Source organism: Cervus elaphus, chromosome 5 (genome assembly GCF_910594005.1).
Source record: "Cervus elaphus chromosome 5, mCerEla1.1, whole genome shotgun sequence".
Lineage (NCBI taxonomy): Eukaryota > Metazoa > Chordata > Mammalia > Artiodactyla > Cervidae > Cervus > Cervus elaphus.
In genome coordinates, this window is record NC_057819.1 from 48,796,706 (window position 1) to 48,868,794 (window position 72,089).

Below are 72,089 nucleotides of genomic sequence, written 5' to 3' on the forward strand. Positions count from 1 at the left end.
GGACAAAATAATAATAATAATAGAGGCAATGAATAGAAAAAAAAAAAGTGTTCTTTTTTTTCTTGTCTTTTCTGTGAGAGTAAAATTCTCAGGAGTTGCTGGGGAGGGAAGAAATCCATTAGAGTAGTACTCCATTCTCTTTATTAAATATATGGTCATGACTATTTTGTAACTATTATTATGAGGAAGATTTCTGATTCAATTGCAAGTTGCCCTAATTAACACATAGGAGAGTATTTTGTGGATAATATTGAAATTTGGGTAACAGTCATGAATTCTTGGGTGGCAGCTCTGAGAAACTGGGTAATAGGCAAATACATAGTCAAATTAGGAAGAAAATTTACCTCTAAATTTTATGAAAGAGATTGCACATGTAAAAGTATACATAATAAGGATATATCTCTAGAACTTTCTTTTTAATCTCTCAATTTCTCTTGCTAAAAGGAAATTCATAAACTATCACAAACTAACATTTACTTTTATTATCTCAAAATTTTTCTATTTTGGATCAGTTTACATGAAAGAAAAAGTTTTTCTTCACCATGGTTCTGTTTAACTGCATGAAAGTTATGTTATTTTGAAATATTATTACTGGCATATTTATCTATAAGCATATTTCTCTATATATAATTAATATAAACAAGCAAAGAATGCAAAATAATCCACCAGATCCAATCATTTAAATCATATTAGTCAAATTTACAGATGCATCATGATTTAAAACTTTTTCTCAAGTAACTATGGTTTAATTCTACTTACATCTTCAAAACAGACAAAATTGGTTCTTAGTTACTCCCTTATCTGTAACAGCTTTAACTAAAATTGTAATAATTAACCATAAAAGTAAAATAAATATGTCATTTTTCATGCTTTAGTGATAAATTTTCAAATCAAATCATAGCCTTTGGCAATTGTATAATTTTACTTCTCACTATTTTGGAGGATGAAAAACCCAAGATCAAGGCATTGGCAGATTGTCTAGGGAGAAACTCCCTCCTGGTTCAGAGATGGCCATTTTTTCACTGTGTCCTCAATGATGCAAGGGGTGAGAGAGCTCCACGGGGTATCTTTTATTGGTCAGTCACTAAGTCATGTCCAGCTCTTTCCAGGTTCATGGACTGTAGCACACCCAACTCCTCTGTTCCACCCTATTTCCCAGAGTATGCTCAAATTCAAGTCCATCCAGTTGGTAATGCTCCCTAACCATCTCATCCTTTGCTGCCCCCTTTTCCTTTCGCCTTTGATCTTTCCCTTTTCCAGTGTCACCTCTTTGTATCAGGTGGCAAAAGTAGTGGAGTTTCAGCTGCAGTCTTTCCAATGAATATTCAGGGTTGATTTTCCTTTAGAATTGACTGGTTTGATCTCCTTGCTGTCCAAGGGGCTCTCAAGAGTCTTCTCCAGCACCACAATTCAAAAATATCAATTCTTTGGTGCTTAGAATTCTTTGTGGTCCAGTTTTCACATCCATACATGAATACTAAGAAAACCATAGCTTTGAGTATGCAGACCCTCTTTGGCAAAGTGATGTCTATACTTTTTTATACACTATCTAGGTTTGTCATAGCTTTTCTTCCAAGAAGCGAACGTCTTTTAAATTCATGGTTGAAGTCACTGTCCATAGTGATTTGGGAGCCCAAGTAAAGAAAATCTGTCACTGCATTCATTTCCCCTTCTATTTGCCATGAAGTAATGCAGGAGACCGGGGTTCGATCCCTGGGTCTGAAAGATTGCCTGGAGAAGGAAATGGCAGCCCAGTCTGTACCCTTGCCTGGAAAATTCCATGGACAGAGGAATACGGTGGACTACAGTCCGTGGGGTTGCAAAGAGTCAGACACGACTGAGCGACTTCACTTGGCTTGACCAATGGGATCAGATAACCATGATCTTAGTTTTTATTATGCTGAGTTTCTTTTTTATGTACAAAGTCAGCTTTTTCACTCTCTTCTTTCACCCGCATCAAGAGACTTCCTAAGGCCCATTTGATTTATGCTCCAGGATGTCTAGCTCTAGGTGAGTGACCACACTATCCTGATGATCTGGGTCATTAAGACCTTTTTTGTATAGTTTTTTGGTATATTTTTGCCACCTCTTCTTAATCTCTTCTGTTTCTATTAGGTCCTTACAATTTCTGTTCTTTATTTTGCCGATCCTTGCATGAAATGTTTCCTTGGGATCTCCAATTTCCTTGAAGAGATCCATAGCCTTTCCCATTCTACTGTTTTATTGTTTTCCTCTATTTCTTTGCATTGTTCATTTAAGAAGGCCTTCTTATCTCCCCCTGCTAGTCTCTGGAACTCTGCATTTAGTTAGGTACTTGTTTCCCTTTCTCCCTTGCCTTTTGCTTCTTTTCTTTCTTCAAAAAGCCTCCTCAGACCACTTCTTTGCCTTCTTACAATTCTCTTTCTTTGGGATGGTTTTGGTCACTGCCTCCTATACAGTGTTATGGACATCCATCCATAGGTCTTCAGGCCTATGCATTCTGTCTACTAGATCTAATCCCTTGAATTTATTCATCACCTCCACTGTATACTCATAAGGGATTTGATTTAAGTCATACCTGAATGGCCTAGTGGTTTTCCCTACCTTCTTCAATTTAAGCCTGAGTTTGCAATAAGGAGCTCATGACCTGAGCCATGGTCAGCTGCAGGTCTTGTTTTTACTGAATGTATAGAGCTTCTCCATCTTTGGTTGCAAAGAACATAATCACTCTCATTTTGGGGATTGACCATCTGCTGATGTCCATGTGTAGAGCTGTCTCTTGTGCTGTTGGAAAAGGGTGTTTGCTATGATCAGTGTGTCCTCTTCACAAAACTGTGTTAGCATTTGCCCTGCTTCATTTTGTATTCCAAGGCCAAGCTTGCCTGTTATTCTGCATATCACTTGATTTTGTACTTTTACATTCCAATTGCCTATGATGAAAAGGCATCTTTTTTTGGTATTCTAGAAGTTGTTGTAAGTCTTACAGAACTGATCAGCTTCAGTTGGTTTGGCATCAGTGGTTGGGGCATAGACTTGGATTATTGTAAGGTTGAATGGTTGCCTTGGCAATGAACCAAGATCATTCTGTCATTTTTGAGATTGTACCCAAGTATTGCATTTCAGACTCTTTTGTTGACTATGAGGGCTACTTTATTTCTTTTAAGAGTTTCTTGCCCACAGTAGTAGATATGATGTTCATCTGAGTTAAATTCTGTTCCTGTCCATTTTAGTTCACTGATTTCTAAGATGTTGATGATTGATCTTGCCATCTCCTACTTGACCACGTCCAATTTACCTTGATTCATGGACCTAACATTCCAGGTTCCTATGCATTATTGTTCTTTACAGCATCGGACTTTACTTTCACCACCAGCCACATCCACAACCAAGAATTGTTTCTACTTTGGTCCAGCTGCTTCATTCTTTCTATTAGTCATTACCCTCCAGTCTTGCCCAGTAGCATATTGAATACCTTCTGACCTGGGGGACTCATCTTCTGATGACATATCTTCTTGCCTTTTCATACTGTCCATGGTATTCTCAAGGCAAGAATGCTGGAGTGGTTTGCCTTTTCCCTCTTCCAGTGGACCATGTTTTGTCTGAACTCTTCACTGTGACCCATCTGTCTTGGGTGTCCCTGCACGCCATGGCTCATAGCTTCATTGAATTGTACAAGCCTTTTCACCACAAGGCTGTGATCCATGAAGGGAGGTTGTCTTTTATAAGGGCAGTAATCCATTCCTGAGGGCTAGCAACACAATTTAGTTATTTCACATCTTTTAATACCATGATATTAGAGGTTAGAAGTCAACATATGAATTTGGCGGGCACACAAACATTCAGTTCATAATAGTGTCATAAATGTTTCTGAAATGATTTTACAACTTTATGAATGAAAAGAGAAATATACCATTTTTTTCCTGGACTCATTATATCTTCCCTAGTCTGAGAAATACCTAGAGACACATAAGGATTGAAAGACATGTTCCACCTAAGGATGGGTTATTATTTCCACTTACCGTCTGATACATTTGCCAGCAGCTTTTCCAGTAACTCTAAACTTCCTCTCAAAAGAAATGAGAAATTGGAGATACTAAAGATAGACAGGGAGGCCTGGCGTGTTGCAGTCCATGGGGTCACAAAGAGTCAGACATGACTGACTGACTGAACTGAACTGAACTGAAAGAATTTGGAAGAAAGATCACATAAACATCTAAATACTGTAACAAGGGTACAGTCAGCAGGGACAAATTATCTAGAAGTAATATAGCTGTGTAGAATTAGAAATGACTAATTTTAGCTATGATTAAACATAGTTAATATTGATTAATAAGACAGATTCATAATTGACAAGGTAGATTATACTTATTCTACATATTCTATTGTGTGTCAGCCTTTACTCTTTACCCCATCTTTTCAACACTACTTTTTCTCAATTGTTTTCTTAAACTATGCATATTAACATCTTGTGACACTCCCATAGTGAGGCCCTGATTTTTAGTATCACTCAATATGGGCCAAGATATATTTTATAAAATTTAACTTTTAATATTTTTCTTTAATAAGCAAACATTCATATACACAGAGATACTTACATTATTTTTCCTGTTTGAGAATCAGAACTTTATTAATGTTGCAACAATATTGTACTTAAAAGATATTCAATGGGACATGTAAAATAGACTGAGTTTTTTAAAATCTCATAATAATTTATTCTACAATTATATTCACTCATTATTTAACCAGTAGTCCATTCTGTGGTGTCAAGCTCTGTTCTGGCCCTGGTGATACACCATTGAACAAAACAGACAATATACTCCTTGCCCCTGTGAAGCTCACATTCTAGTGTAGAATGCCAAACAGAGAAACATAAACAAAATAAATTAACAAATTATATGCTAAAGTGATCATGCCAGGTAAACAAGTTTTATGGGTGTGGTAAATTCTAGAAAGACTGCAACTGGAAAAGAGTTAGACAGAAAAGGCCTCATGGAGAAGTTGACATTTAGGAAAAGGTTTGAAGGAGCAGTGGGAACGATCAATCAGAGTGTCTGATAGAAGAGCACTTCAGGAAGAGGAACAAGCCAGGGCAAAGCTGCAGAATGAGGAGCTTGCCTGCCATGTTACAACAACAACAAAAGGAGATGACTGTGGCTGGAGGACAGCGAGCTGGGGAAATAGAAGAAGGAAACAATATCCAAGAGAAAATGTGGGTCAGGTGACCTTGGACCATGTGTGTCACAGTAAGAAATTTACTCTTCATTTGAAGAAAAATAAGGAATCATGGGTGGGTTTTAAGCAGAGGAGTGACAAGACAGCTTTTGTTGTAACAGGGTTGCTCTGGCTGCACTTTTTTTTCTCGTTTTTATTGAATTATAGTCAATTTACAATGCTGTATTTATTTTAGGTGTACAGCAAAGTGACTCATACATATGTAGTGTTCAGTCGCTCAGTTGTGTCCGACTCTTTTGCAACCCCAAGGACTGTAGCCCACCAGGATCCTCTGTCCATGGAATTCTCCAGGCAAGAAAACTAGAGTGGGTTGCTGTTTCCTCCTCCAGGGGATCTTCCCAACCCAGGGATTGAACTCTTGTCTCCTTTAGATGTTTTCCATTGTAGCTTACTACAAGATATTGAGTATAATTTCCCTATACTGTACATCTCTGTTGGTTATCTATTTATTCATAATAGTGTATATTTTGATCCCAAACTCCTAGTTTATCCCCTCCTCTTCCCTTTCCCCTTTGGTAACCATAAGTTTGTTTTCTATGAGTCTGTTTCTGTTTTGTAAATAAGTTCATTTGTATCATTTTTTAGATGCCACATGTGAATGATATCAGATGATATTTGTCTTTGTCTGACTTCTTTTACTTTAATGTAATAATCTCTAGGTCCATCCATGTTACTGTAAATGGCATTATTTCCATCTTTCTAGTGGCTAAGTGATATCCCACTGTGTATGTGTACCCCATCTGCACTTCTAAGAGAAGACTGGGTGGAGGCATGTGTTTTGGATAAAAGTTATAAGAATAGTATAACTATACTAGTTATAGTAGTTATGTATACTGCTGTACCAAACAATCCCATCGCCATAGTAAATTACCATGGTAAATTTTACTTCTCATGCCTACATGTTCAACTGAGGTTTACAAGGGTTCTCTGCTCATCATGATCATTAAGGAGCTCAAACAGCCGGAAGCTCTCTCTTGTTTCCATCAACAATATATAAAGGAGGACAGGGGGCGTGACAAAACATATATTGCCTCTTGAAACATCTGGCGTCACAGTCATTTACAGTTTATTAGCCAAAGCACTTCACACAGTCATGTCTAATCTCAAAGAAAAGAGAAAGAAGCAAACCTATCATGAGCCTAGAAAGAAAGAAAAATATTATAGGGAATCTTACAAAAACACAAAGAGGTGATGGTGTCTTGGACATGGAGGAGTGTGGTGGAGGTGTTGAGAAGTCACTGGATTTGGATATTTTTGTAATATGTAGCCAGCAATATTTCCTGACAAATGGATATTAGCTATGAAAGAAAGAGAAGAGGTGACTGATGGCTTTGGGGGATAGACAGCTAGAAAGAAGGAATTTCCGTATTTGAGATCAAGGAAACTGAAGATTGAGCAGAATTTGAAGGGGACTTAGAATTACATTTACTAAGTTTTAGACATTCAGGTGGAGAGTTCAAATAAACAACTGAACATACAAGCTGGAGACTGCAGGAGAGATGCCTGCAGTGGAGATACAAATAGAAAAATCAGCAGCAGGTAGGTGACATTTAAAGCCATGATATTAGATGAGATGACTGAGGGAGGTGATAGAGGTCTAAGGACAGAAAAGGCAAACCATTCAATATCATGGTAATCCAAGCCTATATGCCCCAACCAGTAACACTGAAGAAGCTGAAGTTGAATGGTTCTATGAAGACCTACAAGACTTTTCAGAACTAACACTCAAAAAAGATGTCCTTTTCATTATAGGGGACTGGAATGCAAAAGTAGAAAGTCAAGAAACACCTGGAGTAACAGGCAAATTTGGCCTTAGAGTACGGAATGAAGCAGGGCAAAGGCTAATAGGGTTTTGCCAAGAGAGCACACTGGTCATAGCAAACACCCTCTTCCAACAACACAAGAGAAGACTCTACACGTGGACATCACCAGATGGTCAACACTGAAATGAGATTGATTATATTCTTTGCAGCCAAAGATGGAGAAGCTCTATACAGTCAGCAAAAACAAGACCTGGAGCTGACTGTGGCTCAGATCATGAACTCCGAATTGCAAAATTCAGACTTAAACTGAAGAGAGTAGGGATAACCACTAGACCATTCAGGTATGACCTAAATCAAATCCCTTACAATTATACAGTGGAAGTGACAAATAGATTTAAGGGACTAGATCTGATAGACAGAGAGCCTGATGAACTATGGACAGAGGTTTGTGACATTGTACAGGAGACAGGGATCAAGACCATCCCCATGGAAAAGAAATGCAAAAAGGCAAAATGGTTGTCTGAGGAGGCCTTACAAATAGCTGTGAAAAGAAGAGAAGTGAAAAGCAAAGCAGAAAAGGAAAGATATACCCATTTGAATGCAGAGTTCCAAAGAATAGCCAGGAGAGATAAGAAAGCCTTCCTCGGTGATCAATGCAAAGAAATAGAGGAAAACAACAGAATGGGAAAGACTAGAGATCTCTTCAAGAAAATTAGAGATACCAAGGGAACACTTCATGCAAAAATGGGCTCAATAAAGGACAGAAATGGTATAGATGTAACAAAAGCAATAGATATTAAGAAGAGGTGGCAAGAATACACAGAAGAACTGTACAAAAAAGATCTTCACGACCCAGATAATGATGACGGTGTGATCACTCACCTAGAGCCAGACATCCTGGAGTGTGAAGTCAAGTGGGCCTTGGGACTTAGAAAGCATCACTACAAACAAAGCTAGTGGAAGTGATGGAATTCCAGTTGAGCTATTTCAAATCCTGAAAGATGATGCTGTGAAAGTGCTGCACGCCATATGCCAGCAAATTTGGAAAACACAGCCGTGGCCACAGGACTGGAAAAGGTCCGTTTTCATTCCAATCCCTAAGAAAGGCAATCCCAAAGAATGCTCAAACTACCGCACAATTGCACTCATCTCACACGCTAGTAAAGTAATGCTCAAAATTCTCCAAGCCAGGCTTCAACAATATGTGAACCGAGAACTTCCAGATGTTCAAGTGGGTTTTAGAAAAGGCAGAGGAACCAGAGATCAAATTGCCAATATCCGCTGGATCATAGAAAAAGCAAGAGAGTTCCAGAAAAACATCTATTTCTGCTTTATTGACTATGCCAAAGCCTTCAACTGTGTGGATCACAATAAACTGTGGAAAACTCTAAAGGAGATGGGAATACCAGAACACCTGACCTGCCTCTTGAGAAACCTGTTAGCAGGTCAGGAAGCAACAGTTAGAACTGGACATGGAACAACAGACTGGTTCCAAATAGGGAAAGGAGTACGTCAAGGCTGTATGTTGTCACCCTGCTTATTTAACTTATATGCAGAGTACATCATGAGAAACGCTGGGCTGGATCAAGCACAATCTGGAATCAAGATTGCTGGGAGAAATATCAATAACCTCAGATATGCAGACAACATCACCCTTATGGCAGAAAGTGAAGAGAAATTAAAAAGCCTCTTGATGAAAGTGAAAGAGGAAAGTGAAAAAGTTGGCTTAAGCTCAACATTCAGAAAACTAAGATCATGGCATCTGGTCCCATCACCTCATGGGAAATAGATGGGGAGACAGTGGAAACAGTGTCAGACTTTATTTTGGGGGCTCCAAAATCACTGCAGATGGTGATTGCGGCCATGAAATTAAAAGATGCTTACTCCTTGGAAGGAAAGTTATGACCAACCTAGATAGCATATTAAAAAGCAGAGACATTACTTTGCCAACAAAGGTCCGTCTGGTCAAGGCTATGGTTTTTCCAGTGGTCATGTATGGATGTGAGAGTTGGACTGTGAAGAAAACTGAGCGCTGAAAAATTGATGCTTTTGAACTGTGTTGTTGGAGAAGATTCTTGAGAGTCCCTTAGACTGCAAGGAGATCCAACCAGTCCATCCTGAAGGAGATCAGTCCTGGGTGTTCATTGGAAGGACTGATGCTGAAGCTGAAACTCCAATACTTTGGCCACCTCATGCGAAGGGTTGACTCATTGGAAAAGACCCTGATGCTGGGAAGGATTGGGGGCAGTAGGAGAAGGAGACGGCAGAGGATGAGATGGCTGGATGGCATCACCGACCCAATGGGCATGAGTTTGAGTAAGCTCCGGGTTGGTGATGGACAGGGAGGCCTGGCGTGTTGCGATTCATGGGGTTGCAAAGAGTCGGACACGACTGAGCAACTGAACTGAACTGAAGGACCGAAATGTTTCACCAGATGCTGCAGAATTGCGGGCTTTAGTATCTGAATTCAGAGGTTAATACTTTTTCTCTAGATCCATATGATACAGATAAGTCTAGGCCTATTTATCTGCACCATGTTTATCATTCCTAGTGTATTTGGAAATATTTATACATTTCCTATAAGGAGGCTATATATTACACATATGCAACCACCAGTACTGCACAGATACTGATCAAGCACGAAGGATATTTGCTACTATGCAGTCACCACATCTGTAACACTAACTCCTAACTACTTTCAAGAGCCCCAGTATCTAATAGGTGAAACTCATCTTCACTTCCATAGGCAGCATTTAATTATTATTTGCCTTCTTATGTTATATAACATTAACCAAAATGTATTATAGAATATGGTACTTTATGCAAGTGTTATAAATGTATTTTTTCTTCATAAAACATGAATTCAGTGCATCTTTCTAATATTTTGGTAACACCATGAAGCAGAGGTCTTGGAACAGAGAAGAACCTTGAATAAGAATATTGAAGACAATTAAAAATAATCATAATTATACTAAACAAATAAGTTACAACTGTTGGCAATTATCCTAATCCTATTTGACCTCATAATTCACTATGTACCAAGTAAAGCTTTAAAACTTTTAAAGTAAAAATCAACACAACTTAACAATGCTTTACTAACCTAAAATTTTAAGTACAATAAAAAGGGAAAACTGTATGATTAATTGTTTCAACACCAGGATACCCTGCTATGTGTTAACTCCTCAGGGACCATATTTCATTCACTTATAGCATAAATATATAGCATAATGCATATGACACAGGAAGCATTTGACTCAGCAAATATTTTGAGAATCTGTTTAGTGACAGGTGTTATCCAAAGATAGAGGAAGAGAGACAAAAGGTCAGATTCGTATCTTCCTGTTTACAGTTTACATCCTAGTGAAAGATACAAGAAATAAATACACACCTAAGTCCAAGTTATAGTTTTGGGAAATAACATTAAAAAAATGAAAGCAGGATGTAGGAATAAAAAGTGAGAGAAAGAAGGAGGTTAATAGCTGGGGAGAAGATGTCACCTTTCAGAGATGATAACAAAGTAGATAAGAAAAGAATAAGGAAGAAAACAGCCAAATAGAGATTTGGGGAAAGATATCTCTGATGGAAAAGATCATAAAAGAAGGCCTGTGGACAGAAACGACCTAATGTGTTCAAGGGTAGCAAGGCCAGAGGGCTGAACAGAAGAGTAGGGGAACAAAAGGTAGGAGACACGGCCAGAGACCGGGGCAGGGGTCATCGTAAGCAGAGCCTTGCAAACCAGAGAATTTGAAATTTACGCAGTGACAGAAAGCCACTAGAAGGTTTTGAGCAAGCTAGAGATATGATTTGATTTATGTTTTCAAGAGATTACTTTGGATTCTGTGTAGAATATAGATAGTAAATCAGGTGAAATCCTAGAGACCACTTTGTTAATAGGTTTTTAAAGTAATTTGGAAAAAAGATGATGATGGTTTGGACTTCTAGCCATGTAAGTAATTAGAAGAAGTCATATTTGAAAGCTAATGCTTATGCTTATCGACAGTAAGTGACCAGCTTACCAATGGCTGAACAGCCAGCCTGCATGTACGCTCTGCAGGAATAAGAGAGGAAGGATCAATGCTGTGGTTTTGGTGTCACCCACTGATAAAAGGAATATTGGAGGAGCAGGATTTTGAGCTAGGAAATCCATTTTGACTATGTTAAGTGTTACAAACCAAGTTAATATTTAAATGAATACGTTTAGAAGCAGAAACACCAGGTTATGAACTCAGGATATACATTTTAGGATTACCAGTGTGTAAAATGAATGCAAATCCACAGGAATGTGTGTAATTAACTCAACAGAGAGAAGAAAAGATCTTTGAATGAGCAAATAGACTTTAGGAGTTGGAGGAGGGGTCATTAATTAGACTAAATAGGATTCATTAAGAAAAAAGAAATCTGGTAGAGATTTTTGTTTGAGAATCCACAAAGAAAAGTTTTCCTGAAAGAAGGAATGGATTTTGTATAAAGTGGTCCTTAATTTCCAGTATGATGGTGGTTAAAATTGACCATTGGGGTTGGCTAGGGAAAGTTTTGGTTAACATCAGCAATAGTAATTTCTTAGTATTATTAAACAACTTAGTCAAAATTAGTATTTAACTGTGGTGATAAAGGACACATAAATATGAATGTGGTAACAACTGAGTATGCTCATGGAATCAAAGAGACTTTTGTTTGTTTTTAAATTGGAAACATTTTTGTGATTTAATTTTGAAACACATTTTGAAACATAAGGCCTTCCCTGGTGGCTCAGTGTCAAAGAACCTGCCTACCAATGCAGGAGACAGGGGTTAAATCCCTGGATCAGGAAGAATCTTTTGAAAAGGGAATGGTATCCCACTCCAGTATACTTGCCTGGGAAATCCCATGGATAGAGGAGCCTGAAGGGCTACAGTTCATGGGGTCATAAAAGAGTCAGACATGACTTAGCAATTAAACACCACCACTTGGGAAATCAGGATATTGAATACAGATAGACTAATAGATTTGTCAGTGGAAATAATAGGTCAATTTTTATGTCTCCTATTTTCTCAGTGAAAGAAGAAATCAGTCATCAGCATTGAGAGAGTACAGAGAGGTGTGATGTAAATAGTATAGTTTTTTGAAAAATAATGAGTAATGTGACTATAGAAATGTGAATTTCTACAGAAATCAATCTGGGTGGTTAAGGAGTAGAATCTGTAAAATAGTGACAGTGACAATTGTATTGAATTTGAGAAGTATCCAAACAAACATCATAATAATCCTTTAAAAAGCTAATTTTTCAAAGAACTGATTTTCTTCCAAATAAATCTGAGACAGCCAATGAACATGCTCAGTCATGTCCAACTCTCTGTGACCCCATGGACTGTAACCCACCAGGCCCCTCTGCCCATGTGGTTTTTCAGGCAAGAATACTGGAATGGGTTGCCATTTCTTCCTCCAGGGGATCTTCCTGACCCAGGGACCAAACCCACATCTCCTGCATCTTCTGCATTGCAGGCAGATTCTTTACCAACTGAGCCATCAGGGAAGCCCAATAAATCTGGAGTGTGAAGTAAATAATCTAGTGCAATCCCTCCCACCCCAAATGCTCAGAATACTATTTTTATTTGATGAAGTACATTTTCATAAAAAAGGTGTTACATAAGTTTGAGTTTCACTACTTAACCAAACTGAAACAGAGTTTGGTTGATGGTTGGTTTTATTTTATATTTTTACATTGCAGGACATATCAGAGCTTTAATAAGCCACTAGACACTGTGAATCTCCAAGAGGGTGAATGTGAATGTTTCTTTTATTTGTAAAAAGAAAGGATCCCCAAAGAATCTGATTATTTTCCTTTCTCCAGTGCACAATCACCCTGGTAAATGTCTACTGGTCCATTTGGGGGAAAGCCAGGAAAAAGAGTAAAGTATAAATTTTAGCGTAATTTTGAGAATACAGTTTGGGGAGATCTGATACTTCTGAATTTCAAATATTTCAACCCACTCACTTTTCACATTATTTCTACTCCATGACTGCTTTACATAATAACTTCCACCCTCCTTTGTTTGCTTAGATTAATAAAGTAACTATTATGAGATTTATTTTGTGAGATATGGCAGCCAACATATCCCTTTTCCTATGGTAATCAGACACTAATCTGTTGTTTTCTTGATTGTAACATTATACTTAACTGTGGAAAAAGTAGAAACAGCTTGTCTATTTGAATATGATCTTAGATTTCAAAGAATGCTTGCCTCTGAAGATTGTTACCTTTTAAGTAAACACAATAAAAAAGCAAAACAACCAAAATTTCAAGTTGTTTCAAGGTGGTACTAGTGACAAGGAACTTGAGTTAAATGTGCCACATTGTTCGTGGTCGCTAAAAAGATGATGTGTGAAACTGGGAATGCTTTTTCATAATTCAGAGGCAGGCAGAGATAGAAAAAATCTAATTTCATCATTTCGTGAGAAACAAAAATGCTCCTGGGCTTTCATAAGATTTTTCTATTTTAGTCCATATACTGAGGTTTCTGAAAATTCCATTTGCTAATAACTTGATCAGTAATTCAGCATAGTTGGGTCTGCAACCTAATGCTAATGTTGGAATTGACTTCGAGAATGAAGGCAGCCCAATCTGCTGAGTGCTTCCCATCTCTACCAACTGGCTTGTGAAATCGAGAGGCATCACCTGGGCTTCCGCTTGTTAACTGGAAGTATATCACAAGGCTCAGATTGATGTCTAGGGCCCCTGAGTTCTCTGCTTGCTGCCCACACAATGGCTGTAATCACATTCTGAGCATAGGGAGTTTAGTTTTATCTAAGTGCTCCAAATCCACTGTCTCAAAAAGGGACAGTACAGGACAGAAGTGCCTTTTATTGAAAGATGCTGAAAGCATTTACATCCACGAGAAAAGCTGTGGTTTCCCAAGGATACTCAGAAATGACTAATTGTGTCTGGTGCCAGGTGCATAAAGCAAACCATTTGGTTTGGCTTTCACAGTTTTAAGGAAAAAAAGGTGCATTGTATACAAAGAATCAGCACATTTCTTTTCAAGATGTATTTATTGTTTCTGGGGATGATACCTGCTTTCTTTCTATTTATTATTCCAGTTCAATTTCCTTATATTCTTTTTTCTCTTTTATATCCGTATTGAATTGTGATCAGAAGAGCAAATGGAATTGCATTTTGCAGGATCCTCTGTTGATTCATATATAAATTTCAGAAAATGTAGAAACTGTCAGGAGATTAGCATTTCTTTCTCGAGATGTTCTTGGTTTGATATCCTTCACACTGAGTGAGATTAATGGCATCAATAGACGGGGCACGTGAGCATGCATATTTTAGCCCAGCAGTTCTTTTGTGAATGCAACTATCATAGATATTCACAACATTGTTTGTGTTATTCTACTTTTTGGTTCTAATTTTTATTCTCTGGCTATATCTTTTTTTTTTTTTTTTAACTTCAGAAGTGGTATTATATAATTATCACTTTTACTGTTGTGTGTGCCAGATTTTGCCCAACCACTGAAGACTGACCATCACTTCACTTCCATGGATCTTTTCCAAATATCCCTCAGTTGCCATAATTTGATAACATGAGACACCTTCCTAGAAAGCTTTTTTTTTAAGCAACTTGATTACGTCAGGTTTATTTATTTATTTATTTGTTTTGATCTATGAATTGGTGTTTTATTTTCTAGTATAAAATAGTTGCAAAATGAGCTTAAATGAGCAGACCTACAGAAAACCTGCTTCCCAGGTGGTTCAAGTGGTAGAGAATCCGCCTGCAATGCAGGAGACGCAGGCAGGAGAGTAAGTTTGATCGCTGGGTCGGAAAGATCCCCCTGGAGGAGGAAATGGCAATCCACTCCAGTATTCCTGTCTGGGAAATCCCATGGACAGAGGCGCCTGGTGGGCTACAGTCCATGGGGTCACAAAGAGTGGGACATAACTAAGCAACTGAGCACACACACAGAAAATCTGTCCATAAACTCAGTCTGATATTTAGTCTATGAAATATTATTTTGGTGAATTTCTCTGTTATTAATTTTTAATAGACTTTTTATAATTGTATTTATTTTATGTTTGATTGTGTTGGGTCTTTGTTACTGCTTGGGCTTTTCTCTAGTGGTGGTAAGTGGACTTCTCATTTGGTGGTTTCTTTTGTCGTGGGGCACAGGCTTTAGGGCAGGCGGGCTTCAGTAGCTGCAGCATGTGGGCTCAGCAGCTGTGGCTCTCAGGCTCTACCGCACAGGCTCAATAGTTGTGGTCCACGGGCTTAATAGCTCTGCTATATGTGGGGTCTTCCCAGATCAGGGATTGAACTGGTATCCCCTGCATTGGCAGGTGGATTCTTTAACACTGAGCCGCCAAGGAAGGAAGCCCTGTTATTATTTTAGTCCTGGATGTACCACCAAATATTTAAGAAACTTTTTAGCTAAGATTCAATCAGAGAAACAGAATCTGTAGTAAAAATATGTGAAAAAGGTTTAGTTTATGTGGTTGCGAGGAATTAGTTTACATGTTTGTGAGGGCTGCCTAGGCAAGTCCAGAATCTTTAGGGTAGGCTATCAAGAAGGGGTGAGTGGAACTCTCAGGCAGAGTTACAAATACAGTGCATGTGTGTGTGCTAAGTTGCTTCAGTCACGTATCCCTCCAGCCTCCGCTGTTCATGGAATTCTCCAGGCAAGAATACAGGAATGGGTTGCCATGACCTCCTCCGGGGACAAACACAGGACTCAGAATTTCTTCCAGAAAACCTCAGTTCTGTTCTAAGGGTTTTCAACTGATTAATTCAGGCCCACCCATATTATCTAAAATAATCTCCTTTGCTTAAAATCAACTGATTTTAAATGTTAACCACACCTACAAATATCTTCACAGCAACATCTTGATTAGTTTGACTGGTTACTATAGCTTAGGCAAATTAAAACATAAAATTGACCAATAAAATCTCTTTAAAGTATATTTACACTCCAAATAAAAATAATAACAAAGTTTTATTTTTCCAGGTAACATGATACAGCTCTCTTCAAAAATGCACTAACCATTTCCCTGGAGGAGGATGCACAGTCAATGTATAAGTTTTACTCTTCTCTTTGATATCGTGTATCTTAAATACTATGATGTAAAGTTAACTATTACTAATACATCTTATGGTAGGTGATAAAAAGAATAGAAAGAAAAAGAAAAAATGCTTAATGTATCTATCAATTTATCTACAAGCATATCCATAACAAAATAAGGAATAATTGATTAAAGATATTACAGTCCTCATTTCTGCAACTCGTCATAGGTTACAAGTAATATTTAAAACCACATTTCTATTATCATTCCAGCCCCTCAGCTTGCCATGCTTCTTTGCCTGCTGAGTGACCTAAGTATTAATTTCTGAAGTATCTGGGCCATGAGCAGTCCTACCTTAATTGGCTTCGTAATTTTCCATTAATTTAATCACATGGCAGGCAATACTAGAAAATAAGTTAGTGATCTCCTGTATTCCAGCCATATTCTTTCTTACCTCCATTGTATGAAAGTGAAAAAAAGTGAAAGTGTTAGTCCCTCCGTAGTGTCTCTTTGCAGCCCCATGAACTGTAACCCTCCAGGCTTCTCTGTCCATGGGATTTTCCAGGCAAGACTACTGGAGTAGGTAGTCATTTTTTCCAGGAGATCTTCCCAACCCAGGGATCAAATTCTGGTCTCCTCATTGCAGGGAGATTCTTTACTGCTTGAACCACCAGGAAAGCCCCACCTCTGTTGCATAGTGGAAATTAAAAATTGTGCAAAACAATTTCCCCTTGGTGTTCAGGATCATTCACCATATTCAGTATAAAACTCTTTTCTTTGCCTTTTGATTCAGAGATATGAGGAGACCAAAATGGACAGTAACATTTAACTTCTAGTTCAATGGGGTCATTCTTGTGCCTCCTGGAGGAAGCATTTCTCCCTTTGGATTAAGACAGCTAAACCAGCAGCGCATAAAGTCACAGGGGCAGAAAGTAAAAATTTTGCTAGTAGCAGTAGTGAGTGGTGCCACTGTCATTTCCACACCTTGAATCTTAGACATGAATACTGGCTACAGAAAAAAACAGCATTATATATTGATCATTAATTTAGAGCATATACAGCCTCATGGAGGAGATTGCCATGACCCCACAAGGTATTACCACCTGTCTCACACTGTAACTGAATCTTCAAAAGGCTGTCATTCTGTTTTGTCAAGTCAGTTGATACTAGGTGATGGGGAACATGGTGCAACTGGCACATTCAATGAACATGAACCCATTGCTAAACTCATTTCACTGTTTAAGAAGTAATCATTACTTCATTGATCAGAAACAATGCTATTTGGAACACTACTGTGGTGAATAAGCATTTGATATCAGTCCACAAATAGTTTCAACAGAAACATTGTGTGCAAGACAGGTAAATCCATATTCAGAATAAGTGTCACACAGAACACAGTGCTACCCCATCCATGAGAGAAATGGTTCAATGTAATCAGTCAGCCAAAAGGGAACTGACTGATAACTTTGGGAAACGGGGCCATATTAGAGAATTACTATTGGTCCGTACTTCTGGCACTGGGCACCCAGAGGTAGCTACAGCCAGCTCTCTTTGGTGAATTGAAGTCCGTGTTGCTGAACCCATGAATTACTGCCATCCCTGCCACCATGCCCACTTTGTTCGTGAATTTACTGAGCAATAGCAGGAGTTGCTGAGAAAAGAGGCCAACTGGTATCCATTGATATGTCATCCTAACCACTTGATTTTTAAAATCATCCTCTACAGAGATCACCTTTTCATGAGCATTCACATGGGACACAAATATGTTCACAGTCTTTGCCCTTTCAGCAAGTCCATCCAAATATTTCTTCCCAGCCCCTTACCATCACCAATTCTCCTGCTACATTCCTTATAGTCTTTGACTATCTAGCCAGATCTTTGGCCACTGCCCATAAATTAGTATATACTTGTACCTTTGGCACTTGTTCCTTCCAAGCAAAATGCACAACTAGGTGCACTTCTGGAAGTTCTGCCAACTGGGAAGATTTCCCTTCACTGCTGTCCTTCAGCAGTGTCTCAGGAAGGGCCTGAGGTCCTGTAGCTGCCCATCTTCAGATGGTGCCAGCATGCCATGCAGGAGCCTCTGTAAAACATTCCGGAGTTTTCTCTTGCTCAATCAACTAATTATAGGAAACTACCCAGGCCATAGGTATGGGCTAAGAGAGGTAATGAAGCAGGAGTGGGATACATGGATTGTACTCCCTCTTATAACTTGCTTGTGTCTTCAGAGTTTGTTCAATATTATGGATATCACTTTTATTTGAAACTAAACTGCTGCTAAGAATCCCCATCTTAATGGTTTGATGGCTTAGAAAACACTCAGTTCATGATGGGCTGCTCAGGTTGCATTGTAACTTGATGACTAAACCTTAGGCACTCAGTCTCTAAGGCCCAACAGCAGGCCAAGAACTGTTTCTCAAAAGGAAAGTAGTTACCTGCAGAGGGTGACCGCAGTATTCTGCAAAACCCTAAGATATTCTTTGTGATTCATCTGTAGGTACCTGTCAAAGGCTCAATGTGGCATCTCCATCTGCCACTCACACCCTTGCCATCTGCTGGATCATATGACCCAAGTGGCAGATCCATGGAAGCTTGCCACTGTCATAGAGTCTTCCTTTCTTCTGAACTCTGAAGTAGAATTGGTTCAGGCCACTTGGTAATGGACTGGCCTGACATACTTAAAGGAGGAATATGTTGCCTCCCAAATCCAAAGAAGCACTCTAAGCACTGACTCTTTTTTGGTTGGGCCAAATGCAACAACTTATCTTTTGCCTTAGAAAGGATATCTAACATGCTCATACTGCTCAACTTATAAAAAGTTAACAAAGGTAGAAGGGCCCTGTGTTTATTTCCCGCCCATTACATGCAAAGTGACTTACTGGGGGGAATTGATTTCTGTGGTTGTGAAAGCAAGTCCAAAATCCACAGAGTAGGCCATCAGGAAAGGCAAGATGAAATTCTCAGCATGAGTTGAGGCCACTGTTCTGTTCTTAAGGACTTTCAATTGATTGGATAAGAGCCATTCGTATTATCTAGGACAATCTCCTTTACTTAAAGTCAACTGATTATGAACTTCAATAAAATCTAGAAAAATATCTTCACAACAGCACATAGATTAGTGTTTAATTGAATACTGGAAAACTCTGGCCTATTCAAGTTGACACACACAGCTGATAGTGTAAACTTTGCACAATAACTTAGGTATCTCTGTAGATTTTTTTCCTAATTTATAAGATAAGACACTGTGTATGTGATCTTTAAATCTTACCTAGCTCTGTATCACTTCAGAACTTACACATGACATGCAATAGCATACAAAAGAGCAAGTGTAATCACCAACCATCTGAGGTAACTTTTATAAGTCCAGTTTAGCCTACATTTTCATCTCTTTTTTATCAGGCTAAATTTAACTCCCATCCTGGTCTCACCATATTTACCATTTATTATTTATAAAATGTTTATTTTGATACACCAATGAATATGTATTACATCAAGACACTAGGAGGAGAAAGAATTTAAGCTTGTCAAGAATGGTGACATAAAATTCTAGACAGTTTTCCAGTAGAAAAAAACATACTAGAAAACTGGGTTACTGGAAGTAGAAGGAAAAAAGCAGAGCGGCAGTTATAAGTATAGTCAAAAAGTAAAAGAAAATTATAAAAGGAGAGAAAACACATGCTTTAGCCTTTTTACATTTTTTATATTGATAAGAGATTCTTTTTAAGCTTGTAGGAATGTTGCTATAATTGCAAATTGGATCTTTTGCACATAATTGGACATGAAATAGCACAGAAGTGAAGGGCATTGCTTTAACCCAGAGGTTAGCTATGTCCTATGCTAGCAGTGTGAGATTCGGTATGTCAAATTAATATGGAGTCGTAAAACAAGAGACTTTTCTCCAGATTATGTTTCTTAGTCACCTGTGGTATAAATATAAATAATTTCTTCTTAACACTTTTTTGACACAAGAAGAAATGGGACTCTCAGTGGAAGTCAGTGTACCTTAATCTAACCCAAATTACCCCCAAAGGGCTAAACATTTCCACTTGTCAATAGTAAATCTTTTTGATGTCGCCTAAAATAGCTGTATTCTTGGATAATAAGAAAAGAGTTTCCTTTGAGTTTTGTGTTGAAGGGAGATTTGCTCTGTTAAGCCTAGCAAATGCTGTTCCTACCTTTCATAATAATTTTCTCCCCGTGAGACGATACAACGTGCAGTTCTCTACATTTTGTAAAAAGAACTGAGTCTCAGAAATACCAATCTAGATTTTAGTTGAAAGCATACCAGAAAAGGGGTTTATAAGACAGAGCAGTGAAAAATTAAAATTAGGTCATTGCTACTCAATATCAAATCATGAATATGGCTTTAAAAATGTAGAAAAATATTTCTTCCAATGTTTGTAGAAATCACAAGATCTATATGGGACTTAAATACGACGTAAAATTTTGCTGTTTAATTTTTGATAGTTTAAATTTATTCTTCTTTTTTAAGTGATGAAAAGTACTAAGGAATGTCCTATACCATTTTATTCCCATAATAGTTATTACCTAAGCGAATAGACTTCCCTGGTGGCTCAGACAGTGACGAGTCTGCCTGCAATGTAGGAGACCTGGGTTCAATCCCTGAGTCGGGAAGATCACCTGGAGTAGGAAATGGGAATCCACTGCAGTATTTTGGCCTGGAGAATTCCATGGACAGAAGAGCCTGGTGGGCTACAGTCCATGTAGTTGCAAAGAGTCAGACACGACTGAACGACTATCACTTTCATTTCGCTTTTCAAGCAAATGAAACAAAATAATCCTCTTCGTGTATCTTACTCCTAAAGAGTCTTTAAAATAGTAGTTTTCAAGCATGGTCATTGTTTTTTTCTCCACAGAACATTGGCAGTCTCAGGAGACATGTTTGCTTGTCAGAACTGTGGTGAAATTGGGCAAAAATGACTGTTGACATCTAGTGAGTAGAGGCTATGGAAGGCACACACAGGTCACAGAAAGTCCTACCAACAAAGAATTATACACCCAAAATATCAACAATCCTGGGATAATTTCTTTAAATGGCTGAAACAAAGATGCTGCTGCTGCTGTTGCTAAGTCGCTTCAGTCATATACAACTCTGTGCGACCCCATAGACGGCAGCCCGCCAGGCGCCTCTGTCCCTGGGATTCTCCAGGCAAGAACACTGGAGTGGGTTGCCATTTCCTTCTCCTGATAATTGATACAAATTCCAATACCTGAGAATTACTAACTATTAATGACAGAATGCTATATTCAGTTTTGCCTTGTAAGGTCTAAATGGCAGTCAAGTGCATTATAAAAATTTCCTCCAAGAATATTCTGCTGTTATTTTTAATTTATCTTTATTTTACCCCTCTATTTATTTTCCTTTCTGATCTACTAAAAAGTATTTCATAGGCCATTGCTTCCTAAGTAATATTGCTGTGAAACTAAAACATCTCTACACACCCTCCCTTTGCTTATGATTTTTCTTTACTTTTGCTTAAGTCATTTTGTGGATGGAAATTAATTTTATACCTTCAAAATCTTGTGTGCATACACTCAATAACTAATTATACCTATTTTATGATTCAAAGTTATCTGCATTTGCATATTAATTATGAAAGAAATAAAAGAATGTCATAAAGAAGTTAGTAACTTGGGAAGATTTTAGAGAGATCAGCTATGAGCTCAACCTTGAATTTGAGGTTATAAAATGTAAATGCAAAAAAGGGCAGATGTCAAGTGAAAAGGAAAGTATAGGCAAAGGAGGAGAGTGTCATATGAGTGAGATACATATTAGGATCAGGAATGTCAGCTTGGATGAATAAATATTTTTTTGCAAAAGCATATGGAAAGATAAGTTTACTAATGATGGCCACATTAAAAAAGGTCTTGATTGTCAAACTAAGGAGCCTGAATTTTGTTTTTATTTTTGTTTTTCAAACAAACAGAAGATTTAGAAATTTTTTGATGTAGAGAGCTACCATGAGCAAAGAAATTTTCTAAAATGACTAATCTGTTTGCAGTATGTCAAATGGAGTTTGCATGGGGGAAGGAGTCAGGATCAAATTCAATATTAGAGAAAGAATTTTAAAAGTTGTAGCAACTCTGGAGATAAATATGGAAAATCAAGACATTAGATTTTAACACCCTGGAAAAAATATAGATCAACCTAGGAAAAAACTCTAATGATTGAATATTGATATATACTATACTTGAGAAGTGGGAGGAAAGATAGAATAGAATTGACCCAAGTGGCTAAGAAAGATACAGGAAAAATAAAATGCAGTGTTGAATCAGTAATTAAATCTAAAATCTTACTGTATTAATTATTGCATGTCCTCAGTTCAGTTCAGTCACTCAGTCATGTCCGACTCTTTGTGACCCCATGGACTGCAGCACACCAGGCTTCCCTGTCCATCATCAACTCCCGGAGCTTGCTCAGACTCATTTCCATCAAGCTGGTGATGCTATCCAACCATCTCATCCTCTGTCGTCCCCTTCTCCTCCTGCCTTCAATTTTCCCTGCATCAAGTGATTCATATTTATTTTGTTTAGAATTATTGTTTCCATACTGATAAGCAAGATTGGTTCAAGATTTGCACCCTATATAAACTATCTCTTTATATAATACTAAGATAAAATGGACTTAGAAGTTTTATAACTTTTACTTCTGCTTTGGAAATGCTTGAAGGCAAAGAAATAATTTTGTGCTTGATTTTACTTCAGTTTTTATAAAAATTCTTTGTTCAGGTACCTTTGTGGGTTAAAAGACTTTGTGGGTGGGCTTGGGAATTTTAGTCTTTTTGTTTGTTTAGGTTTTATTTTTTTCTATTTTACATGTATTGGTAAATTTAGCCTTTCTATGATAATGCTATATATATTTGCATAATTCATTTATTTCCTCAAAACTCTATTCCATCTAGATTTCAAAATTAATAAGTATGTAATTGAACATAATATCCTTTAAACTGAGTCAGATTAATTAGGATTAATATATTGGAGTTCATTGGCATGCATATTACAGTCTGTCAATTCTTTTGTTAACACAAGTGCTATATATATAAAACATAATAGTTCCATTAATATAGCTATTTTCTTTGTAATTCTTGTTATGGTCATATTGCCAAAAGAACATATTCAAGTGATCTTATTTTTATGTATCTATCTGTCTCTTTTTTTCCCCTTCTTCTTTAATATTCTTGCTTGACACTGAGTAGAGCATTTTGACCCAAGTAAAATTCTCTTCAGCTCAGAGAAATTGCCCTTGTTTCTTTGATGGCCCTTTTTTCTTGTTTACATGTTAAATTTTTCTAAAATTCCTATTGAATACTTTCTCAATTCTATCTTATGTCTTAGATCTTTATGTTTGCTCAATGAAACCAAGAACAGCAAGAAGCTACCTGAGACTGCCGGTGCATCCCAGGGCGGGCTCCGCAAACTGACCGTGGAGGGCACAGATTGACAGTGAGAACAGCATTTAGTTGAGGAAACAAAACATTAATGTAATCCTGATAGAAGAATTGAGGAAATTTTCTACTCTATCCAGAATATCTAGAATCTGTTTTTCTACCTCTGTCTACTATGATGAGATGGAGCTGCCTGAGATCTTTTCTGACTTTTTATCACCAACATATCTGTGTTAGGCACTTATATGGCAGATACCAATGTGCAGAGGCAGTTGCACCTAGCACTTTGGAGTAAAAGCTGTTTGTATCTTGAGCACAGGTAAACCCGGGGTGGTTCTTTACCCACTTTAATCACTCCAGTAAGTACTCTGTAACTTGGTGGGAGTTTACTTTGTTTTGGGTTTGCTTTTCATTTATTTTTGGTGTTCTTAAGGGAAAATCAATCAATAACCACCTCAAACAGCTTACCTCTCTCCTCTTTTGTATATTTGCTCTATTTTGTTGATCTTTTTCTGCTTTAAAACTTGTAAATTTGCTTAACATTTTTACTATCTTTGACATGATTACTTGTTTCTAGTGATTGTATGGGTTAATTTATATTTTCTTTTTTTTCATGTGTCTCTGATTATATTGGTGGGGAGGATAATTTATAAATTCAAAACTCACCTTTTGACATGATGTCTTAATCATTTATCTCCAATAACCGTTAACGTACATTAAAATGTTATACATTCAGATACTTTTTACACTAGCTAGACTGTTAATTAAGATCCCTAAGAAACTGGATATTTTAACAATTATCTAAGGGTATATATAAATTCACTAATATTCTAATGCCTATAAAGCCTTGTTTTCTCGTATTTGGCATTAAATCATCTGGTTCATAATGCTGTTCCTTTAACTTGATTATTGACTGGGAAAATATTCTCGTAATTAAGTCAGAGCCTCAATGTTGGTCTTTCAAGATTTAGGGTACAACTCATAGGAAGAAATATATTCTCTTAGGCCAGCAGATTTTCCTTGAGGATGTCATCCAGAAATCTCCACAGTAGTCTGAAATTTTATTTTAGGACCTAAAATATGACTTTTGAAAATTAGTAAAACTTTGGGGTTTTGCTTTTTGCTTTTGTAAAGCATCTGCTAGTAACTGAAATTAACAGAAGTCACATACCAGTTAATTCATCCTGAACTGTAGCTACAGCTCTGCTAGTTCATAAATGATGGCTTTGGGGAAGTAACTCAATCTCTCAAAGCCTCAGCTTCTTATACAATGTGGTGAAATGTAGTGATGTACTTCTTGCATAAGATAGCTAAGAATCTCAAAGGAAAAAAATTACATAAATCAGGTTTAAATATGTCAAGATATTGTGAAAAAGTGTATATGACTTTATTAAATGAATATATTTTTAGCTGACTGAATTTCTGATCCTCACCTACGCTTGCATTGCAGCCTGCCTAACAACAAGAGGGTCTGAAGCATTAGCAATGTAGATACTTAAGAGAATGCGAAGTATTACCTGGTGACTGAGAGGTGGAATCAGCATAGGTTCCCACATTAATAATTCCAGGCCCATGAACATGGACACACACTTTCATTTCCGCTGTCAATAAGCACATTCTGATATGTGCATGCCCATGACAGTAACTATGCTATGTACAAGCTCCTCACATTTCTTTATGATATAGGTGAGCGAAGAGAATGACATCAAGGTACTTATATCTTGGAACTTACCTTTCTGTCAAAATTAGCAGATGCCAGTTGGGAGAGTAGGGACAAAATATTGAGAGGTGCTTGTCTGCTTAGTTCTAAAAAGACAAATTCTTTTCCCAAAACCATCTGCCATGTAATCAAATTCTCTGGTCATCACACACAGACAAACTCAGTCAAATCAAAAGTACAGATGGTCGTTTATTGCAAAACAACACAGGAGGCTCAGAATAGATGATACATTTGGTCATTTTTGCACATAAAGTCTCTGATTAAGTATGAAAAATGTGAACATTTGTTTATCTTGGAAAAACTGCTATTACTTGTCAGGCATGACCAATTAGGTATTTCTAAACTGTTATTCATATAATTAAGAAAAACAGCCATCTGTAAAGTCAGAAGTTTGTATCTCTTTTCTGATCCACATGTAAATGTAATTTCCATAATCTGATTTACTTAAAAGAGAATTACCAGGCACAATACCAGACAGATGATAGAAACGGATGTATTTTATAATTTCTTTCTCTGTTTATTCTTTCGCTTATGGGAGAATATATAGCTACTGTGGCTGGAGTTAGGAAAACCAAAAGAGCCTTACAAGAAAGCTTATCAATATACTTATTTTTTCAAATATAAGTCATGGATGCTAGAAAGAAAAGTGAAATATTGATAGTTACATAAGAGAGTTTATGTTATTTTTATCACATTTAAGTACTTTACATAGCTAAGACAGGAAAAAAAAATGAAACATGATCAAGTCTTTAAAGATAACCACACTGGAATTCAGTTTTAATGTGCATCTTTATATAGATGCACATTAAAAAATAGGTACATGTATATGCTTTATCTTGATAAATATTACTTTGTGATATGTTAAACATAACTTTTAACTAATTAATTAATTAGCTAATTAATTAATATTTACAAAATGTTTGTTTATATTTCATTTGTATCAGCCAGCATTCTTTATCTCAAGCAAAACTCCTACATTATAGGATTCAATATCAAACTGTGAGCAAATGAACTAGTCACATAAAATCCAATTTTTGTTGCTTTTAAAAAAATTTTTTCCAGTAGTATTCAACACTTCCCTGAATTCCCAGAGTGGCAGTGGCGGATGTCACAAAAAAGAATTCATCCATCACTTACTAATTCCAGATGGCCCCTATACCTACTCTTCTCATTATTTAATCATATACAACTGTCTTCTTTGTTTGCATAGGATTTTTTTTTAATGTTAAACATTTTAAAAGACCATCAACTCTATTTTAATTTAAATTACTAATGCATTAAGCAAAAATATACTACATTTCTCATAAGCAGTTACTCTTGGATTACTTACTATTAGAATCTGAAAGGGCCAGTAAGAGATAAAATTCCAGAGGAGTTGTCAGAAGAATAAATTGCTTATTTAATGACTTTATAATGCTTTTAATTAGAAAAAAAGGAAAATTCAAGAACCTGGGAATATGCCATTTATATTTTAATAAGGAAGAAAATAAAATTGTAAACTCCAATTAAATCATATGCAAAAGTTGCAAAATGAGTATTTCTCATAATAGTTATTGTAAAAGAAAAATTTAATGAGATGAAAGAAATAAGTGGTTGAATAAATTAAGCATAAAGATCTGGAGGTTTTTTATGGTTAGTATTAGTACGAGTAGGGCTTCCCTGGTGGCTCAGTGATAAAGAATCTGCCTGCCAATGCAGGAGCCACAGGTTTGATCCCTGGGTCTGAAAGATCTGCTGGAGAAGGATATGGCAACCCACTCCAATATTCTTGCCTCAGAAATCTCATGGACAGAGGAACCTGGAGGGCTGCAGTCCTTGTGATTTCAAAGAGTCAGACACAACCGAGTATTCATGCACATTAATTTTATAATAGTATTTTAGGTAATGAAAGAAAATTGAAACATTAAAAAATCAGTTTCCATGGTTGTCTTCTAGATCAGCTTTTCAGTCTTAAAAGGCCTTTTCCCTATTAGAATCTATTGAGGGTACCAAGGAGCTTTTCCTTATGTGGCTAATATTTACTACACTAGAAATTAAAACCATGAAATTTAAAGCCATTTATTTATTAATCCATTGAAAGCTACAAGAATAAACCTCTTGCAAGTTAATGAAAAAAATAACTATAAAGCCCTAGAGAATTAAAAGGATGAGAAAAGTGGTATGATTTCATATTTTTGCTAATCTTCTTTGATGTTTGACCTAAGAGAAATCAACTGAATTCTCATCTCTACTTTTACATTCAAATCATATCTGGAAATGGATAGTTGTTAGAGAACAAAAGTGAAAAAAGGCAAATAATATCATGGTACTATAAAGAAATGAATAGTTTTGACCTCACTAAGACACAAAAGGGTTTTGAAATCCTACAGAACCTCAGAAAATACTGTGAGAACCACTACTATAAAGCATGAGTAACGCACAAATGACTTCAAACCTATGGAAAGCCCTTGACAACCCAGTTCAGTCTGTACATTGCATGTGGTATGTTTGTACCTAATGCTCATGTGTGAGATAAAATGTATAGTCATGAGTGTGCTATATCTGTTATATACATTAGATATATAACCATGTATAACTGCTTAGACAAAGATATAACACTGAAATATTTTAAAGTGAACAATGATGAAAAATACAGTGAATGTTTTAATTAATGGTATGACTTTTATTTAAACTAGGATGATATTTAGCTGAATACCTAAATAGCTGATTTACCTAAAGTAGAAAACAAAGCATTGTTCTTTTGGCTTTGCAAATTGATATAGTAGTTTAAATGACATCATCTAGATTATAAAACAAACTCTCTAGTTAACTGCCTTACCATAAAACACTAATCCCTGTTTTTGTAACACCATGCAATATTGGTGCACTTTATACTTATTCCTTGGCATAACATTAAAGATGAGTTTGTAAAACTGTCAGATGTAATAAGCTATAATAAAACAGCAACATAGAGCATTTACAGACATACACCTCATAGTGTTAAGTTTCAGTGAATCAGAGGCACTACATATAATGCTGACTCACGTTATTTTCACTGCCTGCTAGCCTGCCAAAAAACAAAAGAAATTTGTCATCAGGCTTTAAAAGCTATGGATTAATTTTTCAGTGAGGAATGCAACTAGAAAATAGCATGCATTATTAAATGATTTGCATGGAAATCCCATAGGATAATCCTTATATTAAAATTGCATAATAATGCCACACTCATCAGGTCAGAGCAATGGTGTTTCATAGAGTAAATAATTAGTGAATAAAGTGGTGAACAGATGAAAAACAGATGAAAGACAAAGATGGATTTGCTGACTAGATCTAGAACAGGTTGATTAGTAAGTGAGAAATGGAAAATAGTGTCAAGGAAAAATATGAAGCAGCACCAGATTTGTGATAGCATCTGGAAGAGAGTAAATGTACTAAACTAAGGAAGACTGAGAGCTAGTCTAGCCAGCCAAGGCAAGCAAAAGCTTCCAGATGGAAGGTCCACTTAATAAATGAAAGCTTGTTCTCTATCTGATCCAAAACTCACGGTTGGCATCAGTTAATTTTTAGATATTAAACTTCTTTTTCATGTTATCCACTCTAACTATACAATGTTTTCCCCTGAGATGAACATCACAGGTCAATATTGCAAAATATCAAAATGATAAGTGAATTTTTCCCATATAAAAACTGATTTGACTGATCAATGCACTCATTCCATTTATATTTCAAAAGTTAAATTTTAGAGTAGACAATTAAAGTGACTGAATTGATTATCTTTAAAAGATGCAGTTTCAGTCTCTGAGTCTGGAAGATCCTCTGGAGAAAGGAATGGCAACCCACTCCAGTATTCTTGCCTGAAGAATCTCATGGACAGAAGAGCCTGGCGGGCTACAGTCCATAGGGTTGCAGAGTCAGACATGTCTTAGCAACTGAACAAGTATCTGACTGCATTGATTTCTAGGTTTAATCACAGTAAGAGTCAGATTTGGATATTCCAGAAAATGTGTGATTATAAAGGGACCTAATTTCAGATAAGCTTACTACAATAGAATTTCTTTATGACTTCTTACCAAAATTCCAGTCAACACTTTTCCTTTGTTACATTTGCATTGAGGAAGGAAGAAATTAGGTTATTTGCTACACTCTGTTATGAATGAGGGCATCAGAACGATTAAAAATGGCCGAACTCTGTGTACATAACAACTCTGCCCAAACTTTCCCCCTGAGACACTTGACCAAACTCTAGCACAGCTTTTGGCAGCAGAAAGCTAGGCCTTTAGAATGACTGCTGCCCAACCCCTCACCCCACTCCCAACCCCACACCCGACTCCCTATCATTAAACTGCCTGCCTGGGAAAGCCCAACGTTGCCAGGAAAATATTTTACTATTTGTTCTAGTTGGCTCTTATGACCTCTCTTTCTTAGATTGTTTACTAAGAAGGACTTGAAAATTTGGATATGTGCCTCTTATAACAGAAGCATCTCTCTCCAGGGTCTGGGAACTATTCCTCTGACATGAAATCATTAAGAAGAAAGTCTCAGCCTCCCAGTCTCTGTGGGAAGATAAAATTCTAACCGGATAACTGCCAGCCTGCAAACCTAACTGGCCTGTCACATTTACACTGACCACCCTTTGTACATTTTCACCTCTCTAATTCCACTGAGCCCCAAACTTGCCCTCCCTCTTTCTTCCTTAAAGTTCCCAATTACCTTTCCAGAATTGAAATGGAGCTCAGCTCTTTCTCTTACTGTCAGGACTTACTGAATAAAATCTGTTTTTCACCCTTTAAACAAATGCTCCACTGTGTTTATCATTGCCAATAGCACAGGCAATGTGTCAGCATAGGTAGAAATAAATAGATAGAAAGGAGGAAGAAGAAAGCATCCCTGAATCACTTAGGAAAGAGGTGAAATCTAGTGTCCATTTCCTCTCTAACACAGGGAGACAGACTTTGGTGTTGAAAGGGAAAGTGAAAGTCTCTCAGTCATGTCCTACTCTTTGCGACCCCATGGACTGTAGCCTGCTAGGCTCCTCTGTCCATGGAATTCTCCAGGCCAGAATACTGGAGTACGTAGCTGTTCCCTTCTCCTGGGGATCTTCCCAACCCATGGATGGAACCCAGGTTTCCCGCATTGCAGGTGGATTCTTCACCATCTGAACCACCAGGGAAGCCCGACCTTGGCGTTATAATCAGTCAAATATCCAGGAGGTGTCCGTGTCATTTGCTGTCTCTCAGATCTTCTCATCACCTAACTAATCCGGGACCCACACCAACCCTCTTTCCTTTAATTTCAAAATCACAATGAAGTATGATGTGGCCGCACTCCATTATCTTGACTTAAGCCTCCCAGCAGTGCAGTGGTCATTCCTGCTGACTTCCTGTTATGAGGTAGCAGAACTCCCTGTGTTAGAACAATAAGGCCTCTTACTGATATGTATTTATTTGCAAGTTGGAAATATTGATTTGTGGTCATATCTGAGATGTGAAAATTCATAATTGTCAGAGAAAAGGGGCATGATTGCTTGCTCTAAAATTACATTTGTTAAAAGATTTATGCCCTTGGGTGAAGTCTTACAGAGACATTTAAGTCCTGAAGGAAGATAGAAATCATCAAATTTCCCAAAATAATAGTGAAATAATAGCGGTAACTAGGCTGAAATATCTTCAAATTTTTATCTTGCATTACTCCATAGAAGTTAGACAGTATAAAGTGGTCACACAGAATAGGTTTTTACTTAATAAATATTAATATTAGCTAACAAGTTAACTAAAAGAAGTGAAAAATGAATCAAATGGAAATATTTTCTCAATTTTCATAAGATAAACTAATTTACCCCTTATGGTAGTAACTGATAATATTAGCAAGATAATTTTTGTTGCATTGCTTCATGCACTTATTGGTTATTAGCATCCAGTTATGCAACTGGATGCTAGAAATATCAATATCTATAGAAAGCATAAATTTATTAACATTTAAGAATTTATTTCTTTTTTGATTATTACATATGACACAAATACCAAGAGAAAATTCATTTTTGCAAAAAAGGAAATACAAATATTAGAAATATGGTTACCTGGAAAATATTATATAGTGACATAAAAGACAAATATAATATGGAATGTATTTCTCAATGCCAATTCCATTAGGAGAGCAATTGTTACATTTCTAGACACTGTCAATATTATGAATAGATAACTATGTGCATAATGTTATTTCAGAAGCCCCCAAAAGACTCCTATCTGCAATCCACAAGAAAACACCATAAATCTATTCGCCCTGTTCATCAAAGCCTCATGTTCTAAGATTAATTTTTGGATAGAATTTTGGGCTCATTGAATGTAGTTACTTTGGTTAATAGTAAAAAGTTAGACTGATCAGTCATTCATATCTTAATGTAAGTAAATTTATAAACTCTTTGTGAAGAGCAGATCTGCATTTAGATACTGTGAAGACTGAAAGTAATAATAGCCATTATTGGTTTCAGGGTTCTTTGTTCTCCAATTTATGTGCTTTCCTTGGGTGAAACCTCTGGAAATGGTAAATGCTAATCTCCTAAATCATGAGTGGATATCACTTTCAAAGGAGATTGAGTTTTTCCTTCACAAAGTAATCTTGTCTGTCACACTTGTAATATTCTGTTGAAGTCGTAAATTATGTTGATTAATATTTTAAGCACACCTGCAAGGAAGAAAGGCACAAGTGTGAGAGGGGGAAAACTATGGGAGATACATTTATATTAACATTACAGATATGTGTTTTCCCATAATGAAAAGCTATGGAACAATCAAAAAAAACAATGCAGGGGACAGGGAGAAAGAAAGCAACACTAGAATACTTCATACCATGAAATATTGACCTAGGCAATTGTTTTCCACAAAACTGATGCAGGAGTAGCGTGAACAATTATTTTCCATGCCTGTCTTATGTCCTTATCTCAACCATTATCAAACGGCATGTTGCAAATGCAGTCCACTGCATGGAGGCAGATTGAGGGCATGTCAGGATGATGCTGAAGTTCTTATGCCTAGAGAATATTGGTAATACTGAAGGTCTGTCAACCCTCCTTGGGCTTCCCTGGTGGCTCGGAGGTTAAAGTATCTGCCTGCAATGCAGGAGGCCTGGGCTCGATCCCTGGGTTGGGAAGATCCCCTGGAGAAGGAAATGGCAACCCACTCAATATTCTTGGCTGGAGAACCCCGTGGACGGAGGAGCCTGGTGGGCTACAGTCCACAGGGTCGCAAAGAGTCGGACATGGTTGAGCGACTTCACTTTCACTTTCTTTCACTCATCCCTCCAATTTAAAATGCTCAAATCTTTCCATAAAAAGCACACTGGTCTCAATATTTAAAGTAAATATTAGTTTACCATTTTAGTAAACTATGATGTAGTAAACTAGGAAAATGATGTTCTTTCACTGATTTATATTTTGGGCACTGCAAAATACACAATTTTTTTTTTGCATATGATTTTGAAAAATATGGTCATCAGCACAGAATCATTTAGAGCTTTAATTAGAAATAGAACAATCGTATTTATTGCACCTATCATAATGATAGATTTAAAAATATTTCTGAATCATAAACCTGATAATTTGAGATACTTAATTTTTCAAATGCATCACTTTTTAGGAAAGGAGAATATACTACTTATTATGTTATATCTACATTTAATAAGGTATCCTAAAGGTAATTTTCTATTTTAAAATTAATTGATTTATAACTGTTTTGTCTTTGGCTCTGGCAAGCATCAATAACATGTATGATCTGTTATTTATTGTGTTGTTTGCCTCTTTGTTTTTTCCACAGTATCAAACATTTAATAATATATTTACTTACATGTTGATTATTTATATCCTAATACAAGGACATGAGCTATATGAGAGCAATGTATGTTTCATTATACATTTCCATCATTTGAGACAAAGCTTAACTGTAATATTGACAGAGATCACAAATAAGGTATTTATCATAGACTTTTAGGAATCAGCACACTTAATAGAAGCAAAATTGTAACATTAGTATGATAATGGTACCTAGCTCAGTTTTCATGAAAATTAAGTGATATTCACATATGACACGTATATTAGCTTTTCTAAGCCAACAATTTCCACTGATGGCTATAGGTCTGAGCATATCATATAACTTAGTAGACAACAAATCTGGGTATACTTTTCTGCAATGCGTGTAGTTCTAGAGACTAGAAGTCCAAGATTGGGGTACCAGCATGACTGAGTTCTGCTGAGAGCCCACTCCCTGGCTTTTAGATAGCTACCTTCTAGCTATCGAACACAGCTGTACCCTCACATGGAGGAGAGAGCAAAAGGAATCAAGCTCTTCTGTGTCTCTTCTTAGATGGGATACTATCTATACTATACTATACTCTTAGATAAGGATACTAACCCTTTCACGAGGACTCCACCCTCATGACCTAATTACCTTTCAAATGCCCATTTCCTATTATCATCATCACACCAAAGGATAGGATTTCAAAATGTGAATCTTGGAGAGACAAAAACAGTGAGTCCATAACAAGGGTGGGGTCTCTGATCACCTCCCTTTGGACTTATGTGGGCTCTCTAATTGCTTTCACCAATAGACTGAGCTCTTCAGAGACTGGCAGGTCCCACTTTACGTTTCTTGAACCCATTGCTCTAAAAGCATTTAGCTGCAATGTGAGAAAACCGATGACCTGCTGGGGAGACCATATGAAGAGAACTTGCAAAAACTGGACAGGGAAAAGGGGAATGTCCTAGCTAACCCCAGTCTTCCTGTCATCCTTGCCAACATATCAGACATTTAAGAGAAGACTTTTGTGTATGTGTGTGTGTGTGTGTGTAGCAGAGTTTTATTAAAGTGTTAAAGGGACAGAGAAAGCTTCTGACATAGACACAAAAGGGGGGACGGAGAGTGCCCCAATAGCTAGTCTTATCAAGGCCTTATATACTTTTCCCAGACCCACTCCCACAACATACATCTTAAATTAGCAAGATTAGAACTAACAACAGAAAGGTCTTACCAGACCCACTCCCACAACATATGTCTTCAGATAACAAGATTAATCAGAAGGTTCTTGTTAAGGAGAAACTTGTCCTTTAGCAAGATACATTGTTATATTGACTAAGACAACGCAATGTAGGGAAAAAAAAAAAAAATATGTCCCTTTCTATTCCCTGGGGACCCTGGGCTTCTTATCAGCCTACCTAAGAATTGACTCTCATTCCCCCCTTTTCTTTTATGAGAATTAGGTTGCCAAGAGAAAAGGGCATCGTTTTCGTTCTATAACTGCTCCCTGCTGTTGAAGGGCACCATTCCTAAATTGTAGAGGCAACGTATTCTCCTAATCCTCATGTTGAGGGTCTCTGATCCAGGGGTCTCAAGTAATAGCTGGAAGAGGCTGTGGCTCTCATAGGAGCCTGGACAATCATTTGTAACTTAAAAGCTTTTAGACAGAAACAAATCCAGTTTACACAGTTACACATGAAGGGAGCAAACAGTAAAAATGGAACAATTAGAATTATTATGATTAAAATAGTTTTCCATTGTGGGGAGCTAGTTAATGCTTCCCAAAGTGAGGTGACTGAGGTTTTAGGAGTACCCATAGCCTGAATCATCTTGTTCATGTATTTAGTAAAGTGAGGAACATTGATGCTCATATCTGGTATATATATACAACATTGGGTATGAATAATGGCACAAATTCCTCCTTGTGCAGCCATTAAGATATCTAAGGCCAATCTGTTTTGTAAAACCACCTTTCTAATTTGTATCTCAGCATTAAATGCTGAAATAGCTTTGTGAGGATGTAAAGCCTATTGTTAAGTTAGTCAGAGCATCAACTCATAGCATAACATCTGTAGTTCCCAAAGAGAACTAATAGTTCCTACAACAAATATTGTAGCCAGATAATCATACCAGCAAAAAAACAGACCTTGCCCAACAAGTTTTAAGATGTAGCAGATTAGCAGGCTTCGCTAGAAGCTCTGAAAATACAAAGCCATGAGTAAAAGTTAGACCTAGGGTGCATCTCCCTATCCAGCCAGGGGAAGCCACACCCATAGGTAAGAGCCACATATCCAGTAGGTCTGGTTTGGAGCAAACCAGTGTGACTGAGGGACCCAGTCCCAATCAGTGCCTGGCCAGGCAAAAGGAGGACCTGGACTGGGATTGGAAAACAAGGAAATATTACATTGTATATTTCTTGAGGTGAAAATCCTAATTGTTTCCGATCATTATAAATAAGTTGTCAGCTAACTTCTGGGGATGACTCTATTTGTTCCCAGCAAATGGGAGCATTAGATAGTAGGCATCCCTTTACAGGAGTTAGCCATATGACCTCATCCCATATTTGATATACATCAGGTAGAAAACAACCAGATCTAGACCCATTTACCTTCTTATGTGCACAAAATAGTCACTAAACCAAATTGAAACATAATTAAAAAGTCACATTATTTCCATAGTTAAGGTACAATATGTTATACCAGTCCATTTTAGGATTGTTAGATGTCATCAGATTTGCAGAGTTGAAGAAAGTCCTTTTCCTGAAGCAGAGAAACCCATCATGGGAAGCCTTCTATTGATGAGGAGGGGGAGCACTCCGCAGACCCAGCAATTAGATTGATAGTGGAATTCAGCATAGGAATGAGCTTAGGATAAGAAGGCATTGTCTTACAGTCAAAGAGGAGACTCAGGACTTTTGGAGTCCGCAGAAGCAAGCCCATATAGCTTGTCAGACTTATCTGGTAAGGGTCTTCCCAGAAGGGCTCTAGAGATTGTCCTCCAGACTCTAATGTCTTTATCAGGACTTCTGTTCCTGGCTTGAACAGAGGTTTGTCTGGCTTATCTGAGTCAGAGGCTGGGTCAGGAGCTACCTCCTGGAGTTTTCATAATGTCTGTTGAAAAGCTGAAAGCTGAGTCACAAAGTTAATTCTAAGGCTTCAGGATCTATAACAATATTTGTGCACAAAAACAGTCTGCCATAGAGACATAATCCCTTTTTTTTTTTTTTTTTTTTTGGCCGGGGCGGAGGGCAGTTCGAGCCCTCATTAAAGGCCAGGCCTTCAAGCCATTCATCTCCAAAAGTAGTAGCTTCTCTCAAAACTCAAGCTATCAAGTCAGGCAGGAGTCAGCTTCTGTCCCAAGACATACATTACATCTCTCCAAGTCAAGCTCATAAAGTAAAGTTAGTCCCATAAAGACTTCGACGTACTTTTTGGATCCTCTAAATAGTCTCAACCACAGCTGGGACTGTTTGAATTTCTACTGACACTGAGGCAACCCCTCCTGGAAAGGTGCCCTGATTCTCAGCCTGTTCAGTTAGGAGCCCCGGATACAGGGACAAAAAGGAGAGGAGGCAGATGAAGGTTTCACACCCAAATCTGTACCCTTAGGACATAAGTGTAGCCTCTCTCGCAGAGAGATAAAAAGCAACATATATGGCACTTCTACCCATTTTCCTCGTTTTATAATTGTAAAACAGTATTATAATTAAGAGATCCTTCAACCGGCCTGCATTCCCTGTCTTCCAAAAGATACTGTGGCCATTCAGTATCACAGAAGATCAGGCATGTCTGTTTTAAACTCTGGGGATCAAACTTGTCTCAGTTTTTTGTTTGTTTGTTTGTTTTTTAATATACTTTAAAGGAGTGGTTCTGGAACTGCTATTTCCCATCTGTAAGAGAGAAAAAAGTGTCAGTCGTGGCTTTTTTTCCAATGGAGGTGTGCCTCCCTGCTCAAGTTGGGGATGGAGACAGACTTCCCACTGACGCTTTCCTTCCCTGGTGGGACTTGGTCTGTCCCTTACCGATGCAGGCGCCTTGCTCTCCCTCCTGGTTCTACCCCTGAGGTAGGGTGGAGATGCACCAGGTGTAGACCTGACAGCATCCCAGACTGATTTCTAGTTTCTTGCCACCAAGACCTTTGTTTGATTTGCCCTTTTCCTCTGATGCCACCTGGGGTGGAGCAGAGTAGTTTCCCAGAAAGTTTCCTAGGGGAAGCAACCATCTTCCATGTGCCCATGCACATTCCTGAGTACAGTCCTGACCACAGTAGAAGTGGTGAGTCATAAAGGGATGAAGAACAACAAAGACGGCCTGTCTGAGCGTCACCACGCCAGTATGTGTGATAGCAAAAGAGGTGATGGAGGGTCGGCCAGTGAGGAAAAAGTGATTTATATCCTCAAGCTACTAGGGCCAATCCTTCCAGTTCATATCCACAGATTTCACAAAAGGAATGTCTAGGGAGTTGAGACAGAAGCCCCTGGATAGTTTTCTAAGGGTGTGAGACGGAAGCCACTGGGGAGCTTTCTCTGGTCTGCTAAGAGCTAGCACTACCAAAGGAAGAAACCCACTGTACTTCCAACCTGTGATTCCCAACTTATGTTCTTGGAAACCTCATGCTCGATAGCAGGGCTTCCATCCATGTAGTTTGGAGGCACAGCTATGACAGGGACTTCCGGCCTCACATGGAAGCAGCCTCAGAGAGAGATGCTGCTGAAGCTAAAGTTCCATCTAGTTCCTGAGCACGCTGTTGGAGCTAGAATTCCACCTCATTCCCGAACATACTCCCAGCAAGGCTGGGTGTCTCATGACTTGGGGTGTAAGTAAAAGTACACAGTAATAGCATGGATCACAAGTCCCTTGGAAGTCTATGATCTGAAAAATTAGGTTAGTATTTCTAATTCCTCACACAATTACAAAATGGTCAAAGAGACCAGGAACATTTGACCGAGAAAGGAAAGTTCAGTCTACACCCTTTGCCCGCTTCTGGCCACTCCCCTCGCAGGGATGGTGGGTGTCTCTTGGCATTGGCAGGTAGTATGAGCCCCTGGCAAGGCTCCCCTTTTGGGGGCTGCTTTCAGTCATTATGAGGCATGGCTAAACTGCAGAGCAGGGCTCAGCACTCACTTCATACTCATTTCTGTACATCTCTTTCATTCTACATCCACACAGACAGGCACACCACGTAGAGTTAGTAAAGTAAAGCAGAAAACATGTATACTGAGAAAGCAGAGAGGCTAGAGCTCTGAGCGTTCTTACCTTGTCTTTAAGATCCCAGATGAGCCACCAAGATGATAGCTTCTGGGGAAGGATATCAGATTCATGATCTCCAAAGAAGAAGATTTAGCTTTGGGGCCAGGGACCAGGTCTGACCACTCAGGAGTTTTTGTGTAGCAGAGTTTTATTAAAGTGTAAAAGGGACAGAGAAAGCTTCTGACATAGACATCAGAAGGGGGATGGACAGTGCCCCCCGAGAAAGGCTTTTTGATCCTTTCAGACCAATCAGTAATGAGCTAAATACCACCACAAAATATGGATCAAAAGGATCACCCTTGCCAGAATTCCTGACTCACAGATAATAAACATAATAAAATTATTGTGGTCGTAAGCCACAAAATCTGGGGTGATTGGTTTTGCAGCAATAAATTCAACATAGACCTAGAACAATGTTTGTGCATTAGATAACTTTCAAACTATCTGTGCTAGTTCTATATTGCTGTGTAATAAGAACTTAGCACCTTAAATATTCCACATACATTTACTTTACCACAGTCTCTGTGGGTCAGGAATCTGTGCACAGCGTAGCTGGGTCCTCGGTTTCCAGGTCTCATAAGGCTGCAACCAATCTGAGGGGAAGGACTGTAGTCCCATAGAACCTTGATGGACAGGACCTGCTTTCAAGCACATGCAGTTTTTGGAAGAATTAAGTTCCTTTGGGGCTATCAGCATGAGGGTCTCTTGCTGGCTATTAGCTGGAGGCCACCTGCATATCCTTGGTACACTGGCATTACCTACATGACCACTTGCCTCCTTAAAGCCATCAAGGAGACAATCTTCTGCCTATATGATGTACAGTCTGATGTTATATAATCATGTGCAGATCGTTACATGCATCTATCACCTTTGCCTAGTTTTATTGATTAGAAATAAGTCACAGTTCCTGTTCATAGTCAGGGCAGGGTTAATGCAGGGTATAAAAACTAGGTGGCGGGGACCATGGAGGCCACTGCAGAGTCTGTCTGTCATGCTATCTTACACCTGAACTGTTTTGTTTTTTTTTTAATCTGTGATAAAGTAAATACTTGGAGAATCTTTATTTGTAAATTGAAGTCTAGTTGCTGTTCAATATTATATAAGTTACAGGCATACAGTATAGTGATTCATAATTTGTGGTTTATAGTCCATTTATAGTTATTAGAAAATTGGGTATATTCCCCATGTTGTACAATATATCCTTGTAGCTTATTTTATACCTAGTAGTTTGTACCTCTTGTTCTCCTACACCATACTGGCCCTCTCCTTTCCCTCTTCCTGACTAGTAACAACTAGTTTGTTCTCTATATCTGTGAGTCTGTTTCTTTTTTTGTTATATTCACTAGTTTGTTTTATTTTTTAATTCCACATTTAAGTGATATCATACAGTATTTGTCTTTCTTTGACTTATTTCACATAGAAAACTTTTTCATTTGGATTTACTGTTATTTGTTGTATCTAGGAGTATCCTAAGTGATGCAGCAACCAGAACTGACAGAGATTAACAGAAGATTGGTTAGGAAGCTCTGGCATTTCAAAATGTAGTTATAGATTTTGATATATTATAGCATTTGACTAAGGAATTTGCAATTATCAAATTATAATTTCCCCATTAAAATAGGAATTAATATATTCTAATTCATGCACAAAAGACTGTCCTTATTTCCATTCTTCTAATTAATCTGTAAAATTTTAATTAAAAAGAAAGGCATGGAAGAAAATGGCTGTTTGCTCAATGCAATGAGGACAGTTATGAAAAAACAGGTCATTTAGGCATCAGGTTAGGCCATATGGCAAGAGAACCCATAGTGTGTTCTAGTAAACCATGGATATCCCAGTGTGCCATTTGGAGACTTTTGAAAATCAAGGTGTCAGACCTGCTTTTATGACCCTGCCACTGCAGGCTACCCTGAAGTTCTCCTATGCCCACCCCAATTTAAGGTCTGTCCTTGACATACTATTGATGGAGTATCCTCAAGCACACCCAGTAAACGAACTTTGGAGAAAGGCACCAGAAAAGTGGGTGAGTGTGCTGAGACTCTCAAGGAGAGATTACAAAAGTAGTGCTGCCTCTTTTTCATTTCTCTTAAGAAAAGTCAACATTTTAGAAAGAAGGTCAACTTGAACAGCCTCAGACACTAAGCTAAGGTAGTCTAAGTGGAGACCTGAAGGTGGTGTTAGGAAACCAGAGAAGCTTCAACTAGTGAGTAAACTTGACTCTATGGCCTCCCATTTTGTCATCTCACCAGGCAGACAGGATCCTAGAGTGAAGCAAGGTCTTTGAGCTTACTTCTTAGCTAAGCCCCAGTCTTAGCCCCCATCCTGCCTTTGGCTTGCCTGGCCCAATTTTAGCAATAATTATCCTAAGTTACTTTCAGAGAGAATCCCACCTTTGATATCTGATTATCCTTGATCACTCATCAAATTCTTCATCTCCTACTTGATATACAAGTCCTTAGTTAAGTTGGTTTAGCAAGAGTCCTCCCTATCTTTGATATCTAATGTTCCATGCCCTTAATCCTCTCACTGGGCTAACTGGTTCTAAATTCTAGTAGTAGTGTTAGTCACTCAGTCATGTCCGACTCTTTGTGACCATGGACTGTAGTCCTCCAGGTTCCTTTGTGCATGGGATTCTCCAGGCAAGAGTACTGGAGTGGGTTGCCATTCCCTTATTCAGGGGATCTTCCTGACCCAGGAATTGAACCTGGGTCTCCTGCATTACAGGCAGATTCTTTACCATCTGAGCTATTGGGAAGCCTCAAAATCCTAAACCTAAATCTAAATCCTACTTGGCTCTAAATTCTACTTGTCTTTGTTCTACCCAAAGTAGAGCCTTATTTCTTTTCCTACTGTGAGAGTCTTGGTACAGTTCACAACAGTTTTAGTGAGAGTTGGACCATAAAGAAGGCTGAGGGCTGAAGAATTGATGCTTTTGAACTGTGGTGCTGGGTAAGACTCTTGAGAGTCCCTTGGACTGCAAGGAGATCAAACCAGTCAATCCTAAAGGCAGTCAACACTTAATATTCATTGGAAGGACTAACATTGAAGCTGAAGCTCCAAAGGGACCTGATATGGAGAGCTGACTCACTGGAAAAGACACTGATGCTGGGAGAGATTGAGGACAGGAGTAGAAGGTGGCGACAGAGAGTGAGATGGTTTTTATGGCATCACCACCTCAATGGAGATGAATTTGAGTAGACACCAGGAGATAGTGGAGGACAGAGGAACCTGATGTGCTGCAGTCCATGGGGTCACAAAGAGTTGGACACAGCTTAGTGGCTGAACAACAAAATTTATTTAACTGGCTGTTCTGGGTCTTAGTTGCAAAAAGCAAACTGTTAGTTGGGGCATGTAGGATCTAGTTTCCTGACCAGGGATCAAACCCAGGCCCTCTGCACTGGGAGCATGGAGTCTTAGCCACTGGATCACCAGGGAAGTCCCTCAGGACAGTTCTGAATAAAGTCTTCCCCTACTGTTTTAATTAACAAGTGTTAATAATTTTTTCTTTAATATTGCTGGCCCTGAGAATATGGGCAGGGCCAGAAATGCCCCCGGTGAGAACCTGAGACAGGAGAAATCCTAACTTGAGGCACCAAGGAACACTATGGAACTGGGTTGCAAAGCCAGCTGACATCACTCACCCACATGGACCTTCCACAGGGCTCATTGCCCTCAGGCTCATTTCACAGTTTATAAGTGCATATAACATCTCCATAAACCCAGAGAGAAGTCTGTCCAATGTTTACAACCTTGGATGGCTGAGCTTATTTCTGGTGGAAAAATACACTCTAAGAAAGCTAGTCTCTCAAAATTAAAAAAAGTGTTCACTTTTTCCTTTTTGGAGAGCATGAAGAAAGTATTGCCCCAAAAACTTTGTATGAGATACCTGTAAACAAGTTTGGATGCATCTGAGATGGAAAGGGTATACTAAGAATAACGAATAACTAATTTTTGAAGTATAATATTTATTGGCTAAAAAGTAGGTTTTATTTCACTGACTTATTGAATAGCTTTATTTAAATTATTTTTATAAATAAAATGATTTGTCAATATACAAAATATATATGAAAACATTTTTTTCCATTTAAAATAACTTACTAGGAAAATTTTCCTGATATATACTCCTATACTGGAAACCACTTCTTCACCATATCTACTTTTAATATCAGTATTTATACTTTTCCCTAGAACTTATATTTTTGTATAGTTTTATTTTTTAAATTTTGCCAAAGTTACCTACTATTTCTCCAAATTTATATTTAATGAATAATAAATTCAACATCCTGGACCATTTAATAAGCCCACTCTATGCCCTAATACTATTTTAATTGGAATATCACTCTATAGTAGCTGAAGTATCTGGTAAGCTTAAGGAAATTGTGAAAATAAAAGATATTTTCAATTTCATTTCTACATTGAAATTTATGTATATTTCAAATTACTTTCACATATAAATTTATTTTTGCATCATGTCACAGTAGCTTTCTTGGACAAACAGTGTTACAACGAAATTAATAATATTACATGGCTATGAATGTTTAGAATATTTTATCAAATTTTGACTATACAACCAAAAACTTTCCAAATTTTATATTTCATTTTTTAATTTTTATTTTATTCTACAATAAAAATATTAATTAAATATAGAAACTCCTTCAAAAATAACTTTGGTACAAGTTATTTACCAAGGTGAACTTATAGAATTCCAAATTAAGAAAAAAAACAGCATATATTTTTATCTCAAATTATTTATTTCCTTCCTTCCTTGAACTTTCAGGTGTGTATTTTAATATTAACATGTTCCCATATCTTTGCTTTTAATAATTGCACATTAACAAATCCTTCAAAATTGAAATTATTTTGTTATTCCATTATTTGAATATTATATTAAAGGTTTTGAAACAGTTTTGAAGAAAATAAAGCCAAAATTTATTGGAATTGTTTTCAAAATGCAAATGACAAAGAGGGTAAGACTAATTATTTATTTATTATAAAGATTCAAACCCTTCAAAATTAATGATTGGCCACAAAAACAGGAAGCATTTATTATCATGCTGAAACATACATTTTACATTTGATACCATATTTCACACAAAATTGTAGTTGAGCTATTCTGTTTATATATTTTATGTATACATTTGATAATAATAGCTCTTATTTGAGGTATTATTGTACATGACTAATGCTGTACATTAGTTCATGAACTTTTGAATTCCCTGGCAGTCCAGTAGTTAGGACTCCCTACTTTCACTGCCAAGGGCCTGGGTTTGATCCCTGATTGGGGAACTGAATCCCACAAAAATTTTCTTTCCCACAAGAGAAAAAACAAGTTGATCCAAATATTTAGGAATAATATGAATTTTGTATACACCACCACCAATTCCAAGTACAGTTTTGCTCCATGTATATTTTACCATAAATATATTATTTATATTATAGTGCAAAAGTAGATCATTTCATCTTGTAACTAGAATGTCTTAACAAAATTTGCAATCACATTTGAATAATTTCATATGGTACATATCAATAGGATGTACCACTCAACAGTTTACCTTGATTCTGTGAGATAGGTGAATAACTAAAATTATGATTGAAACTAACCCACCCTCTATTTGAAGTATCTGATGACACTGGCATAAATTGAACTTCATTTATTTAACTTTTGCCTATTTTGCCTTCTCTTGACATAATGAAGATATTGCTTCACATTTAGTATTTGCAGGAGAAAACTTGGACTTGAAAATGAGTAACATTACTTTTGAGAAATAATTTGAAATAATAAATAATAATTTGAAATAATAAATAATAATTTGAAATAATAAAATAAAGGCCAAGTTTTATCAAGTAATAAGTAAACACAAGTTCTGCAGCCAAACACGTTAAATTGTCTTCATTAGGTAAAGGATCTCTAAAATAAAGATTACTTTCAAGTAATGGTGGCTGCATCTCCTAAAATTTGTTTCTTCTGGTTTTCACATAATCAATGATGAAGGCTTGCTTTCCATTCATTTTGCAGATTACACAAACATCGTCAAACATTAATATTCCTAAGAAATGGAAATACAGCACTTATTAAACACTTATTCTTTTAAGATTAGTATTTTAAAATGAGTATACTTAAAATTTTTAATGTGTTACAAAGCAAAAAAAGTACCAAAAGGTGAGACTATACCAATAAAAATTAAAAACACTGTAACAAGAGTACTTAAGCTATTCTCTATACTCTGATCAGCCTCGATTTTCTATGTGTGATTTACAAATGATTTTATTATTTTGCTGTGTTTTTCATTGACACCATTGGCTGATAGCCTGTCTGCACCTTGCATGTTAAAAACCTCATCCTAAACCACGGCTCACTGAGCTATTTTAACAAATTGCAGATTGCAACAATCCTATCTAGTACTACTCCTGCCATTGTTGTTGTTTAGTCGCTAAGTTGTGTCCGACTCCTTGCGACCCATGGACTGTAGCCCACCAGGCTCCTCTGTCCATGGGATTATCCAGGCAAGAATACTGGAGTGGGTTGCCATTTTCTTCTCCAGACTCCTGCCATAACCAGAAATAGTTCATTAACCCTACTCACACATGCTCCTTGTAATTAATTTTATCAGCTAGTCTTTGCCATGCTGACCTTGAAGAGAAGGGCTAGATAATTCTGCAAAGAGTTGGGGGAAAAGAGGGCATATTGCTGGTAGTTATTCACACTTGGCAGCATACTAAAATGAGAACTTGGCACAGGGTATAGTCATTTCACATGTTACCAGCTGAGACCATGGAAGAACTTGGATGGACAAAGCAACAATCTATCAAATTTATCCTAGATTATTTAATATTAATAATTAAAATTTAAAGGTTTAAAATAGTAACAGAAAACTAATCCATATAGACTTGATATAGCAAAAGGTAAAAACAAGGATCAATCTAGGCAAAGCAGAACACCTGGTCACCTTATTCTGGCGAGCCTGACCAACAATAGAAGACTGAGACACAGTGACTTCTTGTCGTGTGTAAGGCAAGTGCAGAGAAAAAGAGGGTGAGCCGGGCAGTTAGGCAAAAGGGAAATTTATTAGAGGGAATTGAGAGGGTGACTGGCCCTTAAGGAGAACCAGTATCCTCCCTTCCTGATGGGGTCTTTCTTATACCCCCCAATGAAAAATTCTCCGAAGGGATGGTTAATTTTTAACCTGTAGTTGAGTCCTGTGGTCACGTAGCCAGAGGTCTGGAATCTGGTGGTCTTGTAGTTTGAGAAGGTAGGCACCAGTGAGAAAACAGAATGTCATTTGGGCAATTTGGTCAGTCTCAAGGTCAGTCTCTTTGTTTGCAAGTTCAACATAATGAGCCGTTTTAACAACGAGCCCCCATGTAGACCCTATCAACACGGTGGCATATTGTAAAAGTCCTCCAGTCATCTGCAACTCTTTGAGACCACATGGACTGTAGCCTGCCAAGCTCCTTTGTCTATGTACTTCTCTAGGCCAGAATAATGGAGTGGGTAGCCGTTCCCTTCTCCAGGGGACCTTCCCAACCCAGGGATTTTACCCAAGTCTCCCATATTGCAGGGGGATTCTTTACCATCTGAGCCATCAGGAAAGCCAGCGGCATACTGGGGGGAAAAAAACATCAGAATGGAAGGACGAGAATTTTCTTCCCTACATGCAAATTAGTTCCAGGGGAATAGCAGGCCAGGATAATTGTTGAAATACTAATATGTTCTTTTTCTTATAGATATTCCCTTCCTCTCCCTTTTCCAAAATGTTGGCGTGATTCGTAACTTTATCCCTTGGTAATTCCAGCATGTTTAAGATCAGAAGCTGCCTAAAGATAATCATTTGGGGGGCATTTTTGAAAGTTGATATTCTTTATAGAAATTGTATTGATCATCCCAGAGCACTGTTGGAGAGATGGGCATGGGACTGTGAAATAAATATGAGGAGAGGAATATTATTTAATGTTGGAAAAAGGAAAGAAAGTGCAGATCTTTTCTTTTTTTTTTTTTTAATTTGGCCACACCTGGAAAGCTCAGAGTCCTAACCACTGCACCAAAAGGGAAGTCCCAGAAAGTGCAAATCTTTCTTAGGCCACAGAAAGAAATAACCATACAATTAAAGTGAGACAAAATATAATTTATCAAAATAAAAGATAAGTTTTGTTCGTCAAAACACATCATTAAGAAACTTGCTAGGCAAATCAATATGGGGAAACTGTCAGCAAATCCTACTTGGTAAAGCATATAAAGAATACATAAAAAGCTCTTATAAATCAATAATAAAATTTTTAAAAATTATTTTTAAAAGTATACAAAGACTTTAACAGACACTTCTCAAAAGATGATCTATAAATGTCCAATAATGATATGAAAAGGTATTTTACACAGTCAGTCATTAGGAAAATGTAAATTGAAACCACATTGAGATACCATTAGGTACCACTGGTATACCCGCTAGAATCCCTGAAATTTTTTAAAAAGTTCTGAACAGCACCAAATTTTTATAAGAATGTGGCACACCTGGAACATTCATACAATACTGATAGACTATAAAATGGTACTACCATTTGAAACAAATTCTGGTATTTTTTTTTTTAAATAAAGTTAAAGAGTATCTATAATTTGACTCAGAAATTTCACCTCTATCTAGGTATTTTTCGATGGAAATAAAGAATGTTCATCCACAAAACATTTGTACAAGAATGTCTTCAGCAATTTATTCACAGTTGTGAAAAGAAAAAAATTACAGATGACAACAGGAAAATGAATGCATTAAGTAACTCAACAACTAAAGGAACAAACTAAAAGACATTAGGATGCCCAACAGTCCCAGTTTGCCTGAGACTGAGGTTCTAAAACAAGCACAATCCCAAGAAAACAAGGGTAGTTGTACTTTAAAAGCATTATGTTTATGATAAAAGGCAGACACAAAAGGGAACACTTGCATACTGTTGGTGTGAATGCAAGTTGGTGCAGCCAGGTAAGAAACAGTATGGATGTTCTTTCAAAAAACGAAAAATAGAACTGTAACATGACCTAGCTATTCTATTCTTGGACTTATCCAAAGAAAACAAAAATACTAATTCTAGATGATTATTTTTTAAATGGTACTTAAAAGATATAGGCCTGGAAAAAGTTATCCTGGTCAAATATGTGAGTAATATTCAGTAATAGTTGAAACTGCAAAATATTCTCTGAGATAATCAACTTTTCATTACATTATTTATTCATCTGCCCATGTTTTAAGAAAAATACTTGTATACTTTGGCATATGTTAAAAATTAAATCAGTTCAGTCACTCAGTTGTGTCCTACTCTTTGTGACCCAATGGACTGCAGCATGCCAGGCTTCCCTGTCCATCACCAATTCCTGGAACTTGCTCAAACTCATGTCTCTCAAGTCAGAGATGTCATCCAACCATCTTATTCTCTGTCATCCCCTTCTCCTCCTGCCTTCAATCTTTCCCAGCATCAGGTTCTTTTCCAATGAGTCAATTCTTCACATCAGGTGACCAAAGTATTGGAGTTTCAACTTCAGTATTAGTCCTTCCAAAGAATTTTCAGGACTGATTTCCTTTAGGATTGACTGGATTGATTAATTAAAAATTAAATAATTCCTTTTAAATATCAGAACCCCATCAAAAATGAAATTATATATGAATATATGTATATTATTTCATATGTATGAAATGTATATATTTTAAAATATATAAAATTGGATTCTAAATGCCTTGCTTGGTAGAAATTTGTTTGGCTCTGGCAATCCTTTAGAAAGCCAAAGTTGTTGTGGAGATTAAGACAAGTGCATATATACAAAATTGTGTTTTTCATGTCTAAGAATATATTTTCTCTTCTTTTGTATGGAATGTAGAAATAGTTATTTATCACCAATTTTTCTATTTTCCTTCTTCAATTTTCTTGAGGGTACACCTGAATTAATCATTTTTACATTCATTTTGTGAACTCATAATTTATCAGGATAATCAATTTTAACATAATCAATTCCAGATAACTCTAGTTGAATATCCCTGGAAAGAATCACCCTAATATATGTTATTAGAAGAATGTTACTCTGGACTCTCAGCCAAGTATAAAGTCTTAGAAGACTTTAATTTCAAATATAAATTCAATGTAAATTTAGCAAAGTTCATGCTCATTCTCTCTGCCTTTGCAAATCAGCTTCATTACACTTTCAGCCATTTTTACCATGAATGAACAGTCTCAAGTGAAACTGTTCACAAGTCACTTAAACTCAATTTAGGTAATTATATATATTGGGCTTCCTAGGTAGTGCTAGTAGTAAAGAACTCGCCTGCCAAGGCAGGAGACATAAGAGATGCAGGTTCGATCCCTGGTCCAGGAAGGTCCCCTAGAGGATGAAATGTCAATCCACTCCAGTATTCTTGCTAGCAGAATTCCATGGACAGAGGAGCCTGGCAGGCTACGGTCCACAGGGTCACAACTTAGCATGCACATATGCACATATTTATACTGCATAACTTTGAAATAAAAGATATGAGATCACAGAGTTCCAGATAGGAGAAAACCTGAGATAATCCATAGAAATGCGCTTAAAACTATGCATAGAAACTAAAAATTGAACTACCATATGACCCACCAATTCCACTCCTGGATATTTAGCTGAAAAAAAATAAAAACACTAATTTGAAGAGCTACATGCACCTTAGTGTTCATAATAGCTTTATTTACAATAGCCAAAACATGGAAACAACCTGTGTCCATACAGAGAGGAATGGATAAATATGTGGGGTGTGTATGTGTATATATATATATATATATATATATACACACACAATCAAATATCACTCAGCTATATAGAAATTTTGACATTTGCAGCAACATGTATGAACTTGGATGTCTTTATGTTAAGTAAAATAAGTCACAGAGAGGAAGACAAACACCGTACGATATCACTTACATGTGGAATCTAAAAAAAATACATCTGTGTCTCTTTTTCTGTCTTGCATATAGGGTTATCGTTACCATCTTTCTAAATTCCATATTTGTAAAGTAATTAGCCTCCAACTAATAAAAATAATTGGAAAAATAAAAAATAAATAAAAATACAGCCAACTAGTACATAAAACAAACAAACAAACAAACAAAAACTCACAGATATAGAGAACAAACTGTGGTTACCAGTAGGGAGAGGGAAAGGGGAAGGAGTAAGCTAGGGCTATGGGAGTATGTGTGTGTTAGTGGCTCAGTCGTGGCTGACTCTTTGGGACCCCATGGACTGTATCCTGCCAGGCTCCTCTGTCCATGGGATTCTCCAGGCAGGATACCCTTCTCCAGGGGGATCTTCCTGACCCATGGATTGAACCCAGGTCTCCGGCATTGCAGACAGGTTCCTTACCATTTGAGCTACTTGGGAAGCCCTGGGGGAGCATGTGTGCACATTTAGTCATATGCAACTCTTTGCAACCAGCTGTAGCCCACCAGCCTCCTCTGTCCATGGGATTTCTCAGGCAAGAATATTGGAGTGGGTTGCCTTTTCCTACTCCAGGGGATCTTCCAGACCCAGGGATAGAACCCAGGTCTCCTGTGTCGTCTCCTGCATTGACAAGTGGATTCTTTACCACTGTGCCACCTGGGAAGCCCAAGATTGGAGAGGAGGAGGGACAAACTGTTGGCTGTAAGATAGGCTCAAGGATGTGTTATACAACATGGAGAATATGTATAATAATTGTGAAAGGAAAGTAAGCTTTTGTAAAAATTAAAAAGTTATTTTAAATCAACAAATCAAACTATGCATAAACAACCACTTCTAACAAGGATGTGTGGGTCACAGATTCATGGTAACCTAATTAGTTTCTCTCCTCCTATCTGATACATTGAGAGAAAATTTCCAGTTGGAGTGGTCGTGTTCATTACACATATAGCCTACTCAGTGAAGAGACTACATCTTCATCCTGACACATTCCAGAAGCATGAAGTAATTAAAAATAAATTCCATTTTTTAATTTGAATACCTCACAAACACTGGTTCAGTTCAGTTGCTCAGCTGTGTCTGACTCAGCAACCCCATGGACTGTAGCACGCCAGGCTTCCCTGTCCATCACCAACTCCTGGGGCTTGCTCAAACATGTCCATCCAGCCAGTGATGCCATCCAACCATCTTATCCTGTCATCCCCTTCTCCTCCTGCCTTCAATCTTTCCCAGCATCAGGGTCTTTTCCAATGAGTCAGTTCTCCACATCAGGTGGCCAAAGTATCGGAGCTTCAGCTTCAGCATCAGTCCTCCAAAGAATATTCAGGACTGATTTCCTTTAGGGTTGACTGATTTAATCTCCTTGCAGTCCAAGGGGCTCTCAAGAGTCTTCTCCAACACCACAGTTCAAAAGCATCAATTCTTTGGCACTCAGTTTTCTTTCTTTCCCAACTCTCACATCCATACATGACTACTGGAAAAGCCATAGCTTTGAAGAAATGGACCTTTATTGGCAAAGTAATGTCTTTGCTTTTTAATATGCCGTCTAGGTTGGTCATAGCTTTTCTTCCAAGGAGCAAGCATTTTTTAATTTCACAAACACTAAGACCTCAATCCATGTCGGTAGGAACCACTTTCCTCTTCTAGTCACTTCTCCTTCGGTTCCCATCAGTTCATGGGGTTTCTAATTACATTTCAAGAAATAGAAATATAGGTTACACATGGTTGGTTTTATTCTTTATCTTTTTTCCCTGATATCAGAACACTTTCTTAAGTTGGTTTACTTAGATATTCCCCCCAAAGAAAAAATTCATTCTGGGATAAACAGAGCTGCTCTTGTTACACACAGATTTCTAAGATGGTCTGAAACACAGTATTCCCCAGAGCCCTCTTGCACACACATCTTCTCCCAATTATCAATTAAACAGCACTCTAGCTATCTTCCAGGAGGAATTCTGCAGTTACCAAATCAGCTGACCTAACAGAGGCGAGATTAGTGGGCCTGACCAATCACAAAAAGTCTTTAAATCCAGGTCGAGGGCCGAGGCACCGTTCTGGCTGGAGGTGAAGGCGATCTCTTCGCAAGTGATGTGGGCAGGATGTGGCACCTGGGAGCAGCTTCAGAAGATGGTCAGTCAGAAAGGAAACAGTGACCTCTGTTCTACAACTGCAAGAAAACCCTGAGCTTTTCTGGGAACTTAACGTGCTTTAGAATTGAACTTGGCAGCGGACTTTGTCTGGAGCCTCCAGGTAAGAACCCATCCTCATCCCACCCCTTGACGTCAGCTTTATCTTTTCCTGAGCAGGTATCCCAACCATACGGTGCCAGACTTTTAGGACCTAAGGAAATGGTGAGATACGAATTTTTGTTATTTTAAACTGTTAAATTTATGATAATTTGTTACCAAGCAGTAGAAAAATGATACATCTCTAAATGTTCCATCTATGAAGTAATGCCGTTTTCCATATGAACAATATGCTTTCAAGTAACTCACATAAATTTTAAAGAATGTGTGCTGGTTTACCAAAAGAATGTGTGCTGGTTTAGCAAAAATCTTTGTACACTTGAACACTACTTTAGTTACATACTACACTATATATTTGTCAGAACTACCAATCTCATCGTGTATACTTCTAAAGGTTATTATAAATATTGCATTGCTTTTAGCCATTTTCCTTTGTAACTCCTGGAAGAGAAACCAAAACAGTTCTAAGTTTTCACGTTTTTCTATGTAATTAAAATCACCTGATGGCTGGTAAGCATGCCTGTTTCGATCTTCTCTGATATATTTTCAGGAATACTTTTCAGGTGACTCTTTTTGGTCAGAAACTAAAATATATTTATGTCTGTGTCTTTTAATTCTTTTACTTTGTAAATTATGAACAGAAAAAATAGTAAAAAACTTCACACTTACTATGAAGTCTATTTCTTGTGTTTAGCTGCTAATGTCATCAAAAATTCTGCATGTGTTGTAGATAAAATTTAATTTGGTGGTACTCAGTTTTATGACTATTTAGCTATTTATTTTTTCCAGATATAATTTTAGATATTGTTTCATCATGAATGCCACATAGAAAGTTGCAGACTTTTATTATGGAAGGCGCACAAAAGGTAGTTTCCAAATTTCATTGGAAAAACCTCCAAACACAGTTGTGATTTGAGAGATGCTATCATATTTTGTATCTATGTATTCAGAGTATTTTTGAGTTCCTATTTGAAATTGGAATTTTCAAATTGATGTTTGAAAGTAATAGTCTGGGTGGTTAATAGTTCTGATAATAACACAAGATTTTGAAAGGTAATCTAGATATTTTAGATTCCGTAGATGGTTCTTAATATTCTTTTAAAAAGAATAAAAGCTTCCTAATACCAAAACATAGGCTGACATCAAACTTTTCAACATTTTACAAACTATAAAATTTTTTAAAAGGGTTCTGTTTAGTTTCAAAGGTGTAAAGTGTCCAATTACCTGTGAAAATTGAGATGATATTTGCTGTTTTCTATCATTGTGTATCATTTTTATTAACTGATGATAGAATGTGTGTAACCATGAATAGATAGAAATGAGTATGCTACAGTGTCCTTTATAATTAAAACATGCAGCTAAAAAAACATGATAAATAGAAGAGCAGAAAATACCGGAAAATACATAAAAGATTGTAAATATGAATGCCAATCACAGATATACTTAGCATGGAGATTTTTAAATAAACTGGTATTTAACTCTCTGTGCAAGGTTAGTGTTAAAGCTTGGCTCCACCTTACTGTAATAAATGTAGGGGAGCCACTGGAAGGTCAAAATTGAATCACTAAGCCCCAGCCCAGCATTTTATCAGGATTATAGTTTGCTGCTGCTAAGTTGCTTCAGTAGTGTCCAACTCTGTGCGACCTCAGAGATGGCAGCCTACCAGGCTCCTCTGGATTATAGTTTACTGCTTATTAAAAGTAGTTCATTAAACAATTTTGAGTGATGGTTTGGAGTTTTGTTGGTGCTATTAATATTACTGTGAAGCAGCTGCTTGATTTAATTCAAAAACACTTGTTCTTTTCATTTATAAGCAAGATTAGCACCTACTCTCTTGCCAATAAATTAGTCACTGTACCTATTGTTAAGTGAAAACTGCTAACTACTGATTGTAATTAGAGCAGATAACCTATCACACCTGCCTAGGGCCTCTCATTCCAGTGTTCCCCTCCACCTTAGAAATAGAGAGAACTGATGCATCTCTGATATCAAAGTTGCTGTGTAAATATTATGCATTTTTTAGTAGAAATCTGAAGTAATGTACCAAATAACTTAGTTGTGTATATTGAAGGGAGTTCCACTGTGTGTCAGTGTAGATAGGCGATATAATTTATTGGACATTTGCTACAGAATTGGTTTTGTAAATACATGAGGCACAGTGTTATTCATATGGCTGCCTTAAAACCCACGAGAACACAACTTTTATTTAAGTGTACTTAAATATTTTTAAAAATCAAAACAAAATAGCTACTTTTTTTTTAGTATCAAGTTAGTAGACTGAAGTTTTTAAAATTTCTCACTAGTTGTCTTCCTAACCCTCTTTGCTCTACTCACAACCCTCCACTCCTCACACACATCTGACAAAAATTTAACCTGAGGTACATACCAAGAATATGATCCCATTTAGAAGAAATTTTCTAAGTGCACTCTAGTATATTACCAGATTGTTCTCAGTCTGTCTAGAATCTACTAGCTAGGCTGGCCAATATGATTTAGATTAGATATCTATATATAGGAATCCCTGGAGTGATTCTTTAAAGATATTAATAAATGAAGATGACAAAAGGTTTTGCTGAGAATCCAGACTCTGTAAGAAGTGCAAAGGGACATAATTCAAATAGATATTCAGCTGTCTAAACTACTTCTGCAACTGAAATATAAATAATTACAGTGAATTTCTGATTATAGTATATTTATCAATATTCATTTTTTTGTCATCAAACACAGCCAGGACCTGGCTTTGACCTGTCAGACCGTGAAGTGAGAAGCAGATGGATTTGAGTCAATCTAAGTGGATACTGAGCTGGATTTGGTTTTAGTTTTACCTAGGTCACCTGCAGTATGCTTGCCCTGATGGCTTAGTGGGTAAAGAGTCTGCCTGCATTGCAGGAGAACCATGTTTGATCCCTGATTTGGGAAGAGTCCCTGGAGAGGGAAATGGCAACCCACTCCAGTATTCTTGCCTGGAGAATTCCATGGACAGAGGAGCCTGGTGGGCTACAGTCCACCAGGTCACAAAGAGTGGGGTCACAAAGAGTCGGGTACGACTGAGTGACTAATGCTTTCACTTTCAGGCCACCTACAGAAGGCTTGTAATGTTGTCCTAGGATCCTGGGTCGAGGACTGTTTGCCCTAGCTGCAAAGATGGAGCTGTTTGTTTGGTTTCTTCCCTTGTCCTATGAGGAGGTATCCAGGCTGAGCGAAGGCCCTGTGCCTTTCCTATATTGCAGCCAGTCACCCCCATATTCATGCCCTACGGAGGCAGGCTCTCTGGTTACCTGCTCTTCCGCCTGACTTTCTCCTGAATACCACAAAGCATCTGTGAAGACAGTCCTTTTGTGTGGGATTCGCTGAGGTCCCATCATGTCACCCTGTCCCTCCATGACAAAATGCCTTTAGCATTTTGTTTAAACTGGTTTCTCCTTGCCCACCTAGACAGTGGCTCCACTGTCTACCATGTTCTGTATAGGTGAACTGTCTCCACTTGCAAGGTTCTTTCTTCTTGGAATTCAGGAAACTGTCCTGGCACCCTGACATTCTGATGATTTCAAGAAAAGTACTAATTTTTTATGTTACCCTCTTTTTTGTTTCAAATTGGGGAGTTGTATTCTTTCCAATTTTCTGTATCCTAGACATAAACTGCCTTAGGTATTTTAATCCCCTGCCCCACCCTCTTCAAAGGCTTTCGAGCTAAATTAGGATTTCATTTGGAATTCCTGCTAAAGTGACTTTAGGTCTGTTTATAAATCAGTAAATTACCAAATAATCCATGGCAATTTTAGTACTTACAATAATTTGACACTAGTTTTATTATCTAATAGGGAATTTTTTAAATACATAAGAGTTAATGTGATTAACTTTTATGCAAAACAACATGCTATGGAAACATAAATCAGAAGAATCACAAACATCAAGTTCTATTCAGTTGAAGAACTAAAGGAGAAAATATTCTTACAGTCAACATTGCAATTTTTACTTCATAAGATTTTTACAAAACTTTTTCATTTGAAATGATACGGCCTAGCTGAAATACCGGATTTCTCTTCTGATGTGTTATAAAATGACCAACTTTTTACAATGAAAGCTAGTATTTTGCACACTTGATGTACGGAATCCACCATAGCACTTCTTATACAGTATTTTCATTAAGCCTATTGCTGTCCTTTTTAGCAATAATTACGATTTATTGTTTTTGTTTTCCATACTCCAGACTAATTCTTTTTTGTTTTTTAAATTTTATTTTTAATTGGAGGATAATTACAATATTGTGATGGTTTCTGCCATTCGTCAATATGAATCATACATAGGTGTGTGTGTATATACATATATATATATATATGTTCCCTCCCTCTAGAACCTCCCATCCCATCCCACCCCTCTACATTGTCACACAGCACTGACTTTGGCTTCCCTGAGTCATACAGACAGTTCCCACTGGCCATCTATTTTACATATGTTAATGTATATGTTTCAATACTAGTCTTTCACATCATCCCACACTCTACTGTGTCCAAAACTCTCTTCTCTTTGTCTGTGTCTCCTTTGCTGCTCTGCAAATAGGATCATCAGTATCATCTTTCTAGATTCCATATATATATATATATATAGGAATATATATAGGATATATAGGATATATATATAGGAAATATAGGAAATATATATATATATAATATATATATATATATCCATTAGTGTATGATATTTGTCTTTCTCTTTCTTACTTACTTCACTCTGTATAATAAAGCCTGTTGCTCTTATCAATAACTTTATTTGCTGAATCAATTCAAAACTGTTAGGTGGCCTCATACTAGCTAATGGTTCTTGTTTCTTTCAGTTGTTCTCTCTATATTCATTACTTTACTCAAAATATATTTTTCCTAATACAAATACATTCTTATTATTTCTGTTTTCTACCTTTGTTACATATACTACATTCTCTTGCCACTCATTATTCTTTCCCTCTTTTTATTTTTTCTAATATTTTCTTTCATGATTTTTCTAAACTATTAGCTGTTCTATGAATCTTTCCCCAGTTATCCTATTCAACATAGGTCCCTGCTCCCTTGCTAGAGTACCACCTCATTCTCTAGTTCATAGTTTCTAATGAGTGATCTAATTAAGCATACTTGCAGTTGTTAAGTTGTTAATCTCTTCTGCAGAAGAATGTGACTTGAAGAGAGCAAGAAATGCATACTTTTCATTAAATATCATACTTTCCTAAAATATAACTGGTATAGTGCTCAGCACCATTTATTAGCCAATAATTAATTGATAATCATTGGTTAATTATGTAGTGAAATTATACAAATATTGTTTCATGAAAAAAATCTGTGCCTGTATACATAATTCAGTTTCACTGTTAAGATCAAAGTCAGTTCAGCAAAAAAGAAATCTAATTTTGAAGAGTGTACTTATAAGATTCATATCATGTTCTAAATCATTACATGTTTATTATTTTCAATCACTTGTTTAGAGACATCCATATAACCATCATTTGTGAATAGGAAAAAAGTCATGATTACTGTCACTAGATATTTCCATTCTTTCGGCTCACTGAACTTTGTACATTACACTAAAATTTAAATATCAAATGCTCTAGAGACCAGTGGAAAGTTACAACAAAGCGTTAAAATAATCTAAGGAAATTCAGTTTCTTTCAAACAGTGAGTCATTATTTTTTGAATTGATTTAAGAAATTGCATTTAAGACACACTTTGACATGTACTTGAATACTAAGTCAGAAATTATTTTGTACCAAATTTTGCTTAATATTTTATTAAACCCTTTTGTATAAGTACTTGCATATTTATTTTCTTTTTATCTTTTAATAAACTTTTAAATTTTAGTACAGTTTTAGACTTCAGATGGTTTTGAAAAGAGTTTCCATATATCCCAAACCCATTTTCCCTTATTTTAACCTCCTCACATAGTATAATTAAGAAAAAAATGGCAGCCAGCCCACTCCAGTATTCTTGCCTGGAAAATTCCAGGGAGAGGGAGCCTGGTGGCTATAGTCCATGGGGTCACAAAGAGTTGGACACTATTGAAGTGACTTAGCAGGCACATAGTATAAACCTTTTTACCCCCAAATAGCATTTATTATACCACAAAACTAGATCCTTAGTATGTGTGAAAGGAAATGTTTGAGATCTTTAGGCTATGAATGTCTTTATATGAATATAGTACTTGTATAAATATATACAAAATTGAGACCAGCAGCTAATTAATATGAGACTTAAAGTTCATTTAATAATAGAGTTAAATACATTTATCAATAATATCAACCATGTAGGCCTTAACATTTTTTCCAAGATTTAATTTATTGTCTTAGTTTATATTTTATGAAGTTAAATTGTGTCTATGTGTGCTCAGTCGCCCCAGTCGTGTCCAACTCTTTGCGACCCTATGGACTGTAGCTCGCCAGGCTCCTGTGTCCATGGGATTCTTCAGGCAAGAAAACTGGAATGGGTTGCCATTCCCTTCTCTAGGTGATCTTCCTGGCCCAGGGATCAAATCAGGGTCTCCTGCACTGCAGACGGATTCTTTACCACTGAGCCATCAGGGAAGCCATAATTGCATTGTAATAATCTCAGAAGTGGAAATTTGCACACTGGTGTATATGTGTGTTGGTGGCCGGTGGTGGGGGCGCTGAGCTGTGGAGGAGGGGTCAAGGAGGCAATATTGCTGGTTTGGAAGATGGAAGAGAGGTCATGAGCCAAGGAATGCAGTAGAACTCTAGAGGCTGGAACATGCTGAGAAACAAATTCTCCCAGAAAGAAACATGATCCTGACAGAAAGAAATATATTCCTGACAACACTGTAATTTTAGCTCATATATATTAGCACGTATACACTATGGAATATTACTCAACCATTAAAAAGAATTCATTTGAATCAGTTCTAATGAGATGGATGAAACTGGAGTCCATTATACAGAGTGAAGTAAGCCAGAAAGATAAAGACCAATACAGTACACTAACGCATATATATGAAATTTAAAAAGATGGTAACGATAACCCTATATGCAAAACAGAAAAAGACACACAGATGTACAGAACAGACTTTTAGACTCTGTGGGAGAAGGCAAGGGTGGGATGTTCTGAGAGGATAGCATTGAAACAAGTCTATCAAGGGTGAAACAGATCACCAGCCCAGGTTGGATGCATGAGACAAGTGCTCAGGGCTGGTGCACTGGGAAGACCCAGAGGGATGGGATGGAGAGGGAGGCAGGAGGGGGGACCAAGATGGGGAACACATGTAAATCCATGGCTGATTCATGTCAATGTATGGCAAAAACCACTACAATATTAAAAAAAAAAAAAAAATTTAGTTCAGTCGCTCAGTCGTGTCCGAGTCTTTGCAACCCCATGAATCGCAGCACACCAGGCCTCCCTGTCCATCACCAACTCCCAGAGTTTACTCAAACTCATGTCCATCGAGTTGGTGATGCCATCCAGCCATCTCATCCCTTGTTGTCCCCTTCTCCTCCTGCCCCCAATCCCTCCCAGCGTCAGGGACTTTTCCAATGAGTCAACTCTTCGCATGAGGTGGCCAAGTATTGGAGTTTCAGCTTCAGCATCAGTCCTTCCAAGAACACCCAGGACTGATCTCCTTTAGGATGGACTGGTTGGATCTCTTTGCAGTCCAAGGGACTCTCAAGAGTCTTCTCCAACACCACAGTTCAAAAGCATCAATTTTTTGGTGCTCAGCTTTTTTCACAGGACAACTCTCACATCCATACATGACCACTGGAAAAACCATAGCCTTGACTAGACGGACCTTTGTTGGCAATGTAATGTCTCTGCTCTTTAATATGCTATCTAGGTTGGTCATAACTTTCCTTCCAAGGAGTAAACGTCTTGTACTTTCATGGCTGCAATCACCATCTGCAGTGATTTTGGAGCCCAAAAAAATAAAGTCTGACACTGTTTCCACTGTTTCCTCATCTATTTCCCATGAAGTGATGGGACCAGATGCCATGATCTTACTTTTCTGAATGTTGAGCTTTAAGCCAGTTTTTTCACTCTCCTCTTTCACTTTCATCAAATCAACCTTCTGACCTGCAAACAATAAGACGATAAGTTTGTGTCATTTTAAGCTTCTTAATTTGTAGTAACTTGTTGCAGCCACATTAGAAAACTAATGTACTACCTCATGTAATAGATCATCTAAAATTGATGTGGGAAAGAGTGAAATAAAGTTCAGGAAAGATCCTATTGGATTCCTGTGGTCAGCTTGAGTTGGCATTGGAGTGCTGTTGGGATTCATTTCATGGATTTGTGAGAAAATAACCTGTCCATCCCAGGAGAACTCACTCTCTGTCCCATCCATATTATGCTTGAATGCTTTTCACTTGCTTGGTCATTGAGTTTCTTAGGTATGCAGCATTGCTCTCACATCTTTTATCTCCTGAGTTTTCATCATTACTTTAGGCAACCTTGAACCTGATGAGAGGTAAGTGTAGGCCACCTCTTAATCAATAGCACACAGCTAATCAGTAGGAGCAGTTCCTATACTCTTGCTTATGAGAGAATGTGGAACTCACAAAAACTTGATAGCTTGCTCAAAAATTGTTTGACCTCCTACTTGACCATTGTAAATCCTCCAGTGCCAATCCTGCAGAATGATCCATTTGGATTATGGATAAAATGTTTATCTATTGTTGAGAAGTCAAATATTGGAATATACCAGTTAGGAATTATTTGGGTTGGAAATCGGCAGAGTACTTATCATTGTAGTTAGTACATGCATTTAGTTGTTTTACATAATTAGAGAGCAGAGGTAGGAAATCTTAAAACTTGGCACAATGCCACAATGATGCTAAAAACCTTATTTTCTTAATTTCACTCACCTGTCTATATTGTCTTTATCTTTTGGGTTGCCCATCTCAAGAAAAAGCAACATATTTTCAGAAAATAATAAGGAAGAATAGGTGAAAAGGCTTGGAAATAGAATATTTTTATGTATCTGGCTCTGTTACCAGGAAACTAAATATACCTCATAAACCACTTAATTTCCATAAAACTTCCTCTTGGGGACTCACTGACAGTCACTGAGCTACATAACCCCTTTGTCAGAAAAATGAATGAGTATTTTACATTTTTGAGAAAGAGCTAAAGTTTTTGCCTTTATAGTGGTTAATTTTATAGTGAATATAAAGTATAAAAAATATAAAGGAAGAATTTTGAATGATTAACTCTCATCAGTAAATTATTTAAAAGGTACAAATATAATATTTTAAAGCATGTGATATATGGATTAGGTAAACCATATACTCCATAAGGAAAAGTCCTCAAATAAGATCAGGAAAAAGAAAGTAAATGTTTCTATTTTTAGGAGACTATAAAAAGCTAAGACCCAAATCATTATTCATAGATTTTTACGTATTCAAAACACTTGTCATTATTATTTTGTGATGAATAGACTAAACAGTTATACCATCAAGGACACATAGAAAATGCCTTTTCTCCAAATTAGCTTTTATCAAGTTGACTATAGCTCCAAGACATACATTAGTTTAGGAGGAGATGATTTATATAGAGTCCAATAATAGTCTGGCTGTCCTGGATACCCAATCAATAGAGACTTTTTCTTACATTATTCACTTGACTTTGTCATTTATGCTGACAGACAGACAAAGATCATTGTACGAGTTTATGAAGAGATAGTTTTTGTATGTTAAAATAATGCTTTTAAAAAGAACTTTCAACTTGAGTAAAGTACATTTTAATGACCTGATAGGACCAACTAACAATATTTTAAATAACAGGAAGATATCTCTCTCTTTTACCTCCTTATTTAAATATTCTTCTTCAAAGAAACTTCCTCATTAATTCTTTGCCACTTTGAAGTGCTACCTACTGAATTCAATTGAGTGAAGATTTCTTCTAGATTTTAGTAGTAATGGTAATGAAAATATGCACTGTATAATTAACATCAAAACAATAAGATTATGCTCTAAATTAGTTCAGGATATTTTAAAGTGAAGTGAGTAGTACAGTGGGGGATAAAGAAAGGGATGAATCGAATAGATTGGGAAATTAAACTCCTAGTTACTAAAATAGATCACGTTTTCTTGTACTCCTGTGTTCCAACTCTTTAACAATAATGTTTATTCAAACAAATCTCTTAAGAGATTTTTGGCTCCTGTTGATTTCCTAAAATGCATTCTTAATATAAAAATTAAATATTAGAAATCAATATAAGCTTATTCTGTATGAAGGTAAAATAAGAAAGGGTGTGAAGAAGAATATATCTATGTACATATATAATATACAGTGATTTGTTACTGCCATTATATTATATAAAATTATTTGTTTTAGTATTTTTCATCTGAGATCCAAAATATTGCTGGCTCCTTTATATAACTTTAGGTTTACTTATGAAAAAAATCTGTAAAATAATGGCTATTTCAAAGATACTATTTTAAAGTAATAAATTTATGTAAACTAACAAATGTTATTAACATAAAAGAATATAAAAATAATTCTCAGGAAAAGCAATACAGTAGATATAAAATGAATGAAAGAAGAAACAAAATACCTAATATTCTTTGTGTGTGGAAGTATGGAATATTGGAAAACTATTTCATAAAGTAACTTCCACAGTACAAGTTAGAAAAAAAATTATATACACCCTACGTGTCACCATAAAATCCTGCCTTAAGCTAAAAACAGCTACATAAAGGTAGTATAATGAGATTTTCAAGTCCAGATGAACAAGTGACTGAGCACTGTTACTATAGTAGATTGGACTTCATCCCATTGCTGTTAAAAAATCTTAAAATAATTTGACAGCACAATTTGTATCTCAGGAAGGGAAATGGGTATGATTTCATTTTGCTGCTACAAAAGAATACACAGAAACATTGAGAAATCTCTCTCTCCCTCTCTCACCCATTTTTATTATAAAGTACTTCTTATTTTCAAATATTGAAGGAATCCAGAAGTAGATAAAGAGGAAAGTAATGCTTACTTCTAAATTCTACCAGTCAAGGGAATATTATATTTCAATATGCCCTCAAGATTATTACCTGTACTTTCTCTGTCCCTTCCCCTTTCACACATAACCAACATTTTCATGATTTCATGAATTGCTTATAAATATTTTTGATGGATCTCCAGAAACTCTGGTTTGTTTTTGAAGTTGATGGCACTGATAGATCCCATTTTAAAACATGGAATATGAGATATCCATTCACTAGTCTACAATATATTCTTGGCAAAACTATTTAACTTCCTAGTGTATTCACTTCCCACTTTCCCACTGTCCCAAGTGACTGTTATACACCTCTGTCTTCAATACTCCAACACAGCCTTGAACTCTGCTTACTCTTACCTGATGCTTTTGCCTCATAATTAACTAAGACTACATAAGCAAGCATTATATAATCATCTATCTTTCCACCAAATCTTCCTGCAATGCAGGAGACCCAGTTTCAATCCCTGGGTTGGGAAGATCCCCTGGAGAAGGGAATGGCAACCCACTCCAGTACACTTGCCTGGAGAATTCCATGGACAGCAGAGCCTGGCAGACAACAGTCCTTGGCGTCACAAAGAATCAGACAGGACTGAGAGAGTAACCCTCACTTTTCTTCCACCACCAAATCTGTCAACAAACCATCATCCATATGTGGGGGCCAACTGTGTATGGGAAATCTTTGTACTTTCCTCTTAATATATTTTCCTGTGTATGAACTGAAAACTGCTCTTAGTGTTCCCCACAAAAAGTGTGTATAAAGATAATATTTTGGCTAAATATTAAGTGACTATAGTTTTTTCATCTTTTCCCCCTATTTTTTATGCTTTAAAAACTCATCAATAACATTTGCAGTCTCTGTAATCTTAGCGAAAAGGCATGGAGAATGTGTGTGCTGAGAATTTTATCAATACAAAGGCAAACTTCACCTTCTGTTTTAGTTTGGCCACTAGACACAACCAATAAGATGCTCTCAAGATGTCATTTACTCAATAATATGAACTTTTGCATTCATTCTCTTTTAACAGTATGCTCATTATATTTCTTAATCAGGCCTATCTTTCCCAAATTCCTAAGATGCTTGTATTAATCCAAATCTTATTGAAGCTACCAGTTTTTAATTTCACCCCACACCATGTTCTGAATATGGTCTCACCTCTACACTATATATAATTTCCTTTCCTATAAATCCTTCAAATGAAGGTACATATAATGAAGAGCTGGCTTAAAACTAAATGTTTAAAAAACTAAAATCATGGCATCTGGCCCATCATTTCATGGCAAATAGAGGGGAAAGGTGGAAGTGGTAACAGATTTCCTCTTGGGTTCTAAAATCACTGTGGGTGGTAACTGCAGCCATGAAATCAGAAGACATTGCTTCTTGGCAGAAAAGCTATGACAAACACAGACAGTGTGTTGAAAAGCAGAAATATTACTCTGCCAACAAAGGTCTGTATAGTCAAGGCTATGGTCTTCCCAGTGGTCACGTACAGTTGTGAGAACTGGACTGTAAAGAAGGTGGAGCACCGAAGAATTGATGCCCTCGAACTGTGGTGCTGGAGAAGACTCCTGAGAGTTCCTTGGACAGCAAGGAGATCAAACTAGTCAATCTTAAGGGAAATCAACCCTGAATACTCGTTGGAAGGACTGCTGCTGAAGCTGAAACTCCAGTATTTCGGTCATCTGATGGGAACAGCTGACTCATTGGAAAAGTCCCTGATGCTGATCTGGGAAAGCCTGAGGGCAGACGGAGAAGAGGACATCAGAGGATGAGATGGCTGGACAGCATCACCAATGCAATGGACATGAACTTGGGCAAACTTTGGGAGATGGTGAGGGACAGAGAGGCCTGGCGTGCTGCAGTCCATGGGTCGCAAAGAGTCAGACACGACTGGGTGATTGAACAACAATAACATAATGAAGAGCATGTGAGCAAGCCCTCACACCTGTGTCTAGATGTCTGTTTGCTATCCCTTTTCTCTGGGGATAGAAACTCCAGTCTCCAAGGTTTGAAAACTGAAAACCATAACCAATACCAGGGAGAAGGAGCCTGCATCCTATTCCAGGCTCTGCAACTTTATAAACTAATCAAATGTTGCCATTTCGAGCTCAGTTTTCCTCATCCACAAAATAGAAATGAAATTATTATCTTAAAAAAAGCAGGGGACTCTCAAATAGTGAATGAGTCCTTCATTAATCAGATTGAAATGAGAGCTGGTTGTCAGGGAGGTGGTGAGAACGCCTACAGTGCAGTGTATTTCCTGCAGTGGATTTGAACGAACCACATATTGAAAGGGAAGCACTGACTTCTACAGAAGCTCTGGAACTTGAATGGCATGAAAGTAATATTTAAGGACTGTGTACATCTGACTAATCTAAGTTAGAACTCAAATAGATAATTACATGCTCAAGTTAGCAAATTATCTTATACGGCGTGCTTTGAAAACAGGAGGGCTTGCATGGCAGATATGTTTGTTTCCTATAACTACAGAGCAGACTGTGTTGAAAATCAGGCACAAAATGTCAAGAGAGTGGTAGAGTTGCAAATAAACTGGATTTTCTGAGAGTTGGACACTTAGAATGAGAGATTATCTGAGTGTTGAAATATAAATACTAATATCAATATTTAAATTTATAGACGAACACTAGATGAAAGTACAGTTGGGCGGGGACCTATTTGTAATATGGCATTTGATTATGATGACTGATGGAGAAAGGCTAACTTTTATTGAGAAATTGATGTGCCAGAATTGTTTCAGTCTTTACGCAATAGTAGCGTGGTAATACCTATTTCATGTAGAAACTTCAAGAGCTATTATACCCTTTGCCCAAGCCAAAAATTTAGAATCTTGGAGCCAAAATTTCAGCCTAGGTACATTGGCTCCACTTCACCATATAAGAAGAAAAATGCTTTGTGTAGTGTAAATGGGTTTGGACTTCGCCTTAAGAAATGTTGAATCTGTCAAATATTTGTAAGAGCTTTGATTTAGGAGTTTGGAATTTATTTTAGTGTTCATAGAGAGGATATTGTCCTGCTTTAGAATATTTACATGAATCTTCATGTGAAGGTGGAGAGAAATTGATATAATGCAAGAAGCCTTAAGAGGTGGAAATTATGTCTTGGAGACTGATTAGATGTGGTGTGAAATGTAATCAGATATAATATTCATTAGTATTCAAAGAATAAATATGACATAAGTAACAATTAGATTGAATGTCAAATCAATAAGAATAGATAGGAGCAACTTTACAATACTGCTGGCCCTGGCTCATTATCAGCTGGCTCATTATCATTATGAATAAGTAGGAGAGGTTGACAATGTGTATTCCATTTTTTTTTTTACTTAAGTGAATTGGCAGATGGTAATGCTGATCTTTCTGACTGGGACATACTTTTGTACTGAAAGATAACATGCTTCTTCCCTTCACAAAACAGTTTTGTATTAGCTTTTTATAGATGTATTGTGAAGATTAAAATACAACATTTTTGTTGTCAGTTGCCTCAAAATTGAAAAAAATAATGCATCAGAAATATTATCTGATTATATATGACTTTGTGAAAGAACTGTATATTTAAAATACTAATGGTTATTGCAATTTTTGAGGTATTGACATTCAATATTGTTAACGTTTCAGATATACAACATGATTCTATATCTGTATATATCAAAAAATGATCAGAATAAGTCTAGTTGACATCCATCACCATACCTAATTACAGAATTTTTTGTGGTAAGAACTTTTAAGATTTACTCTCTTAGCAACTTTCAAATATGCAATACAGTATTAGCTATAGTGGCCATGCTGTGCATTGCATCCCCATGTCTTATTTATACTAACTGAAAGTTTGTACCTTGACTACTTTCACCCATTTTGCCTACCATTTAACCCCCACCTCCTCCATCAGCTATCAGTCTATTATCTGTGTCTATGAGCTTGTGTGTAGTTTTTTGGTTTTGGGGGTGTTGCTATGTTTTATTTTTAGATTTCACATTAACTGAAATTAATCATAGGGTATTTGTCTTTCTATCTGATTTATTTCACTTAGCATACTGCCCTCAAAGTCCATACATGTTAGCACAAATGACAAGATTTCATTCTTTTTTATGGCTGAATATTATTCTTGAACTGTTCTAAAATACTTGCACCACAGAATAGACACATAATGACACCTTTGTTCCAAACATATTTCTCTTAATATTGATATACATGAAATTAGATATAACTTCAATACCCCAATTTTGTAGGATATTTTAACAGCTTATGATAAACTAATGTAATGCTAATACACAAACACTTACTGGTGGAATTGTAAACTGTATGCACCCACAACAAAAAAAGGCACACATTTATTTTGTAGATTTTAATGGGTATGTTAGTTCTGTTACAGGTGGTCTTGCTCTAATCACCTTTCCTCAATAAATGACCCAAGGTAGCTTTTGACTGAGGACCATGGAAGGGTAATAAAAGTAGAAGGAAAGTTAATATTGGTACAACTTTCCAAGTCTTTGTTAGGATAACAAGTTGATACAACTTATTTCAATATAATTTAAATGTCAATAAAAATTTAAATGTTCATGCATATATACTCAGATATATGTTCAAGTGAACACATCAACAGATGCTCATTATGTTTTGATTTTTAATAGTACAGTATGTGTGCATGCGTGCTAAGTAGCTTCAGTCATGTCTGACTCTTTGTGACCCTTTGTACCATAGCCCAGCAGGCTCCTCTATCCATGGGATTATCTAGGCAAGAATACTGGAATGGGTTGACATTTCCCCTTCCAGGAAAAGTACAGTATATAACAATAAAATCAATGTATGTATATGGAGGCAGACAACAGAGAGTATGTTTTGTATACCCTGTGCCAATACACAGTTAAATCCAAGGCAGATTTTGAAATGAACAAGTTGAATATAATTGCTGACCCACAGAGATGTTTACAATGCATTGTTAAGTGACAAAGTAATTTTTTAGTTTTATATACTATGAATGATATCTTTGGTGAAGTCATCATTTGGTAAAATGAATTCTATTCTTAGGACTCCAAAGCTTCTCTGTGTTCCTCTATGCTCTGATGCCTTCCAGCCATATTAACAAAAATTAGCATAAATATAGTCCTTGTGCCTTAGATTCCCCTGATAAAAGAACTCTGATTAATTTTAGATTGGGGCATGGGTGCCTGGCAGTATAGATCATCCTTAATTTGATTTAAGTCTCTGCTCGATTCACAGGAGTGTAAAATAAACCCATGCACTTATTTGTTTACCCTGGAAAGTGCATTCATAATCACTTATAAGGAAGTACTTATAAGGCAATTAGGAAAGAACTCTAATTACAGGAAAACAGCATCATTAAACATTATACCTATTGTGGAATACTGTGATAATCTTTTAAATAATCAGATATGTGGAAAATATTAGAGTAGGAAGGAGAGGAGGGGGAATGAGTGGAGAAAGGAGATAAGGAGTGGAGTTTTATTTTGCAAAGTATTCAGCATATGATTCTTGTATACTTTTACTAACCTGTGCCCCACCCACATTCTCAAATGTGTCATAAATGGAGTAACTGAATGGCTTTACTTTTCTCTGTATATGCTCTGAAGTTTCTGTTTCCATGACTTTGCTCCCGTTATACCCTCCACCTAAATGTCCTTTCTCAAATCTGGGTATGAGTGAATACTCAGTGACCACCCTCTTCACAAAGCCTTTCTTGGTCAGTCACCATGCCAGCCAAACCTGCAGTGAAATAAATCTGAATATACACAACCATATTTTATCTGAAACTTTTAACAACATGTAACCTTTCCTACAAGTGCTGGCATAAGTGTCAGTATTTTGGTTTTCCAGCTCGCCTCTAAGTAATATTCCTCATTTTTCACCACGGAGATATTGCTATTCTTTTTTTGTGTTGCGCTTCTTGCTTTTTTTTTTTTTGAAAAAACAAACCTTTGTTTATTCTGAAGTATGCTTGCCTTTTTGGAGTTTTAATGAATCATCTGCAATTTTGTTTTCCTCTGAAGTTTTTACAAAGCCATAAGTAAGTTTAATTGTTGCTTATTGAAACAAGGACATATAGATTATTAATAGTAGTATCATATACATATTGATTAAAATAAATCCTATTTTGTCATCAGTACTGCTTAAAAGATGTTTCCACACAATATCATAACTTGATTTCACTTATTATATAAGTATCAGTCTGTACAAGCTGCTCACTGAATCTGTTTTAAGGAATCCTAAAGGCTTAAAGTAGGCACAAATCAAAGTTACTCTGTACATCATTACAGGAAATGGGTTCTAAAGCTGCTTTTGGACATTAAAGAATTTGGCCTAATAAATATTTTATATAATATTAGTATATTATATTATAAATCAATGTCATAAATATAGTATACATCAAATTTATATATTAATGGAAAATATATTGATATATTAATGTGTGTATGATTACTTAGAAAATAGCAAGCTGGGGTTAGTAATATTCTCATTTCATGTACAACTGACCCTTGAACAAATCCACATATAAGTTAAATCGGCCCTCAATATGCTCAGTTCCTCTACATCTGTGGATTCAACTGACCATGGACTGTGTAGTTCTGTATCATTCACTATTGAAAAATACTTACAGGAGCTGTAAGTAAAACACTCAGACAAGTCTGCCTGATGCAGTGAAGTTTCACAATATTAAGGCTTTCACCTGTTCATTCCACCAGATAGTAGTATGCCCAGGCTTTGAATTTAAATATTCATAAATGTATTGTAGATTGTATTTAGTATTGATAGATAAGATTTGCTCTGTTTTTTAAATCCTGAATTACTTTATTATAAAAACAGCAAAAACTAGTTTTAGATTGTTATACATATAAACACTTAGATCAAGGCCAAACAGTGTGATCATTTCAATAAAGAATGATATGTGGGATCTAAAAAAAAAGATACAAATGAACTTGCTTTCAAACAGAAACAGACTAACAAACATAAATAATGAATTTATGGTTACGAGTGGGAAGAGTTGTGGGGGCATAGACTGAGAATTTGGGGTTGACATACACACTGCTTATAGTTCAAATAGATAACCAACAAGGACCTACTATTACAGTACAAACTACTCTGCTCATATTCTCAAATACCTAAAAGGGAAAAATTTTTTTTTTAAAAGGATATAAGTATATATATATAACTGAATATATTTGGGTGCTCTGCACCCAAAACTAACACAGTATTGTTAATTAGTTATATTTCAATATAAAATAAACATATTGACTACAAAAAGAAAAAGATGTTGCTACATTCTCTGTGCTTTGAGAATAGGCCACTGTAGATTACACAGTTTTGCATGCGTGATAGAGTGAAGCCCACCAATCCCTCAGACAAAAAGAAGCAGTTCCTGCTCTGTAATGATGGAGCAGCTGCTGTGGAAGACCAACTGTTGCTATTTGTTTCAGCTTTTCCAACTTGAATAGACTCTGAAAGAGAGGGAGAGAGCAAGAGAGAAAAAGATGAATTACTTGTAATAAATTCTAAGCCCCAAATATATTTCCCAACAGGAATGGGGGGTGGAGCACAGGGAGATAAGGAAAACACAGACATTATGTAGAAACAGATGAATATTTACTAGGGGAGGGGAATATGTGTGCTTGTGTATTCTTTACCAGAGCTGTGAAATTCAACTCAAAAAAGAAATTTAACTCAAAAATCACGTCTCCTTTTCATCATAGCACAAAAAAGTAGAGGACAGAAAGATAGCTCCTGCAGTGAAAATTAAGTGTTATTACTACCAGCTGCCTTGGATGGTTTGCCCAGTTTTAGAGTGATTAAAAGAAAAGTTACAAACCACAACACTTCACCTGCTTATTCATATTGAACTTTGATGTTAGAACACAGTACTTGTTTTGGCATGGACGAATATATGAGTTTATCTCATTAAGACCATCAGGGAAGTTAAGCTACTGAAGATGTTATTTTTATTTTAATTACATGATTTTTTAAAAATAAAGCATGCAAAGTATATTGATAAATATATTTAACTTATAATAAAAATTTCTATACAGAAACCACTCGTGAACATCTGTAATTGCAGCATGGGTTGTTGTTCACTTGTAAAGTTGTGTCTGACGTTGTGACTCCATAGGCCTCAGCATGCCAGGCTTCCCTGTCCATCACTGTCTCACAGAGTTTGTCCAGACTCATGTCCATTAAACTGGTGATGCCATCCAACCATCTCATCCTCTTGCCCCATTCTCCTTCTGCTCTGTCTTTCCCAGCATCAAGGCCTTGGCCAATGAGTTGGCTCTTCACATCAGGTGGCCAAAATATTGGAGCTTCAGCATCAGTCCTTCCAGTGAATATTCAGGGTTGATTTCCTTTAGGGTTGACTGGTTTGATCTCTTTGCAGTCCAAGGGACTCGAGTCTCCTCCAGTACCACAGTTCAAAAGCAATAATTTTTTCGTGCTCAGCCTTTTTTATGGTCTAACTCTCACATTCATCTATACATGACTACTGGAAAAACCATAGCTTTGACTATATGGACCTTTGTTGGCAAAGTGATGTCTCTGGTTTTTAATACATTAAGTTTGTCATAGCTTTTCTTCCAAGGAGCAAGCATTTCTAAATTTCATGGCTGTAGTCACTGTCTGCAGTGATTTTGGAGCCCAAGAAAGTAAAATATTTCACTTTTTCCTCAGTCTGTTTGCCATGAAGTGATGGGACCAGATGCTATGATCTTAGTTTTTTTTAATATTAAGTTTTAAGTCAACTTTTCCACTCTTAATTTTTCACCCTCATCAAGAGGCTCTTTAGTTCCTCTTCACTTTCTGCCATTTGAGTGGTAACATCTACCTATCTGAGGTTGTTGATATTTCTCCTGGTAGTATGGATACCAAAAGATAAAAATATTGATCTATGTATTCATTAACATAACCTACCAAGATACAGCTAGGTGGGACATTTAGTTTATCACCGCAACTCTGTGGCTAGATATATATAATATCAATTTAAATAAGATTATTTTGAGGGTTTTATGAACTTTTGATTCCTTTTCACACTATTATGGATAGAGTTTGTTCATGTGCTACTCTAATAAGTCACTTTATTAGTTGGACACATCTAGGAAACTAAAAACACTAATCAAGACTGGTCTGTTTCTCCTTAGCAAATATTAACTAGAATTATTAAAACTGTATGTTATCAAAAAAAGAAAAGAATTAAAAACTGTATGTTATCAGCAAATTTCAACTGTCAAAGGCCAACACTTATAAGAAAAATGTTTATATTTCTCTCCAGTTTTGAGGTATTTCCTGTATTTTCTTTCTCAATGACTAAAATTCTTCTAAATGGACCATTGTATTCCAGGTAAAATGGACCATTGTATTCCAGGCTTCTAGACCTTAAATTGTGTTTGTTCTAAAGAGAAATGCTACACCTCTGTGTAGCATCAAAGTTCATGTTGTCAGTGTGTTAGACTAGTTCAAGAGGGAAGGAGTAGCTAATTAAGTTAGTTTTTAAAATGTCAATTCAAAGGGTTTTCTCTGAATTTTGTCAATCTCACCCAAAAGTTGATACACATTAAAAAGCAAGAGATAAGCTTGAAAGCTATTTTATTCATCTATTTCATGCAATCAATTAGATCTTCTTGTAGTGGCATTCCTTTTTCTGCTACTGTAGGTCTTATGAAAGCTTACATTAGCTTCCTAATATGTGTTTCTCCTTTCACCTGTTTCCCAAGAATATTGGCCTTATAAAAACTATCCTAGGGAGTATTTCCCACAAGTTTGAACT